At 28.0% G+C, this 53,606-nt stretch overlaps 3 protein-coding genes across 3 annotated transcripts in view; 1 reads left to right on the top strand and 2 right to left on the bottom strand.

Moving 5' to 3' along the window:
* Positions 1-2,070: 2,070 nt before the first annotated feature.
* On the bottom strand, positions 2,071-4,665 carry LOC111633312 (Krueppel-like factor 4). The gene is made up of 2 exons (XM_023377855.1): positions 4,523-4,665; positions 2,071-3,824 (listed from the first exon to the last, which is right to left on the bottom strand). The coding sequence occupies exons 1-2, from the start codon at positions 4,550-4,552 to the stop codon at positions 2,886-2,888; spliced, it is 969 nt and encodes a 322-aa protein (XP_023233623.1). The 5' UTR covers positions 4,553-4,665; the 3' UTR covers positions 2,071-2,885.
* A 2-nt stretch (positions 4,666-4,667) lies between these two features.
* LOC111633316 (early growth response protein 1-B-like) lies at positions 4,668-23,310 on the top strand. Its single transcript, XM_023377860.1, has 3 exons — positions 4,668-4,805; positions 21,152-21,364; positions 21,780-23,310. The coding sequence occupies exons 2-3, from the start codon at positions 21,347-21,349 to the stop codon at positions 22,512-22,514; spliced, it is 753 nt and encodes a 250-aa protein (XP_023233628.1). The 5' UTR covers positions 4,668-4,805; positions 21,152-21,346; the 3' UTR covers positions 22,515-23,310.
* A 26,809-nt stretch (positions 23,311-50,119) lies between these two features.
* Positions 50,120-53,606, bottom strand: part of LOC111633315 (Krueppel-like factor 4) — a 13,376-nt gene continuing 9,889 nt past the window's right edge. The window contains exon 2 of the mRNA XM_023377859.1: positions 50,120-51,385. Within this exon, the coding sequence (XP_023233627.1) occupies positions 50,570-51,385 (816 nt within the window). The 3' untranslated portion in view covers positions 50,120-50,569. The remainder of the gene's footprint in view (positions 51,386-53,606) is intronic.

The following is a 53,606-nucleotide window of genomic DNA, read 5'->3' as shown; positions in this document are numbered from 1 at the left end:
CGAAGAGGACCGCCTATAATTAAACTTTTTTTTTTTTTACGTAATTTAGTTTCTTTGTCATATCCTAAGGTTATTATATTTACTTAAATTTATCTTAAAATATAGTTTAAAATATTACAATTGCGATTACTACAAAAACTATTTTCTTTTGTACTAAAAATTTTGTTTTTGGAAACGTCATCTATATACGAAATTCTTTTATGTAAGATTATTAAGAATATTTCTGTAAAAATGCGATATATACTTCACAAAAAATCTTTGAATATTTTAATTTTTTATTCTTAAATATGAAGTTTTTTCTTTAATAATCCTAAAAGAATCAGAATTTTTATTGTAAAACAGAATGTCCCTCTTTTTTGCTATAGTTTTATGTATCCAGAAAAGGGTTCTAATGTATAAAACGAGTCCTACAGCAAAAAAAAAAAAAAAATTAATTTTGATGGGTTCTGATATATCTCATATGTATAAATAATACAATATTTTGTTATATACAGTAACTGTAACATAGGATAGAGAAGAGCAAGCAATATATATGTATGTATAGCCTATATATTACTCCAAAACATATGATTCCAATTGAAATAACTTTATAACGACGATGAGAAGACGTAGAAACTTTTCACGTAGAGACAATGTGCAAAGAAACAGCAGTAAAACTGGTATTAAGGTAGGCTCGAAATCTATATTCACGTAGCCATTAGCGCTGTGAACGAGGAGTACACTCAGATATTGTATATACATGTATGTTTGTCCATTCAATTGTCTCTGTACTTATTTGATTTTTTCTTCATTTATTTATTTACAGAGCTAAATCCCCTACTTAAACTACTACAGTAAAATTGTTTTGCTAAATCTCTTCCATCATTTTAAGAATTGTTTGCTATAATATAGCAAACAATTCTTAAAATGATGGAAGAGATAACACACTTTTATATTATAAAAGTATTCCATAGTTGTATAAAAAATTTTCCGGAAGTAGAAAATGAATTTTAATATGACGACATTAAAAATTATGTATAAAATGAATTATGAAAATTATCCTTTCTGACATCTAGCAAACATAGCTTATGTTAATCCAAATTGTAGGAGAAAATGAAGCATTTAATATTATAAAACTTAAAAGAAGATTGGTTGGAGCAGCAATCTTCTGAAAGACGATTGGTCGAAGTTAATAATAGATATAAACGAGAATAAAAATCTGATAAAATTTATGCGTTTTTTTCTCTAAAATTTCTCAAAGGACCGCTTATATTCATAAGAAGTTTTTGCTTACTATGGCGTTTATCATTTTTAATGCAGCTTCGAATTATTTTTATTATGTTCATTTAAAAAGTATGTGTATATATTTATATATTTGTATGCATGTCACAGTATATGCATTTAATATTTTATANTATATAATTTATAATAAAATTTGTCAAAATATTTATTTTATTATTATAGTAGCTTCAAATTGTTACTTACGTCATGAAAATCCGACATTTCTGCAGTCATTCTCTACCTATAAACCGGGCCTAACCTTAACTCTGGCTGGACGGAAGAGTACAGAGAAGCGGTAGGCACCGCTACCGATTCCGGACTTGCGTGTTCTGGTCAGGTGAGAAGTTTAGCGTGGCGCGTGCCTTCTCTCACCTGCTAAATAAATTTTTCTTGAAATTTATCATTTTTTCTATTGATCTCTTGAAATTCATTCGTGTAAGAGTGACTATATCTATATTATTTTATACGAATGAGATTTTTTTGAATCTCAATTACTTATTTTGATTCCCAAGTGAAGAAATTTATTATCATTTCTTTTTTAAAACTTGGATTTACTTCAAGCAAAACTAATCAATTGTAGTATTTGATGATTATAGCAAACGTTTAAGCCCTATTTGTTACGCTTCTCTTCAAACTGTTGAGAATCATAAAACCTCATCTTGGTTTTCATGATACCAGGAAATTATCACCTGACGAAATAGAGGGCGCTACGCAAGGAAACCCCAATTACCGGAAATGAAGTTCCGGATGTGATTTCAGACAAAGAATGACAAAAGTCTCTATCGTCAATAAGTCGTCTATGGATTGTCAGTCAAGAATGTAAAAAGAAAACAGAACTCCACCCTTAGTATTTTAAGGAATTTCTAAACAAAATTTTTATACATATAAAAATGAAAGAAATAAATTATTTAAATCCAAAAAAAAATCTTAATTTAAGATATTTATGAACTTTATATATATATTTTTTTATGAAGGAAATTTACCAAAATGAATCATAGTTTAGATCCTTCTGTAGTATTAAATAATAAGACTTTAAAAAAAAATTAGCTCTTTTTAACAGGATATCCTGCTTTTAAATTTAGAAATAATAAAAATTTATACATCTAAACTTTTAGTGGTTTCTGTTGTTTAGGTATTTAGGCCAGTACCTTGATGTATGTACACTCTAGAGGTCAATATACATTTCATTTCCATAAGTACTATCGGATTATATCTTCAAAACAGGATTTTAAATCTTTAAATTTATTCTAGATTCTAGATTATTGTTTTGAAAATTAATAAAGATCATATTTTAACTCTATAAATTTTTGTTTTATTTATTATTTTTTCCTAACTTGTCTTTTGGAAATGATTATGTAGAGTTTCTTATAAATTATCATTTATCTTATGTATTGTATACATATTGTGCACTGTTAAAGCCAGGAAGTCGTAAATTATTCTTACTTTACCACATCCTCGCTTTAATTATAAAAAATAAAAAAATAAAAAAACGTACGTATGTATACTTACCGAGAAAATTGACGTGGCTTGTGCATACCACAACTATTAACAATAGCAGCTTATATAATGTCTCTTGACTAGAATGGAAAAATATGAAATATTTTTGAGCAAAGTTTAAAAGTGGACTAAACTGTAGTATGTCGTTTCATGTGTAGAGATAGGTGATCGGATCTAGAGAAGGCTCTCTCGCATAGTCTACATTGAAACGGTCTATCTCCCGTGTGCTTCCGAAAATGTCGAGTAAGTTCATCAGATCTTGCAAACTTCCATCCACAACCTTTCCACGTGCATTGATACGGTTTCTCACCCGTATGGGTCCTCAGGTGAGCTTTCAGATGAGAACTTTTGGTATAAGTTTTGTTGCATCCCGGGTGGGTGCATGTGTGTATAGTTACTTTCTTACGTCCCGTACTTCTACGTCCTCTTCGAGCTCTAACCGAGGGTGGAGGTGGTAAAACTGGGGTGTTTGGAATCCCTAATCCACCCGATTGCTGACAATAAGTTGCAGTGCCATTCACTGCTAGATGGGGCGAAGAGGGTGGTGTTACTAACCGGAAATGCGTAGGCACTTGAGGATGCCGTAGTGGATACTGATGGCATCCGTGCTCCAACGATTGGTAATTTGCAGCTTGATTATATACCGTATTTTCGGGTGATGCCGGGGGTGACATTTGAGAAACTGCTTGAAAATTTGCTTGATAGCTATTCCATTGGGTACAGTATCCCTTAGTTTGATTTATATCAGTTACAACTTCGTATCCCGACTTGTTACATGTATACTGATTTCCATTATACACGCTGCAATAAGTCATATCATTTGAATAATAACCGTTGGAAATCGATCTACGGATGGAATCTGTATATAAATTATTGTTATTGTTATCACGATTCGAACAATCTGCGATAATGTTAGCTTGTTGAGGGACTTGATACATTTGAGAATGAGCTATGTCAGTAGTTACTAAAGAATTTCTCTCATCTTCATACGATGCCATCAATTGCTGATTTCTGTTTTCTATTTGTCCGCTGTCTCCTAGAAGTACGCTTTCAATATCCTGCCACATCTGGATAAATAATACAAAAATTTTATAATTAATCTTTAAAAAATAATTTCATTTTAATATGAATTAATAAAACATTTATAATATTTTATATAACGCAAGAAAATTATTTCTAATAATAAAATATGACAAGTTATATAGATTTTTCATAGTGCTTCAAGCCACCATCATCCATAATTTTAAGAAAATTAATATTTTTAAGTGTTATATAAGTAAAGAATATTATATTTTAAGAAAATGTCATGCTTATAAAATATATTTTAATAACATTTTTTTCAGTAGTTTTATTTCTAATTTGCATATTTTTATATAGGGCCTAAATTTTATAAGACTACATCGAAAAAATTCCCTAAATTATTCCGATCAGACGAAAGTAACACTCAAAAATTTCTCCACGTAATTAACGTAACATTAATAAATGCTTAGCTTTAACTTATTTTTCGATTTAAATATTACAAAATATAGAAAAAACTAATTTAATTAAGTTATCAGATCTGTTTGGCATCTTATACAACACTTCAACTCTAAAAATTAAGACTTTTTTTTCATATGTTTACGCGTAATTCTTTCAAATATGTTACGTTAAATCTTCTTTAAGAAACTTTAAAATTCGAAATAATATATATTTAAGTATATAATTTATAATAAAATTTGTCAAAATATTTATTTTATTATTATAGTAGCTTCAAATTGTTACTTACGTCATGAAAATCCGACATTTCTGCAGTCATTCTCTACCTATAAACCGGGCCTAACCTTAACTCTGGCTGGACGGAAGAGTACAGAGAAGCGGTAGGCACCGCTACCGATTCCGGACTTGCGTGTTCTGGTCAGGTGAGAAGTTTAGCGTGGCGCGTGCCTTCTCTCACCTGCTCGACTGCACTCAGGTACTGATCCTGCACCTGTTATCATTGGTTAGATGTTAGTCTGGTTGAGAATCTCAATGGAAACTCACCAATTACGAAGAGGGGGAGTGGTTAACAGGTGCGTATTGGATGAACAGGTGTGCGGATGTACGAGATGCACTTTTTTTTATATTTATTGCTAATATTTATCGTTAGCGTAAACGTAAATGCTAAATTCTTGATTACATCTATAAATTACAGAATAATGTTTAATTAATTATAATTAAATGATCGTCGATTTTTTTTTTAAATATTACAATTTTCAACTTTATATAATATGCAATAATAGAGGTTCCAGGTAATTTTTAACGTATAAATTGTAAAGCAGAACATATTTAAAGAAAAATATGTTAAATTTTTCAGTCATCAGTTTATTTAAATATTTTAAATTTACTTAAAATTATCTTATAAATATCCTTGTATAGTTAGATCTGTAAGTCTGCAAGCATGGAAAGTCGAAACGTAGAAGATAGCCTATCAATATCTTTAGATATTAGAAGGTATCCTAAGATATAAGCCTATCAATTTAGCCCTATGAATTTTTTAAGATCGAGCTACCGGATAATTTATCACCGTTCGAAAATAATTGAGGATGTTATGTATTAAGTTGTAAGCTTGAGGGCTATAAGGCGTCTTTGGCAATAAAAGAAAGTAATACTGGGTGATTAAGACAGTTGTTTTACATGCCAAAGCTATAAAAATACCATATTAAGGGCAAACTCTGTCATCGCTGTTATTTGTAAGGTGATAGGAATGATAGGTTTAAATGGGATAAATTAAAATAGAAACGGCTTTGTAGACACAGGGAATTTTGCCTTAAGATATAAGATACCCGAGACATACTTTATTATAAATTCCTAATCTTCTTACCTGATTTTGCTTTTATTATTTTTTATTTTAAGAAAAATTTGAAAGATTTTAAGTTTAGTTTGAAAATTAATTACATTCTAATTAATATTTAATACCTTTTAATGTAATGGACATTAAACGAAGGAAATGTTTAATGCTACTAAATCTAGGTATTAATGGATATTTGTTACAAATTAAGTGGTGTACTTTATCTAGAATTAGTCTTCAAATCTTTATAATTAATGGTTAATTTTAGAAAATTAATTTCGAGTAGAGAAATATGAGAAGAATTTTCCGTAAATTTTCTTTTCTTCCTTTTCATCTGTATCACAGTTTGGAAACTTTAAATTATTATTAAATATATAAACGTGTATAAATTTAAAAATTATTAAGCTATGTGTTGAAGTATTAACTGGAAATTTTATTATTTGGATCAAATAACTGTAAATGTAGTTTAAAAATTGATGTTATTTCCACGAAACGAGGAGAGCCTTTGGCGATCATTAAACCAGCTACCCCTTAACCATAGCTGATACAAATAATGGGACACGATTCTAAAATTACTTTAGCAGTTAAATTGAATCTTTATTCGCTTATATTAGAATTACATTTATTCCATGAGATACTGGATCCTCTCCCTTTTTTTTAACTGGGGTTAAAGTTCATTAAACTCGTAGTTTCTATAAAACAGTAAGTATTGTAAAGGTAATTTGAAAAGTTAATATTATAAGTTTTATTGTTTGACAAATTTCAAGAAATATTAGTTCAGTCGAGTTTAATATGCTTTTTCTTAATTTATCTATAAGCATTTTAATTGATCTGTTAACATTTAAAACGTTATATATAACCCGACAGAAGCGTAGCCTACAGACTTTTGTAGTCAAATATTTATTTGAAACTGTAGACATTTATTGTTACTGCGATAAGAGATTGCTTGTCGATAATATATTAGAAGCAGCAACTTTTCAGTAATAATTCAAAAGTTGTTGCTACTAATACATCACACATAGTTTCCAGATTTATCATGGAGATATGCGTACGAGTATGGCATATATATATATTAAATGTATGTCCTCTTTTGATATATATTACAGTATATTTAAAATTTTAACTATTGGACTTGATTTTAAGAGCATTTCGAATTAATTTTCCTTCAGAAATCTATTGTATGTTTGTACGTTTTGTTAAGGAAAGGTGTCCATAGGCCCTTAGTACAAATCGACAAAAACTGGAACTTAGCTTTGTTGAGCGGACAATTTACGTTTTATTTTAGAATAAATCACAGAAAAAGATTCATATTTAAATCTACTTTTAAAATATTTTATTGCTAAGTGGAATATTAAGATGGGTTTTCTTAGTAGCTTTCCTCCTGGACTCACTTTATAAATTGTACAATTGTTTAGGCCTATATCAAATAGATTAACTTGTAGTTTACAAGAAATAGTTCTCCGTAATCTCTCTGGGATGCAATATAACTCATTTATCACTAGAAAAATCTTAAAATGAATGATAATTAACCTAGATGATACTAACTCCTAGATTTCAGAAATGCCCTTAATCAGTAGATCAACAAACAGATGGCAAGCAGCGTTTCTTTGCAACACAGATGACAGCGCTTGAATCGTCATTTCGGCATCTGATGTTCCACAATCCTACCTTTCTGTGACCATTTCATTAGCTAGATGTTCCTGACAACTTATTTCCAGTAGGGACACGAGGCCGCCACGCGCACTACCGTATCTCCTGTAGGTTCATCTAGGGACTATCTATTGTTTTTCTTGTAGAGAACGAAGTAGTAATTCATACACGCTTACAAGCTTAAAATATGTAATTTAATATGTTTTTCAATTAGATACGTGACAATGAAAAGAGTTAAATTAATTAAAATATCACCCCGATAAAAGCTAATCTTAGCGATTTCATACATTCAATACTATTATCATTCCATTGGAAGAAACAATAAAAGAGTGTAACATTAACTTATATTACCCGTCTTCCTGTCTATTAAGCTATTCATTGAAACTGTTACAGAACAGTCACAGTTGAGTTTCTCTACAAAGGTGAAGTGGCCTGTGAATATGTACGGTTCATTGCACATTCATTCATTTCGACCCTTTCTTCAATGAGGTGTTACGTATTGATATAGTAAGAATATTTGAGAAAAATGCTTGTGATTATGATAAGGATTTAATTTAAACCTAAATATTTTTATGCAAATTGCACGGTTTTTTGTCCATTGCGATGAAACCGACCGTTAATATTTCTTGCCGTACTAATTTGAATTTCAAATTAAAAATTCGAGGTTTAATTGGTAAGAATTTTGTATATTTCATGATGCAAACGATTTTCAGTTCGTTTTCATATAAAATAAACTATAAATATCCATAATTTCTTTTAATTAATTGTTTAAAGCAATGCTATTTAATTAAGTTATAGGCGTAAAGTGACCAAAGCTAAATCACTTAATCACTACTACTTAAGAAACGATTTTTTTTTTTTGCAATAGCAAAGTTGCCTACATCCGTGGTAAATATTTCCTTCAGGAGTTTACTAATCCATGGAGACTTCGTCACGTGACTAACAATCCGTGACGTCACGTGTGTGGCACGCTTTGTGGCACGTGCCTTTTGCCATTGTTGGCTTTTATGGTTGGCCAAGCGCGAATAGAGACTTCCGCAGAAATCACCTCTTATCTATTTGCTAAAAAGTTTCCTTTTAATTGTATCTAAAACCCAAATTTTCGATTATAATTTTTGATGATATCTTTACTGATTATGGTTTTTAATTGTCGTTTTATACGCAGTTATTTCTTCATTAGCGGTGAAAATTACAATTAACTTACACAATTATGATATTACACAATGACGGCATTATTTATGGAAAATCCACTTTTTTATCTGCAGTATAATGGCGCAAAGATATATATAAGTTTATATTAATTGTTACACAATTAATAAAATACTTTTAAACCGCTCTTGTATCATTTAATTGTTCTAAGGTAACGAAATAAATCAATACACTTGTCTTAAGTTAATTTCATGAAAATACAATTAAAATTATGGCTTTTTCAATGCTGAAAACGTCGATGTAATAATCTAACATTATAAAGGCTTGATATTACTTGATACCTGTGAATTCGAGTTTCTATGGTTAATCCTGAAACTTGTAGTTTATAAAAATTGATTTGTGGTAGCTACTTAGAAACTTTTACATTATAATTTATGTAAAAGATTGTTTTAACAACGATACAATCCATTTGATAGGCGAAGATCATCATTTTTGTGCCACATGACTCAGAAAATCTCAACTCCTTCGGTTTGAAATCAATTGAATCTTAGCGCAATGTCTCAAATTTCTCAAAATTTTCGATTTTGAGTCGAGATTCAATTGGGCAGAATAAAATTTGATTTATAGCTTAAGTTAATTTGATGAGCCAAGATTATATTGATCCCGTTTGAAAGCTAATTGATCTAAATTAAATTAATTATATTAAGTAAACTTAATCGGATTGATTACGTTAATTATGTTTGATCTGAATGAAATATATCAAAAGCTGATAAGACCGAACGAGTTCTTTCAAAATGTTCTTCGTGAATAAAAGAAAACTTTCGTTTTTTTAAAAATTATTTTAATCTTAATTAATGTGTTTAATTAAGATTAATAATCTTAAATCGTTTAATAAATTTGATTTTTTTGAAATGCATACAAAGAAAGATAGAACATTAACTTAATAAATTTAAATTCGGTTTATTCATTTTATTACAGAATTAACTAAGAAATGGTGCTTAATTCCATCACTAGATCACTATCGAGTACTATTAATTCTACTCACACGAGGAAAACTCACTCACGAACAACTAAAGCGTTCGTGACAGACAATCACTATAAAGAAACGTGAGTCTTATTAACGCCATCTAGTGGATAGTTCCGGAATTAGTCGGAAATTTCCAACCCGTGACGCTATTTAGCCTAAATAGCTTTCAAAGCGGAAGTGTTAGTTGAATAGCAGGCGTTAACTAAACGTTAATTTTTTAATAATTAGACGATTTTCCTAACACATAACACGCTGAATGTAATATTTAATTGCTTTTATCTCTATTCAACAAAGGAAGCAATCTGTTAAAGCAGTTTTGTTTTCAAAAAATAAAAAAAAATTTAGTTATTGAGTAGCGTAGAGTCCACTCACCTCCCTCACAAATTCCCTAGAACAACTAATAGATTTTCTTTTCTTTTTTTTATACTTTGATGACACCTTATTAGATCGCCGGCAGTAGCAATGTTAAGAGTTATACGTGACAGTGCAATAAATGAATGTTTCTATCTATCTCTTTAATGCTTCTCTGGTGGTCTTAAGAAGTCCGTAGGTCTGGATGGAAGAAGAGGCGTGCGATATTACCCATAATTACAAGTTTGGCAAGACAAGGTAATTGTTAGGCATATATCACCATTTCCATGTGTGGTAGTGACTTTCTATAGGCCTGACACTAATTTAAGATCCGCAGAGGGTACCATCGTGATATCCTTAATACGATACAAAGTATCGATTATGGAGCCGATTTTTGTTACGTTTACCGTAGATATGACTCGATTAGGGAAAAAATTATGCGTAAAAATGTATTGGACTACTATTTCTTGTTAATTTAGGGAAATTTATGGTCGTATTTTTGTCACGAAGTGGGTATTTTGAGTTGCGATAACCGTGCCAAATTCTTTTGTTTTTTATGTATTAGAATGTGTAAATTTATTCGGAATTTTGACTTATTTTTAAGGAATGTTAATTAAATTAAATGGTAATGTAATTTATGTAAATAATTTGTATATAAGTGGCCAATTATTTTTAATATCAAACAATTTAAACTATGATTGAGAACTGAATGATTGAGATTTAGATGTACTGTACTGTATGTAAGGAAGTAGAAACAAGTTAAGTTATTGTAAAACTGTATCTAAAAGCTCTTTAAATGTATCTTTTTTTTTATGATAGCTAAATATAGCAATAAAATTAATAATAATTGGAAAAGTAAATAAAGGCGCCGGTGTATAGTGTGTAGCAATTTAACTACATAAAAGCATTAATAAATGATGAGTCTTGGCACTTGTAAATTGCAGAAAAAAGTTACTAAAATGAAAGTATTTGGCGCTTATCGAAATGCCAATCGTCCACTTTTTATGTCAGTATCTATAATTTTATACTGACATGAAATAACCAGTAATGATATCTAAGACTATGCTTACAACAGACTCGCATTCGATAAGGCAACTGACTGTGTTGCAGGTGCATAAAAAATTACATAATGTTATACGTGACATCAATGTTTATTCGAAGAATGACTAATAATAGTATTAATTATAGCTATATAAGGGCAATAAATGGTTTTAACTTTTATGAAACATGCTTAACTGCGCCAAGAACTTATAGAAAATGAATGCAATCTCTCGCTTTTTTCGCAAGTTTATATAGGAAAAAACTTATATTTTATAAATTTATTATGTTGTAATGCTTCTCTATATTGTTTTTATGACGATATATTTAAAATAATTATGATTTTGAGAAAAAAAAAAGAAAATTTTTGTATGGATTAGCATTTTTATATTCCCATTAAGTACTATAAATACGAATATTATAATTTATAACATATTTAATCTTATAATAAATTTTTAACGGTGATCAAAGTAGAAAAATGGAGATATGTAAGAAAAATAAACATTAAAAATGCAACCGGCATCAATCTTACGTAGCAGAATAAAACACGTGATACACATACAGAACATTAACCATTAATTTATTCACCTTTTGGCAATTTATTAGTTTAACATCTCAAAAGACTACTGATAAGAAACGAGCTATATCATCAAATTGACTTTTCGCATCAAAACTGGTATTAATATCTTCTATAGTTTATTACTTTACATCTGACAGCCAATTACAAATGCTATTATTAAAGTTATATTCCGTAACAATAGACTGTTATAGCAGGGTGCAGCGATTGCGTGTGATTGAAGCTAAGTAATTATTAGACACCGGTATCAAAATGTTGAATTAGGAGGCGTGTAACAGGCACAATAAACCACCATTTTTTTTCTTCTCCAACTTCTATATGACCCTCATGACGTCAGTATAAACATATTTCCATCTGTAGACCCGACTATGGAGGATGTTAATTGATGCGCTTTAGTAGTATAAATTCGCCTTTTTTTCTTTTTTTTTTTTTATTGTATTCTAGAAGGTCTTTGGATATCTTTTTTTTTTTGGTTTCTAAAGATAATAAATAATATTAATATAATAAATTAAGAATGAAATTTAAGTTTTTTATGCTAATAACTACTTTTCAAACTCAATTTGTTTCTAATACCCCGGGCAATGACTCAAGGCTCAGATCGATCACTTAAATTTAATGCTATTCTTTTCATAAGATCTTATTAGATAGTAATAGCATCATTAGCACTTTTATGATTAGCCGACATCTTATTAACTCTATTCTTTTTTTCCTCCCTTCTTCTTCTTCTTCTTCTTCTTCTTGTGCACCGTTATACTAAGACGTTTGAAGTAGCCTACATTATTAAAAATTTTAACTAAAATATACTTGCTATAACTTATTTTTCTTAAAAATTTTATAATTTATTACTTTTATCGCTAGAAAATAAGCTACATTATTAATAATTGTATTAATTATTTATATTTTAAACACGCTATTCCAGTTTTAATTACTTTTTAAAGCAGGTTTTATATAGTCATTTTTAATGATGAAGAATCATTATATATTTAAATTTATAAATTAATCTATAATTAGACTACATATTTTAAGAAATTTAATATAAATTAGTTTAAAAATTATTTTAATTTATAAGTAATAAAAGTATTTTAAGTTTATATTATTTTACTGAGAAATAAATATAATGCGATTAAAATAAAACAATAAAAATTACTTAACTCTATTATTACACAATTTCTATCACTTAAAAAAAAGCATTTTAATGTAGGTTTTTGGTATTAAAACTTCCCATTTTTATGACAATTAATACCTTTTTTAAATGTTAAAAATATTATAAATATATTTTTCAATTAGATACGCATGAATACTATTATTATTATTAGATCAATTTTAAGTATTATTTATTTTATTTTATTAAACTTATCGCTTTAAAAATCTATAATAAAAACGTCAATAATTATATTATTGATTTTAATTGCATTTCAGTTTATTAATTATGATCCTGAATGATTTTTTTATGGTTTGAGGCTATTTTTCATTAAAATAAAATCTATCCACATCACTTTTCACCTACTATTAAACGATTGACAGTCTTTCTTCTTATCATAAATCAAAAATTTATTATGCATCATCCCCTCCATTCAATAAAACTATATATTTCATACCTCCCTACAGCATAAGATTGATTGCACAAACAGTAAGAAAAAAAAATGATTTTATATACATAAATATTTTATTTTATCGTGTCAAATTTTGACAATTTATAGATGTAAACAAGTTTCCCATGTAGTACAATACGCTTCATTTTTCATTCATATATTCTCACTTATAAAAAAATTACAAACAAGAAACACCTCAATAGAAATTGTCCTTGATGTCTGCTTGCTCCAAGGAACGTCTTGACCTAAATCATCCTACATCTTTTGGCTCGAATGTCCAAATGTATGCCTAAACGCACGTCGTATTTAACCTTCATAACTAAAAATTTACAGTGGTAACACTTAATAAAACATCTCGTTGACTAGTTAATTGTGTTACAAATTATCACTTTTGATAATATAAATTAACTGAGATCAAGTAGTACCAGGTAACTTGTCAAATCTCCGTTTCTTCACGTTAGTATGTAAAATTAGCTCAGATTATATAATATTTTACACTTGTTTTCTGTAATTTTAATGGATTTTATAATGTTTATTATTATTTTAAACCAGTCAATGAATAACTGTGAGAAATATTTTCAATTTAAGCTTGTAGGGTGCATAGTTTCTAAGCACTTAGTCACACTTTCACACGTTCTGAGTTGAAGGGTGCGACGTGTTTGGATGTATTTTTAATTAAGGTTATGATTTTTGTAGTTAGTTCGGTAAACAAAGTGGGCCTACGTAGATATATTTTGCATAAAGTATCGTTTTACAAACGTGTAAGGACAATTCGTGAATGACAGAACTGATTTTGTTTACGTTTTCGGCAATAAATCAAAGCGAAACTTCAAAAATTAACTTGAAAATAATTCACTTTTTTTTTACAACAGGTTTATTAATTTCAAGTTCTTCTAAGTTTTAATTATCTCGTGTGAAAGTGTTATCAAAGAAATGACTCGTAAGTGACACGCTAAATGATAAGAATGACGCAAAAATATGTAACTATGTCACTCGTGACTATGCAAATTAGCGAAATTAATGATAAACTTTACTGTTTTTATCGTGGATGATATCAAAAAATGGAATTTTGACATATACCATAATAGGGTAAATAATAATAAAATGTTATCTGGCCCGAAGGGATACAGAAGTGGGTGTTTTGTGCACGTGACTTCCGAAGATGACAACTTAGCTCTAGGACCGAAACAGGTGTAATATAAAGGTGAGCGTAGGCAGATTATGTGGGTGTAGGGATTCTCTCAACTGCACCCATCGTGAATCATCGGAAGGGTTTTATGCTCTGATTATTATGAGGTCCCCGAAAGATTTACGAGGTCGAACGTGACCTTTCAAGCATACCATTAACAAAGTTAATAAGTGATTAAGAAAAAGAAACGATGATTGGATAATTCGAATATTTCTACGTAAAATATTTCTAGTATTCGAGAGAAATGAGTTATTGCTCTGTTACTAAACCTTCATTGACCTCGAACCCCTTTGAGCCCCTTTCAATACTAAAAGTATGGCTAAAATAGCTTCGGTTGATCCCTCGAGGTATAGCTTTAAAAAATCACTTAGAAAGGTTTTTTAAAAGTTAATTTTTGTTAGAACACCATTGAAAAGCTTATAAAAATCGATTTAGTTTGTTGTATACATGGCATCATTTTAAAATAAGGTCGATTTATCAGTTCTTTCATTGCAATTCAGCGAATGTAGCAGGGAAAATTTATTGGCATACCGAAGAATTACAAGATATCTCGAGGCATCTTTACAGATTCTTGACGACAAACAAATTGAGATTCTGATTTAGTTCGCAGGGGTCAAGAGATTAACAAAATCTACCATTTTGCACAAAGTAATTCCCTTCAGTACGTTATACGGGGGCGTTGTAACGGTCGTTTAATTGTAGAGATAGCTGATGGATAGTCGAAGATCAATGACGAAAAGTGGAACGACTAGATTGCCTTGAACACATATTTCCGGTTTAATTGCACTCAAGTAACTAATCAGATAAATTGTATCATCGAGGAAAACATTTTGTAATGTTTATACATGAAATTTATCATATGGGAGCCTGTGATGTGTCACAGAACCACGCGAAACTCGACGTAGAAGCTGAAAGGATCGAATTATATAAGTTTTAAAATATTTAAATAGAATATTTCTTTAAAAAATTAAATAAATCTTTGTGTTTTTTACGTATTTTTCGATTTGGAAGATGATTGCCGAACTCTCCAGATAGGCAGATATGAATCCTAACAACCCTAGAATCGTAATGTGGCTTCGAAATTTAATTTATTAATGTTTTGATTCAGTTCTGGTATTGGAATTAATGACAAAAATGCATAAAAATTGTATGTTTATATATTTTAACAGAGCATAAAATATAGAGAGCAGGTGAAATTCAAAATTATACTGATGTTAGACGAGAATTTGTATGTGTATGTGTGTATGTATATATATATATATATAAGAGAATGAATATAAGAACCGAAATAAAATTTATTGGCACGACTTCCAGAAGGTGCTGTTTATACTCTGCACCCCGCTGTGTTAATCTCGAAACAGGCATCTCTCAGCAGGAAGTCAACTAAGTGGCTAAGTCGCCCGAACAAGGCATAAGCAGCATTATTTTGAGAGCAACAACGATTTGTTATCTGTCAAAACATAGCGATGTAACCGTGATTCAAGCGACCTTATCTACTGTTTCTATCTCTTTCCTTTCCTAACAACTCCAGTCGAATCTATAGCGAATAGTGCGATATCTTCCCACCAGGTGAGCCGCAATCGCCCTACCATCTTTGACAGTTAACAACCAAAATTATGAACTTTGGATTGTTTCGAGTTCATCGTTGAAATCTGCGATAAGACTTTAAAAAAAGGAAAGTCAGACGAGAAAAAATGTTCAAAAAATTCCGCATTTTCCTCTAGAAAATAAAACTGAAACTTTGATTTAAAATTTCGAAAATTATTATTATTAAATCCATTTTTTGTGGGGCTCTTTCTAAATATTGAATGCTATTTCGTTGTTCCCGTAAATGTATACGTTAAGTTTTATTATTATTATTACTATTTTTTTTTACTAATTTTAAGATATTTCTAATCAAATATTGAGAACTTGATACTGCTAATCATTAACAGGACATCAGTTGAGCCTGTAATCAATAACAGGCCTTATCTAAGCTTCTGATAATGAACAATATGAGCTTATATTACTAATCTTAAATGATAATGTCCTGTTATTGTCAGAGCTCAGATAATGCGCTTTTATTGACTAGCAGCATAACTTATAAGTTCTTATTGAGGTAATAAGAACTTATAAGTTATGCTGCTAGCTAACTTATACAATATCACTAACTTTTTGCATCTTAGCCACATTCATTTACTATTATTGAATTGTTAAACCATGATTGCCTCATTTATTTACAGCGATTTTCACGAATGTCCTTACTTAGAGAAACAACAAACCGCAAGAAATTACAAGTTAAAAACAGTATTTTTTTTTCGGTTTTAATATTCTCCAACGATATCAAGAACAATAAATATGTATAAAATCTCAACTTCTCATATATATATTGTAAGTATAGGGTAGAAATTCTATATAAATGCTAATGAAAAGGGTTGATATCTAGGAAGAGTTAAGAAACTCATACTTTTCTTTTGATTTATATATATCTTTTTTATATCCGGATTTAAATGTAACCGGATTTTCGAAACAAGCTTCTATAATTACAAATTGTAAATTCTACATTCAATTTTATTTCTAGTGTATATAAACATAATAATCTATGTTTGTTCCTATATGAATTGTAAAGCATTTCCTACATAATTATGCGGAAAAAATATATATTTCATACGTTTTTTTTCCATTGGAAGACTTGATATAAATTGTAACATATTTACATGTTTTTACTTAGTGATTTTTTTCATCTCACTTTTACAATATTCAAAAGTATGATATGACTTCTTTTTTCAATTGTGTAACGCTTTCTTTGATCTTAGTCTGTTTTTACTTTCTTTTAATAAACAAAACAGTGTTTCTAATCCAAGTAGGTCAACACTTTCTTCTGAAAAGACAAACCTCTTCCCTTAAAAATCGCCCACTTCTACTTCCATGGTCAGAGATTTGTCTTCAAAATGTCTAAACTTGGAAGAATTGCTCGAGAATTCTATTTTCGCCCAATTATCTCCATAGACTAAGCCCTATTCTTTACGGACACTATACTGTGATGAATTTTAAGTTAGTATTATTTAAAAGAAAGGAGCCCACTTAGGGCGTTTTGCCCTTTCTCCACGAGTTCATAGGTCATTAGATTTTATATCCTATTTCGACTTTTATAAGTCGAAGGTACAGATTTACCGTTTCGTCGACGCCCCTGGGTTCTAGTGTGTGTTTATGTGAGGATCTGTGGGATGGAATCACGAAAATGGATCCTGCCCAGGGCGGTATCTTCTGGAATTGGTCCAGAAGATGGGTCAGTTGTACCCAAAATGATGACAGTGACTCATCTCACACAAAGGAAGGGCGTATGATTTTTAACGAGTGGGTTCGAGTGCGCTCTTTCAGCACGGGGATGAAAGGGCCATCAATTTAAGATAATCTATAAGTTTCTAAAAATTGGGATTTGGCACACTTTAAGTAAATTACACGAAATTGTACGTTGTTAACATATGATATATCTCTCGAATCATACGCCAAGTACTGTATTAGAGATTAAATTTAACGAAATTTACGGACAACTTTTCTACAAAGTTTATTTTATATTAATCATTAAATATTGTAAATTATTATTAATAATATTTGCTAAGCAAGAAAGAGTATTACTTAATATTCTTGTAATAAAAATCGCAAGATCTCGAAGAACTGTATAAAATATTAAATTAGTGCCACTAGGAAACGAGTGATTAATGTTCGAGTATGTTAACTTTTATCAGGATTAATTTAACCGAGATCAAATTTATAAGTAAGGAAAAGATAACTTAAATAATTCGAATGTAATCAGTTGTGTTAATCACGAAGGATCACATAGATTTATGTGTTATTTTAGAGATGGCACTACCACAAAAAAAAAATAAGAAATTTAAAGAGCGATGATCCCGTTGATAGCATTTAATGATAATACTTAAAAAATGATTGTCATTAAAATTCTTACCTTTCATATAGAAGTTTAAAAGCATTACCATTAAGAAAAAAATTATTATACAGTAGGTTAATCATGTATAAGCTTTGAAAATCCTTATATTTATAAGAAACTGTAACTAATATACGAATGTCTGCGAACTTCGCTACAAAACTTATGAAACTAATACCTGGCGTTTGTAAATGGCCCGCCCTTTCTCATCTTTCTTCTAAGATCATATTTTTAAAACGTGTTATAGACAAATCTTAGCTTCATCTTTAGTTCTGTTTCTATAATATTTGGTTTTAATTATAATACTCTCTCAATACCTTTAGAAAAACTTTATAAAAGCTTAGTCGTGTTGTCAGGGAAATTAAGAAATAACAGTAATGGACTTCATGTTATAGAATAAAAATAATAATTACGTTTTAAAATAATAGAAAATATTCATGACAATAAACGAAACAAGTACTACGTTTCATCAGACTACTTATTATGTCCCATTTTGTCTTAATAACGAAACGAGATGATAAAAAGTCCTTATGACGAAACGCAATTCAGCATAATAAATATCCGTGCCATAAAGAAAACAAACAAAAGAAATTTTTCTTGCAGATAGCATCTTTCAATTTAGTTTAGTTTAACACGGGCCCTATTTTTCTTCAAGGTTAAAGAATATTGAAAACGATTCCGAATACACCAAGATAAAATTATACGACTAATTAACATGTCATTTATAACTTTCATTAATTACTTTCGCCGATACGAAAATGAAAAATAACTGAAACTCGACCGAGCTCCACCTGATGTGTGTGAACAATGAATTTTACATCTTAAGATGGAATTACCCTTAAGGTGTGGGGTTCAGGATAAATACCCTCCCGTCATACACAGCTGGATTCATTTATCAGGAACAATCCTTCGGTTCCAACATCACAAGACAGTAACAATAAGTTTCGCTCTCCTGCTGGGAAAACCCAACTTAATGAATCTTGATGATATTTGTCCTCAGGCCACACCTGTTCATTTTGCCGCCGTTTAATTCGAGAATTTGTTACAAATTTTTGCACAAATGTCCTTCTAGAAATTCACGTTTTTAGTTATCAATCAAACGATGGAAATACCTGTCAACACCAATTCAATTTCTGAGTTTAGACTTCAGAACACAATAAGACACACGAACAATACTCGGGGCATTTTCCTTAAACTTAAGCAACAGCAATGAGTTAAGTTATTCATGATTTATTCTCATACTGACTTGCTTTATAAACTGTATTTAAAATCAAATTTTTTCCCCTTTTCTAATTTTTTGTATATCGTCGGATCTGTTCAAAATATTTCTTATTTTCCACGGACTATCCACAAGATTTACTTTTTATTATTTGCTTATCAAATCTTATTTTTTCTACCTTAATTATGTACAAATCGATTTTCTCTGATATGAACTTATTACAATTGAACTTTTCTATCATACATTTCTACGTAACGATCCTCAAAATTAATTTTTATACGTGTAGACTTAATCCAAAATTCAGATTTTTTTGGAATTTCCATCGTGCATTATCATATAAAAATTGTTTTACAGTTCTGTACAGCTTTAGATATCACATCAATATTATTTTTTATCATTAAAACTCTTAAAAAAACATATCAAAATATTGATTTTTGTTCTTACAATGATCTGCAAATTTGTCCGAAATTGATTTTACCGCTTTAATATTATTTATTCTCGCATAAAATTAATATTTTGACATTCTAGTCTATCAGAAATTGCCATAAGTATAATATAAAGATTCCAACTGAAAGATATTATCTTGCGTAATTCTTTGTAATCACGTCCAAATATTATATCGTTAATAACGTATTTCTATAATTGACGTTTTAATTATCCAACATCCTTACCGCCGTTAAATTCTCATCCTTAAATTCAAGATCCTTACGCGTTAAATTCTTATAATTTCTACAATAATATACCCAATTGGTGACATCGAGCGAAGAGTAAACAATATCAGCAAATGCAACTTGTTTCTTCCTCACTTTATATGATATAGATATAGACGTACAGTACATCAGATAAGAGCGAGTGTGAAAGTATATTCACTGGGGTCAAAGTTGAAAGGGTTGACGGAATCGTGTGGGTTGTGATGTTGCATGAGAAAGTTGACATATCCCAACCCAAAGAGTAAAGTCGCGATCGGAATAATGATGCGTTTTAAACTACACTTTTTCACTTATAAATCTGTTTCTCCAAAGTTTGCATTGTTCGGAACTCTTTCCCGCCCCAAAATTTGCACGAAAATCCAGCGTTAAACGAATTTTTCTTTCTGTATCCATTCGAATGCGTTAATTAAAATGTCCAAATTCGTTCCTCCTCCGCTCGCGTGTTGTTTTTCTCAAAAACTAAAACAACAAATGAGATTCGTAACAAAGACGAAAAAAAAAGAACTTTTTCTTCGAGTGGGCGAAATGTTTCAGGGAAAAAAGTTTGTTCAACCCATGTTGAAACGCAACCCTATAATTAAAATATGACGTTGCAATATATATTTATTTATTTTCTTGCAGAGTTTTACAATTAAATTTCGACTGTTGGCATTAAGCGAGAGAATTTCTATGCCTAATATTTAAACCAATTTCAAAAAAGAGAAAATTATTTATAAATTTTTCAAATAAAAAAAAATTCTAATTTAAAATAATAACTTGAACCTGCCACTAGAAGAGCTCATTAGTTAGATTTTAACGTATTTTTCGAGTTATAAATTAAATTTATAGTCCAAAATTCGCAAAAAAAAATATATATATATTTTTTTTTAATTGATATTTGAAAGCAAGAAATTAATGCGTCTTGTTTATTAAAAATGCAACTTTTAAATAATAAAAATTAGTTATTTATTAATAAATATTTGGTACTAATTTAAGTCTTACTCACTTTAAAATTATCAATTATTGGTCATGTCTAAATTATTTTAAAAATATATAAATCTATTTAAATACGGTTTAATATATTGTTTAAATCTATGTAGAAGCACTTATAGTATTATTTAAGTTAAAGAAAAACTAAAAGTGCGAACACTAAATGCTTATAACTGGTTGATTCTCTGACAGAAGCATCGCAGGATAATTAGCCCGAGGCTTGATGGCCAGGTGAGTGGGTAGGCCAGGCTGAAAGTATCCTCCCATCTGTTTGAGTTTGTATATAAGAAGAGACAATGATCATGAACACAGATTAAATGTTGACTTATACCGAATTGGTTAATATTTAGCAATCTAAAAAGCACGCTCCAAGAAAGAAGATACATCATGGCTGATGTTTATGATGTAAGTTTATAGTATTTATAATAAATTACTTACCGAATAACCTCTATAACTATAAAATTTTCATTATTCACTAACTTAGTTATTGTATAGAATAGAACTATGTAGTTTTTCACTTAACTAATAACTGTAATGAACTAAAAATAATTCATTGATCATTAATTCAACTCAATAATTTAATTTTTTTTTCAAAATATAAATTGTTTGCAATGTAGAAATAGTTTACTTCAATAAGAGAGATATTTTTAAAATTAAAAATATAGCTTGAGAGAAAGAATTACGCTTGACTGCATGATGGACGAGCGTAGAAATGTTGAGTGAAAGTGTTTATAATGTGCTGATAGTTCTTCATGTGAATAGTGAATGATTAATGCCGGATCAAATAACTGATGAGAGACTTTTTTTATCATTTGGTTAGGTGTGGCAAGATATCGAACATGTATTGCTTCGAGAAATGAATGCTAGTTGCGAATCGAAACCTTCAGCAGATCTGCCATCCATCGAAGAGCTTATATATCCTAAAAGCTCCAACCAGATATCATATATACATTCTCAACCGGTATATCAACCACAGATAACAGAAGATTTCTATCCTTTTATTAATATGGAAACAGAACAAAAATGTATGGAATGGCTTCAGAATACGCAATGTGTTGAAAACACATTTGTTGATTGGAATACTACTCAACAAATGATGGATTTAACAAATATTGAAAATTCATATTGCCAAACTCAAATTTATCCGCAATTTAATCGGATTATGCCAACTATGCAAACAGGTTTGAGCCTTAATGCACCCCAAGCTCAAATCTGTTATCCTCAAGCTCTAGGAATACCATTAAAGGGTAGAAGAGGTAGAAGACCACGAGGACCTAGAAAAGTAACTATACACACGTGCACTCATCCTGGCTGCTCGAAAACTTATACTAAGAGCTCTCATCTAAAGGCACACTTGAGGACCCACACGGGTGAGAAGCCTTATCAATGTACGTGGAAAGGTTGTGGATGGAAATTTGCAAGATCGGATGAGTTAACTCGACATTTCAGAAAACACACGGGTGATAGACCGTTTCAATGTCGTATGTGTGAGAGAGCCTTCTCTAGATCGGATCATCTATCTTTGCACATGAAAAGACACATTGATCTTATGTAAAATATCTCGAAAAATATTTTAAATTGTTTTTATGTTGATCACTAGGAGCCATTTTAAATGTGAAAATATTGGCATTGGACGTGCGTTCCTAATTACTTAATTAGATTTCATATTATTGCAGTTAGATACCATACAAGATCGTGTGTGCATTTTAAATTTCTATGCAAAATGAACGGACAATATTACAGCATTTATAGCTATTATTTATATATCTTAATTATGTTTAATTCAAAAATATTCTAATTTAATACTTTAAGCAAAAAAAAATGTTAAACGTTTTCAGTCAAAAACAAAACATATTTTAAGAAACGTGAACAATTTTAAAAGCAGGTGTTTTTCAAAATTTTAAAAATTTAAATTCTGACCAATTAACTTAAACGTATTAATATCACGTGACGCATCGATTTTAAAGTATTGGTTAAATTTGAATTGACGTCATAATAACAAAAAAGAACGTGATGGAATGTCTTATTCGTATCGACCAATAAGAGATTGAGGTTAAGGTTATTTGTGGACCGTTTTTAAAAGTTGAAAAATCATTAATTATTTTTCGAGGGCCGTTCGCAGTCCTTTCAAGGGATGATCTAGATTAGTTTTTTTTTGTGTGAAAAATTATTAATGACGCTAAGAGTATTGAAATAAAAGTCTTGTAAAGTTAAGCAACAAAAAAGATAATTTAAATATAAACCGTCTGTTTATTGGTGAACTAAGTTATACGTCATCAGTTTAAAATGTTTAAAAAGTAAGACGAAAACTTATAATAAATTTGCTGTAAATTTTATTTTTTTGTATTAAGAAGCACGCAAATTTTTATTAAAATAATTTATGCTATTTTTTTTATTGCCAATTTAATTATATAATGTTTTTGAATAGGATTTAATGTTTGTAAATGTATTTTAAATTAGTTTTTTCAATGTATATAAAGCAACCAAGGGAATTTTTAAGGCCAGTTTTTATGTGTAAAATATATATAAATTGTATTTTTTAATAAAATTTTTTTATAGAAAATTTGCTTTAATTTTTGTATTAAATATTTTAAAGTATGGATTATTTTTAGTAAATTTAAAATATAAGAGAATAATTCAAATTTATAATTAAAACAATTCAGAATATGAATTTATAATTTCCTTTTATATAAAAATATATTTCAATATATAATCCTTTTTTTTACATTAAAAACTTAAAAGTTTTAATGTAAAAATGAAAGGAAAAGATGCCTTGTTCTTGCATTTATTTTAAATTACGTACTGTTTTATATTTAACATCAAAACTTAAGAATTTTATTACGAAAACGCCTCTCACACTGTGAAAAAGTTTCATAATTAGAATCCTTAATGACTATTTTTACATATAATAAATTAAAACTTTTTGTTGCTTAATATATATTAAATTTTATTTCTTTCTCTTTGTAAGCAAAAGTTATAATTCAGTTTCTGCTTAAAAATTGGCAATTGTTCAATATAAATGAAGGTTGTAATTAAATTATATCCTTACAAAAAAAAATTTTAACAGAATATTATATGAATTATTAAATACGTATCATATATTCGAGTGTAAAAATATCATTTTTATGTATTTGTAATAGGCGAATTTCTTTTTATTTTTGTCAAGGAAAAATATAGAGAGGCATTTATATCGCTTATTGAAATGATTAGGCTAAATTTGAATATTATAATTTGGTATTCGTAGAAACTTTTTCACATAAAATATTCTTATATTTTAATAAGCAATTATACAATATTTATTAAGAAATAAACAGAAAATTCATGCAATTCGTCATACCCAACAATATATAATTTTTACATTAAAAACATTTTAAAATTTTCTCTAAAATTATGATATATTTTGTGTTAGATCGGGAGTTTTTTCAGTTGCAATTACGATTTTATTAAATATTAACGAATATTTTCATAAATTATCCACGAAAAGAACATTACGTTATTATTTTATTGATCTGAAATTTCGCATTGAAAAAATCTTTAAATTCTTGGATGAGGATGAGAGGGAAAATATTTAAGAACCGCCAACGAAAAACTAGACTGTCTTAAGATAGGACCGCAGTTTTACTCCAGCTGAATAATTTTACACCAGTTAAGTTTGCTTTTAGTATTCTGGCAACGTAAGCCATCTTGTTAAATGTCCCCATTCACTAACAACTCTTTCATTAGAACCTGTTCGTTGATAATATCAGAGATAGTCAATGAGGCACAGGAGTAATTGTGGTGACGGCGAGGACAGCAAAAAGGCTGAAAAAAAAATGTTTTATGTACGAGACTCTAGTTGTTTGCAAACCAAATGATTATGGTGTATAAACAATATTTGCAACGTTAAATGAAAATTAATGGTTAAGTCGAGTTTTAGACTTGCCATGGCTACTAAATTTATGCAGCATTATCCTGTTTATTGGCATTTTTATAAGTAAATTTCTTTAATGTAAATTATTTTTAAAAAAAACTTAATTAATTTAAAGTCTTAGCAAAACATTAAATTAATTAATTCGTAATATAAAAATCTATTTTTAAAATTAAGAATAACTTGAAAGATGGTACTGAAAATTTGTCCATAGAAACGGTAAGCTAATTGCAGTGGCCTAAATCTTGTTATGTTGTCAACAGTGATCAAAATTTAAAAAAAAAAGAGGGTTAAGAATGTTGATTTCGACAATTTTTCGTGATGCCACCCGCTGCTCTGTTTTTGGCATTTACAAAATAGTAGGGATTCCCACTGAGTAAAACACTTAATAGAAATAAAGTTAGGAGTTTCTATTTAGTGATTATTCAAAAACAAAAATAAATTTTTAAAAATTGGCATCGATTTAGAAACAGGTGTAAATTGTAGAAGGAATTTCCTCATTAAATTATTACAGCGATCATCACTAGGCCTCATAATTACACAGTAATTATCTCAAGGCCCTATCGTAAAGTGTGTGATATGATACGTATATCAACTGTTAAAAAAAAAAAAAATTATATAGGCCTATATGTATGCACAGACTGAATGACCAAAAAAAAAAAAATTAATAATATTTAAGATGTCCTTGAATTCTGTTATATTAATATTCTCCATGAAACAAAGCATGATTTAATTAAGAAAAAGAGGAGTAAAAAATTTATTTTGATTAATTTAATTTAATGTAATAGTAGGAAAGTGAGATAAAATTTATTAAGACTTTTCAATCTATATTTAGCACTTTTAAAAATTATATTTTAGTTGAAAAGTAGAACACAATTAAAAGCAAATCCTATAATTCCAAAAGAAAATCAGGAAGTATTATCCACCCAGGAAGCAAAATTTGTTATTTACATAAGACACAATTGGGTGTCTCGCCTTCAGTGTGAAATTCGACTGTTTTCCTATCAACGATTCTCTAAACTTTAACCAAATCACCATTTTTCATCTCTTTTCATATGTTATCTGACTCTACAGGATATTATAAATGACAGAAATCACAGCATAGGGTCGATATTTACAATTGTTATATTGTTCCACCTTATTGGTTATACCGACTTTGTACCATTGACGTCATTGGATGGTTATCCATTATGCCCCATGGGGTGATGATGAATATATATAACTAAAAGAAAAAAGAAAAAAAAAACTAGTTTAGAAAATGAATGTTTGAAGATTCGATTCTAGTTTTATCTTTTGTAATAAATGGATATAAGAGATATAAATAACCTTTTTACATAATTTAAAAAAATTATATTAATCGATTTTATCGATGTAAAGAGGATTATAACAATTCTTCAAAAACTAGAGAGTGGGATGTTTTTAATGTTTTTGTTATAAAACTTTTGCATGTTGGTTGAGGTATAAGAATATGCATATTAAAATCTTGAAGCAAAACTTAATTTCAACAATAATGTATGGACACTTTTGTAGATGATGGATGATTCTTATAGGGGGAGGATCACGCATGTTTCTTAATATTTTTACTCTGAAAGAAGGCCTTTCCCTAACTGAGCGTGTATTAAAATTTTAATGATGATAGATCACCATTTCAAATGGTCGGAAGTATAACCGTAACGACCTTTACTGTTCTGTTTTTTTATTAAAAAAAAAGAAGTGGAAGCGTGGGTGCCACCTTTTTAAAGCTCACCCCTTGTACAAAAAAGTATAGAAATTACTAGAGTTATAAAAAAAAAGTAAAATTATTCGGAAGGGGTGAGAATATTTGATGCTAATTCGAAACTCGTTAGGCTGAAGCTACTGGACATTTTTTTTTTTTTTTTGAAAGACTAGATACTTTCCTGTTTTACTAAAGCAGCACAAACCCTTTGAAAGTATAGGGTTTATTATTATTATTTTTTAGCGTTAGATAATAATTGTCTAGGCGGGAAATAGCACAATTACTAAATTTCCACCCAACTCATTAAAACAACTTTGGTTTCACGCCGTTCTATAATGACAGGAGGGTTATAGCACTGATGACACTACAGCCAAACTCTCAATAGTAATTAAGCTTAATGCAGCTGTGAGGTTCTTTTAGGGGGTTATAGATGTCTAGATTCGAGCGTATCCTTCTGTTTATTTATATTCAAATATCGATTATATTAATTGTAATATTAAAATGATTAATTCTATAAATGTTGCATTCTTTTTAAAAAATAGAAAAATGAATTGTTTTTAAAATTTTAAATTATTTCTACAATTTATTACATATATTTTAAATTATAAATATGTTAAATTATAATATTTTCTGTAATGATGTGAATTTTGAGAATTTAAATCGAAATTAAATGCGATTGGAATAAAATTAGTCACGTGTTTCAATATTACACGACGATTGGTTTATTCAAATTTAAAAAATACAGTTAAATTTATACGAATAAACTTTGATTGGAGAAACTATTACGTAATGAGATATTAAATAGGTGATTGGATCATTCAAATTTTTAAAAATAATCGTATTCAATATTTTAATACATTTTTTTTTAATATATAAATTTTATTTTAAATTTACTTAAAATTTGAGTTAATTAATATCATAATTGGATAAATAAGGATGAAATTAAATTAATATTAATTTTCAAAACTAATTATCCATTTAATTACTAATTTAGTAATAATTATTAAAATTAATCAGTGGCTCCATCTAGTGTTATAAAACTGAAATATTTTATAAATTATAAACAGTTGTCATTGAAAGTCAGAAAGAATTTCATTTTAACTTTTGATTATTTTTTGACAAATGAGGTTAACTGGAGATCCAGTCACCACTTGACCTCTATCTTCCTGTTTGACAATGTCAGAGAATGTAGTTTGCAGATGACAAGTTAACGGAACATCCTATTATCAGTAACGTGTTAAACTTGCATTCAGAGATATACAACGCACCACTTCTTTGACCAGCATGAGGTCCATCTTACATACTTCATACGTGTTGACAGAGTCAAATCTAGTTTGACTACAGTTGTATATAGAATGGGATTATCACAAAAAAAAAATTCAATTTTTGATTATTTCGTTTTATTTTTATTTTTATTTTTTTATTTTTTTGCATTTAACTTTAAATATAATATATATAAAATGTTATTATTCCATGGTTTATGTTATACTACAAACGAATTACATAAAAAATATGAATTGAAACGTCTATATTTAAAGTTTAGGGCATATGAATGGTATATAGTCGCCATTTTAAAAATTTGAAATTTAAAATTCCGAACTGACAAATCATCGCTATTTAAACGATTTACGTCATTAACTTTAACCAATTATATCGAATCATATCAAAATTGTCGATTCTGTAGAAGAACAATGCATTTTTCTTTTCGGAACTCTTACTTATGGTAGAAATAATATAAAGTATACGTTTACTAATAGAATTAAACGAGGCCCACCCTAAATTTTCGATGACCTCTTTGGACTTTTGCCTGTGCTCCCCGTAATTAGGGGATCACCAAGGGATTTCAGTAACGTGACGCCCCCACACGTGTGGTCTACCTTATATATATATATACACACACACACGCACCAACGATCCTGTACTATATATATTACAAGTTAAAGGAATAAAAACAGATTTATAACCTGGTGAAATGGGTTAAAAATTAGATTTTTAAAATTAAACTATTGAATGGGGGATAGAAAAAGAATGGTATAAGAATGCAGACAGCAAAATTCAGCTTATTAATCCTAATACTAGGCTTAATATCTGAAAAGAGCTAACCATTCATTACTCTTCACCATCGCATTAATAGAGGTTGGTTGGTGTGATCTTTCACCTCCAATCTGTCACTTTCTTCGAGGATGTGTTAGGCAGAAACGCTAGAGGTCATCAATGCATCACTCACGTCACTTGTGTTCCTTTTAAAGGAATCCAAGTAGCGTGAAATGAGATGTTTTCTTCTTCTTAAGGTGAGGCCCGAAACTACAATAACTATACCGTTCCTACATCCGAGCACCCTACATAAGAATAGTAAGGCAAAATCCTGAATGATAACCCTTCTCTCTCTTTTTAAATTTGTAAATTTTTATACAAGATATTAATAGAGGGAACGAAAAGACCATATCTTCTATTAATTAAACACTATAAGAATTGTTTAAGAGTTAACCGGGGTGATGATGAATATATATAACTAAAAGAAAAAAGAAAAAAAAAACTAGTTTAGAAAATGAATGTTTGAAGATTCGATTCTAGTTTTATCTTTTGTAATAAATGGATATAAGAGATATAAATAACCTTTTTACATAATTTAAAAAAATTATATTAATCGATTTTATCGATGTAAAGAGGATTATAACAATTCTTCAAAAACTAGAGAGTGGGATGTTTTTAATGTTTTTGTTATAAAACTTTTGCATGTTGGTTGAGGTATAAGAATATGCATATTAAAATCTTGAAGCAAAACTTAATTTCAACAATAATGTATGGACACTTTTGTAGATGATGGATGATTCTTATAGGGGGAGGATCACGCATGTTTCTTAATATTTTTACTCTGAAAGAAGGCCTTTCCCTAACTGAGCGTGTATTAAAATTTTAATGATGATAGATCACCATTTCAAATGGTCGGAAGTATAACCGTAACGACCTTTACTGTTCTGTTTTTTTATTAAAAAAAAAGAAGTGGAAGCGTGGGTGCCACCTTTTTAAAGCTCACCCCTTGTACAAAAAAGTATAGAAATTACTAGAGTTATAAAAAAAAAGTAAAATTATTCGGAAGGGGTGAGAATATTTGATGCTAATTCGAAACTCGTTAGGCTGAAGCTACTGGACATTTTTTTTTTTTTTTTTTTTTTTTTTTTTTTTTTTTTTTTTTTTTTTTTTTTTTTTTTTTTTTTTTTTTTTTTTTTTTTTTTTTTTTTTTTTTTTTTTTTTTTTTTTTTTTTTTTTTTTTTTTTTTTTTTTTTTTTTTTTTTTTTTTTTTTTTTTTTTTTTTTTTTTTTTTTTTTTTTTTTTTTTTTTTTTTTTTTTTTTTTTTTTTTTTTTTTTTTTTTTTTTTTTTTTTTTTTTTTTTTTTTTTTTTTTTTTTTTTTTTTTTTTTTTTTTTTTTTTTTTTTTTTTTTTTTTTTTTTTTTTTTTTTTTTTTTTTTTTTTTTTTTTTTTTTTTTTTTTTTTTTTTTTTTTTTTTTTTTTTTTTTTTTTTTTTTTTTTTTTTTTTTTTTTTTTTTTTTTTTTTTTTTTTTTNTAATGATGTCCACTAGCTATATAACAACTGGTAGTCGTGTGACACACTTGATGCTCCACTGCTTTGCACACACTTTTGAAATTTTTCTATCGAATATATCAGAAAATTCAATTAAGATAATTAAATTTTCAATATTTATTCTGAGTTTAGTTATTTTTATCGTTAGTTTAAACTGTAAAGAACATAAGTGCTTTCAAAAATATTTACTTTACTTTCAGCGGTGAAAGTTTTATAATCTTTTATTTAATTTTTATGCCATTATTTATTTAATTTTTTTTTAAATATAAAATCAAATCTTTATATTAAATTTTAATTTGATTTTTGTGTAAAATCTGATAATCATTCAAACAGTCGTAGTGAAATTTAGTAAAAACTAGTTTTCTATGCAAACTTGTTCTCTTTCCAAGGACATTGACATGTTCATAACTTTAATTTCAATAAGAAAAATGTGAAATAAATCACTTTTTATGAATTAAATTATAATTCCGGACATTAAATTATAAATTTAAATCATTTTATTTACTATAAAATAAAGTATTTTCGTTTTTTTAACGCTCTTTTAGTCTCACATTACCATTACTTACAGGCTTGTCTGATGTATAGTATATTATTTAAGAATTATTTAAACTGTATAAAATAATAAATATTTACTTTATAATTGTGTTATTAATTTATGATTTTTATTACAAAAGACTATTTTAATGACTACATTATAAAAGAGTTTTCTTGCTGTAATTAGAAGAATGAAGTAACTGCTGCACTTAAACAAAATTTAATGTTTAATAAAAAAATAAGATAAAGACCCAATCGATCGATCTTGTATTTTAATCTTTTTACGATGTATCTTTATAAAATTTTTATAGTCATGGAAAAGGAAATGTATAGAGGTAGAGCGTAGAGCTAGAGAGCGATTAAAAAAAGAAAAATACATAATTTATAGCGTTCTCATTCACAATTAAGAAAGCGATAAAGTTTATCTATAAGGTATCATAAACAAACACGCAACTTATACAAACAGATTTCTGAGAATGAAGTTAAATATTCGACCATTATACATGTACTTTCGCTTACTTTTACCGAGAAAAACGCTTTTGTAAAAAGAAAAATAATCTAATAAAGTGACCTGTTCTGTTTTAGCTTCCCCTCTTAAAATTTTTAATAACCAATTTTTCATTATACAGTTATATACGACATATATATATATATCTATATACACGATGTACACACATACACATAAACATACATATGTATGTATATTAGCCATTTATACAAATACAGTAATGTATATTTATTTAGTATACAAATACAATATATTCAGCTTAAAAAATTAAGGTTAATGGAATTTACCGAATAATCTTTACGTGTATTTTCTTGGCTTGTATCAATTTAATTAAAAATTAGCCTAAATATCATAAAAATTGAATTTAGTTTTTATTAATTATGACATAACCCCACCCGAATAAGGAGTTATTGAAAATGCCGGTATTACTATATTGTTTAAATTGAGTCCGAGCCCTTAATTTCTATCGAACAATGAATTCATTAAGGTTAAGGAGCCGTTTTAAGTGAACTCACGTTCAACACGAACCATCAAAATATTCGCAAACATCGTGACTATAACTCAACGGTACAGAAAAATACACATTTAGAAGTTTGATTGTCAGAAGGTGGTATTAGCAGCGGTTAGACGGCGCTCTTGCGATTAGAATGCGTAAAGCGCCACCAATAACTGCAGCTGCGCCCTCTTACGACGGGTTTTAGTGACTGCTGTGGAGTACTACAAAGCGGGGACGTAAAGATTATCTGGAATATTTCCCCTTTAAAATCATCAATGATATCGAAATGAATACAGGAATTAGTCACGTGGATTTAGGAAATGATTATTTGACAACATAATTGAATGCCGGAAATGAATATGGCTATCCATCTAAAACAACCCGGAAATGAACAGAAATGACGTAATTTACGAAAACCGGAAATTATCTCTGGCGTCATCAATAAATATTGGAAATATAACGCTATCGATACTGGTTTAGATTCTTTATAGCGCTCGGAGTGGTGCCATAATTCTTCGAGCTAAAAAAAAATATGCACAATTATAAATTCGCTAATCATAAATTACGCAGCCAACTCGATGCTGCCATCTTGTGGAAAACATAAAAAAATTATTAATGTTTTATTATATCATTTCTGTCATGATTACAATTGAGTATTTGAAGAACTTACATAATTTAATCTGATGGATAAAGCGCATGGCCTATTTTGTATGTACGTGATTGGAATTATATCCAGACTACTGACGTCATAATCAGCTTAGTACGTGATATAACAATGGGAAAATAATCACGGTCAGTATGAAGCCTAAAGCATTGGATAAATAGATGCGAGTTCAATATCCCCCGATGACATGGATGGGAAATTCAATCCTATAAGTTTTTGACAATTCAATACTAGTTTTAAATTTGTGTAATCTATATATATATATATATACAGTATAAAAAATGTCGCACGTAGCCAATCAGATCGAAGTTTCATCTGTGGCACGTGTTCTATACTCTGCCAATCATACAACTCTAACTTTGCACTCCAGCAAACCGGAAGTGCCGCCATTATTTCTCTCTCGCATCCAAGATTTAATCTACGATTTCAAGTACTTACAGCACTATTTTAAGTTTTATAAGTTTTCCTTAATCTGAATATATTTTGATATTAGTTATATATTTATTAAATAATTTCTCAATTAGTTTCATGTTTTATAGTTGTTTTAGACGAAAAGGATTCCTATTCCGGACGATAAAAATGGCGACGCATCCCGTTTTGTTACGATGCGGGTCCATTTTACCCTTTAAAATTTATTTCCTTTAAAATTTATTTAGTATTTTAAAGTAACTTTTTAATTAGAATTTTTACTTTTTAAAAGTTTTTCCTAAGTATTCGTCTGTGAATAGCCAATCAATGTCATTAATTTAAAATAATTCTCTGTTCATTAGCACATATCGATTCATAAATCTATTCTACATAATTATATAAAATACTTAGCTTAAACTCGTCATGAAAAAAAATTATAGAAAAATGGAAACGGCGGCATTGGAAATCGGTGAATTGTCACTAAATTTTTGAATATACAGGGAGCGAAGTTCCCTATTATCCTTAAAAGATATATAACTGTAAGGAAAATAAATACAATTAATATTGCACTTTAAAGTAATTTAATACAGACGAGTTATTCATAAACAGTGATGTATGTTACATTTCACTGAAATGTAACAATTTTACATTTCAGTGAAATGAAATATGTTACATCTGAGTGAAATGTAACATATTTCCACCCTTGACTTGTGTCAGTTGCGTGTAATCCTTTGGACAAAAAGGGGAATTGGTTAAGGCTCCTGACGAGGGCCCAATTAATCTTTTATAAAAAAATATTTCCTCCGAAAAAATATCTGTAGTAAACACTGTATACGAGGCGCAAATTCAAATTCGCCTGTGCCCCATGAAGTCATAACACGCCTCTGACTTAAGTAATGAAGTCTTCAACTGAAATACTAGTTATGTATTAAGTGACACCACGAAATATCGAGTTTAATTCAGAGGCATTATTCAAGAAAAATTTGTACCAATTCGAATGAGCATGTAATTAATTATTGTTGCAAGAAGCGTTGCAAGAAGCGTTGCAAGCATTTCCAACACGCAAATGCATATCGAAAGTATCTTGTTAATTTAAACATCCAGAATATTTTTCAGTAGTAATTATCTTGAAATCTTATATAAAAATCGATTATCTTTAATTCGGATCTAAATATTAAACTTTATAACAAGAAAATGAATTTATTATCTAATTTATGATAGAAACTTTAACTTAAATATGTAATTTCGTGACGAGTAATTAATTTTAATGATTATATTGCAATTTAATTAAAAATTAATGAAAATCGTATCAGTTAGACATGATGGAAGACCCTCGAAAACATTGTGGGCGACAGTAGAGGAGGATATGGAGGTGTGTAAAGTGACAGCAGAGATAGCCCAAAACAGAAATCTATAGAAGATCACAACTAGAAGGGAAAAGACAAGAATATTAGTCTGATATGGATTTTAATATTAGTAAATGTGGGTGAGATGACTAATACATCCCAAATAGAAGTTAACCACCTTTCAGGAGAGTGAAATATGACATTTATTATATTTTAAGTTCATTAAACAACTTAGAAAATATTAAAAACTTAAACATTGGGCATTTTTCTCAAATGGGCATCTCCCAGAATTATCTTAATTTCTATAAGGTGCTGAATAAAGTTGTATCTTATGTAAATTAAGATAATTCTGGGAGGGATGCCCACTGAGTAACGGGTGAGGTCTTATATTAGTATATATATATATTAATTTCCTACATAAGATTTTAAGGACTGAAAAACAGCAGAAAAACTAAAAACAAGAAAGATAATTATAACATTAATTTTAACCGAGAAAAATTTATAATACGGTACTTTATCTTTACAACAAAAATAAGAAAAAGCGCATCATTCTTAGGAAGGAAACTCCATTCTGTTGGACATCTGTCCCAATTCCATCCTTAAGGAGCCAGTTATAAACAACCAACGTAGGATTTAAAGTGCAAAATAATATGGCACCTCTATAACTTATAAAAGATTTACTCCCACACGTTTGCGAAAATCTGTAGGCGTCCAGATACTAGGAAAAAATTTCCTCTTGTCCTATATTACTGTATATTTTTCATACTCTAATGCTTCATCCTGATTGACAAATTCCTGTTTACCTTTACTCGAAGAAATGCAAAAATAATATTGTTGTATATAAGTAATTTTTTAAGGTGTTTAAAAACTTATAAAATCACCTTACACCTGAGAATTGGAGTAACAAAAAAAACTTCGTTTAGTCGATTATTATCTACATAATTGCATTTTTCCTTCAAAATTTCGTATAAAAAAACTCGATCGAGAGGCCGTTTAAGATGCCGAAAAAGATAAAAGTAGGAGGAGTTTTTTTGATATCTTCACTTTATGCGGTTATGAAAGGGGGCATATGAATGATTTTTTGAATAGGCTCATTTAAAAGATACAAAAAAATGATAATTATTATAGTTATATTGTTGAATGTATTATCAAAATCACAGTTTTTTTGGTAACATAAATTCTATTAATTACATTTATAACCTTCCTACTTATCCCTTCTTACATCTCAGATAGTGAATATTAAATGGACAAATCTGACGTTTTATATAAGAATAATTGTATATATTTAATAAAGTCAAGGACTCAAATTATCTTAAAATATTACTTGTTGAGATCGTAAGAGACATAAAGTTCCCACAGATCTTGTTTGAAGATAATTAGAAAAAGTTGGTTCGTCAAATGAAAAAAAAAGGTGTGTTTATTATTAGAAACTGTTTTGGAGAAGAAGAAAACAGAATTTTAAACAGGTATTTTTAACCTTGAAGCTTTACCTTTCGGCTATTTTAATAAAAATTTAGTTGCATGCTATAATTTCCGACTAAAACTTTGATAAAAATGCGATCGTAAATTTTGATCCCATCGATTTTTGTTAATGATGCGTGAAAAAAGTAATATGTGAATTGTCATGTTTTAAATACTAAAACTGTTGTAAATTTATGTAATAAATAATGTTTTCTTTTTAATATTTTATGGCTATAATAGGATTAATTTTGTAATAAATATTTATAATAATAATAAATAATAATACTTGTCACTTATGATACGTCGCGAATGTTAATACGATGTACGAGATTAATTTTTCGAGTTTGAACCGTTTTAAGTAGACATTTTTGTCGAAACTTGAAGTTATAATTGATATATTTATGTTGAAATGGCATTATGTGCTATTCACTTATCATAAATGGATGCATAAAAACATAAACATATAAACATGTTATGGGTGGTGGTAACACCCATAACATGTGTTCATCAAATTCTTCACGAAAACAATAGAATTTTCTAAAAATATTTCAACGAGTGGGTTAAGTTTATGACAAAATAAACACAATTCAACAGATTTCGTGTAATCTTCACCACACAACCTTCACAGAAGGGGGATTTAATGAGTAAACGAGTCAGAGTTGATTGAATTTTCGTCACTACAAACGACGTTATCCATCCCTCCGAATTAATTTACCCATCGATAAACTAATCTGTAACATCCTTATACTCGCTCCTCACACAAACCCCAAATTTCACAAAGCAAATATCAATATCACTCAACGGAGTTTCATCCAATAAATCGAAATGTATCATCATTAACCTGAAATCGATTGAGAGTACCATCGATAATCCGATGAGTCAGAAATTTTCATTAAATTCTATATTTTATCATTGGAGAATCCATAGTTTTGTATGAAAATATAAAAGAAAATCGTCTAAAGTAGAAAGCGTACTCCGTAACAGTATCATATCAATTAGTTTACATAATATATAAACGGCACTTTGTTTAGAAGGGAAAGAATTAAGAAGATAAATGATCACCTTTCTTGTAATTTCTATCTAAAAACACAAATAGTAATTTAAAAACGTGGGCCGAAATGGTTTCGACCCCATTCCATTGTCGAAATGGGGCATTACCGCAAAACTAAACTAGTCTAAAACCTTTTTGGCAATTTATGGTACTCTATTATTATAGCGCGCGTCTTGCACGTGGCCACCCTCAAATCCGGTCGACGTATCTCGTTTTATATCGCGAGAGTCGCCATTGTTTCGCGCCCACGTAAATATACTTTTGGTATAATATTTTACCGAGAACTGTTACGAAGGAAAAAATTTTCCACCCATAAATGTCCCATTTAAACTACTCGCCCATTTATCATTATTGAATTAAATAATTTTACTAAAACTATTATTTTCTATCGTGGCATCTGGTATATACTCCCTTTCGATAGAATCTGCATAATGAAGGCATTTTCTTTAGTAGAATCTGTGTTATAAATGTGGATTATTTTTTCTTTTGGTGTTACATAAAGAAGATGAAAGCTATGTTATTTTTTGTTGAAAATTCTTTTTAATTAGGCTATGCAATATGTTGATTATTCTTAATTCAGTTTTTAAGAGCTGATACAAATTAGATACAGCGATTAGAAATTCAGGATTTAGATCTCTTTCTAGAGTTATAAATTGCAACTTGGATCCTGAATCCTTACTTTCTACAACTCAAAATCCTAACTTGGATCTTAGAATCTTGAATTCTAATTCTGAATGCTTATACCTTACAATTTAGAATCTCGTCTTTAGAGTCGTTCCAAATTAAATAAACTCATAATTTGCCTTTTTTCAAAGTTTAGAAGCTAAAATTCTAGTCTATAGTCCAGTCCGGAATTTGAATTACAAAAATTTTATGAAGTTTTCTGCAATTATTCTGGATTTTTATTACAGAAAATAGAAATTTAAATGAAAACAGAGGACATGTACACATCTAAAAATAAATATATATTATATAATAAGTTTATATTAATATAGTTGAACAACACAGATTGAATAATAGGACATATAAATAGACAGACTTCGATTAATAATTATAATATGTTAATAAGACGTATAATATTTACTTAACGAAGAATTGTTATACGTTACTTCGTTAACTATCGTAACGAATAATAAACTATTTTTTTTTATTAATATTATTACCATTTTCTAGAGTAGTAAGTAGGATCTACTGCTGAGTTTTGCATTATATTTCTCAGAATAAGTTTACTAATCCCACGACGGACAATGAGGACTCCTACTAGAGTTCTTAGGGGGTTATTTTATAAACTGCATGCTGTGACGAAACGTTTGTTTGGATTTTACCTTTCCCGTTTCGTGTTTAAGCTAATGAATAATCTCAAGGACCCTCGACTTGTTTAGACTACTGTCAGCGAAATTTCAATGCAGTGTATACTCGAGGATTAGATCTGATTGAGAGAATACAATCTGTAGATTTTCTTTATAAAGTATATATTTTTAGNTGTATGATGTTAATTATTTTTAGTCATTTGTCATTATATAACATAAATTAATTCACTTTTAATAAATGCTTTTTTACATTAAATACAGGATACTAGATTTTTATATAATAAAGACTAATGGAAATAAATTTTTCTTTACTTTTACATGAAATTACAACTACAGTTAATACAGTTAACTACACATCAATGGACATTGCGGCAATGCCTCTCAAGATGACTAAAATTAGATCTTTTGTTCTAGGAAAAGCTATGTAAAGTTGGTTATATATGAAAGGAAACTCGAGAATTTATATACAAAAGAGGAGTGATTATAACAAAAATCTATTTTCATCTTTTGTTAATATCTTGTGCTAAACAATAACATTCTATTGTATGCTTATCTGCTGGACAGACAAAAACTGAATATTACCATAATAGATGTGAAAATATTTTTTTCCCTAACAGTTCAAAATAAATATCTATTGTTCTATAGTTAAGGAGGAAGCATAAGTATATATATTTTTTGACAATAATAGGTATTAGATTTTAATCTAAATGGACTGTGCATTTAAGGCTTTTTTTGAGTTGCTTAAAATGTTCATAAGTAGTCCTCAGTAAATGTAATGTATAATGTAAAAATAATTTCATTTTACATTCATTATTTCATTGAACTTTTTACATTTTTGTTGAAGAAATATACTTTTCATTATAAAAATTGTTTTAATGAATATTTAACCATTTTTACATAATTAGAATGCTGATTAAAAAGTTATATCTTTTGTCATGTTAAACATGTTCTGAATGAATTTTTCTATGATATTGTTTCTATGATATTTCAAGTTGTTTCTATGATATTGATCCTTACATATTATTTTTTAATATTTTTTACAGTAAATTTAGTTTCGAGCACTTTCAAACATGGCTTCTCTCTCTCTACTTTGCTGGATCTACTCAGAAAGGATGGCAAAATTATGTTAAGGAGAGAAATATAGTTTAGACAGAGCTCTAATTCGGCATCGTTTATTTCCAAATATCTACAAATCTAACATAAATATGCTTAAATAAGCAGTTCGATTAATTGTAGAAGGCATTTTCTCATCCTGAAAGGCATCTTACCCTTACATCACTACTTACAAGAAAAATTTTTACTAGAAGAAATTCAGTAAGTTTAGTCTAAAGTGCCATTTTTATTAGCTTAATTACATATTTAATTTCGAGCCTTAATACTTATTTTTTCCGAGATAAAATATTTGAAACTTTAGTTATGATAATCTAGTAAATTTTTTTCTATAGCCACTCACTATATAATTCTCTAGCAACTGACCGTCCTACATAAAACTAGACCCTGACCAACCTGTGTTATTTGCACCGAAAACTATCCATCAAAATACATACAATCCTTGTAAGCCCACTTAACCTTTTGATCTATCATCCGGAAAAATTATAGTTACAATTGTGGTTCTACTCAGATAATATCACATACGATTTTTAAGACGTGACTTAAGACACATATAAAGAAATTCCATTATAAACCTATATTTATTATGTTACTGTAACTTGTCGGTTATCGTTTTTTCTAACCGCAATTAAATAGAAACAAGTACAAACTCTTATCGTATCTATGCAAATGGTTTATGTAAGCAAGAGCTGAGCCCCAGTTTGAATTGCAATGGATATACATTTTGTAGTTGAAGCATAATTTTTTTTTTCTTCATCTATAGAAGAAAGTTACAATGATAAATCCTCCAATGTATGACAATGATGGATTGTTATTTTGTAACAGCGGTCATAGGGATCATTTACTATTTGTATTTCCGAACTAACATGTCATTCCGAATTTAGATTGATAAAGTAATGTGTATGCTCTTCAAGGTTACAAACGTTGAAATTTTTGCTGTGTTATATAGGTATGGAGGTTATAAATATATAAATCTTCTCCTTAACTAATAAATAAAACTTTTTTATGAACAGGAAAGGTTTCATTCGGAGTAAAAGAATGAATTAATTTAAGTTACTGGATCTTTCAGGTTATAATTTTATATATCTTAGCTTAAATCCTTATATTTTAGTTATTCTAGAGCTATAAAATATAATTTTCGGATAAATTTGTATTTTTCTTGACTACACCTCGTATGTTTTTGAAAGATAAACTTAAAAATATAGAGAGGAATATACAGTACTTTATGATTAATCTAGAATGTCTCCTTCAAATTAAACATTTTTTAAAAATCTAACACATTTTTAAAGTGAAGCAGACGTAGACTATGGCAGATATTTAAGTCTTTCACATTATTTCAATTTCTTATGTAATAATATAAGCATATTCAGAGAAGTAGGGCATATGCTCCTTTAACCAAAAATTAAAGTGAATGAATAAAATATGACAAAAACCTTTACTTCCTGAATATATTTTTATATGTATGTACACTATTTTGATGAAACGAATGTCTGTAGTAATACTTATACATTAATTGTAATAGCAACATAAAAATTATTTTAAAAAATACGTAGAAAAGACTAAAATGTCTCGATTTTCTCCATGTCGAATCACCAGGAACAACAGTCTTCCATTGCAGAGACGATCTTTTATTAGAGGCTACCCTCTGCAAAAACATTCAAAACGGTCTAAAAAGTTCACAGGTGATAGGCCAATTAAAAAATACACACTTTTTTTAATGGCTGACAAATTTACACATTAAAAAAAATATATAAAAAAGACTAAAATGTTGTCTCTGCAATGGAAAACTATTGTTCCTGGTGATTCGACATGGCGAAAATATTTAGTGTTACTATAGTTGGTTTTTAAATGATAACTAATGAATGCTTTATAAATAAATTCTGTAAAAATATACACAAATAAAACAGAATAGCAAAAATAATCGTGAAGTTAAAACGTATAAAAACAATTACATAAATAAGCAAGAATTTCTTCGACCATTTAAAAATGAAGTGGCAGAATGCCAGATCCTGTTGAACAATTCAAGGTTTATCAAGAAAATAATTTAGAGCAGTTCGTAAGAATTTCGTTGGTACATTGTCTTTCAAGTTTGAAATTCACGATTCAATTTACAAAATTGAATTTCTTAATATTCGAACAATACAATTTACATTCCGTATGACAATTAACTATTGCAGCTAATGTATAAATAATACTTAAAATATAAATTCCAGTGTAGATTTATGTAAATATAACGCTAATGTAAACACAGACTGAAAAATATCTTTGATGCCATCTAGGGACCGAATCCACGACCTTCGGATACGTGCCAAATGCTGTATACAAACCATAATGCAGTTGATTATTAAGATATGTTCTGGATGAATCCCAAAAATGATAGCTCAGTTCTCGTACAGTTATGTCTTTTATACAAATAAAATTGCCCAAAAGTCAGTTAGCGACGGTAAAAATTAAATTTTTTGTCTCATTCGAATATTTTGAGACAATTGCTCTTGTTCAATATACAAATTATTGACTTTCTTAAGAAACTCGTTGAATTACTTGTAAAAAATTCAGTGGCGAGTTATCCTATGGGCAAAAAAGAACAATTGTCTTGGTCCCCACCAATAGATGCCCCAAACCAATCTTTTATAAGAAAATATTTCCCCAAAATATTCTCCCGAAGAAAAATGTGTGAAGTCAACACTGTACATTAGGGTTCCTAATTCAAATTTGCCTGGATCCTATGAAGCTATGGGTTACTTAAATTTTGGTCACATTGTACAATGCCAATAACAGGGTGGTGAGACGGGGACCGATATCGCCCGCTGCCCCATTATGGTTCTGGCCGAATGAGGCAACCTGCATATTTTTAACAAGTCCATTCTATTTTGTTAATATAATGAGCTTGTTAAAAACACCTTCTTAGTGCCCACGAGGAGGAGAGAGTTTAAAAAAAACCCATTTATATTGGTTCTTTATAATACAAACTTTTATATCTAATGGCGTATTGTTGAACACAAATTAGATTTTAATTTAAATGGTTTTAAACGTTAATGAAGTATTTTAAATGATTTTTTTATATTAAAAATATTCAATTTTCTATTTACTGTACTGTAATTAAATAGAATAAATGAAATGAAAGTAAATTCTCAAAGGTTTGTTTTTCTATTGAACCTATTCAATTTTTGTTATAAATCATGATTTTAATTAATATTTTATATTTTAATTCAGCAAAATTAAATTTATCTTTAATTAAACCATAATAAAAACGCCGAATAATTTATTACATCTAGTTTCGGTTTCGTTTTCGCTAATTAGGATTGTTTCGTAAGAGATGGCGAAATTTATGAATAGAAATTACAAAATACGGAAGTATCTACAAATATATAACTGTTTAATTTATTATAATTAGGGAAAATTTAAACATTTTAACTTTATAACTCAACTAGAAAAACAATTTACTGCAGTTCAAAATGTTCGTTTCAATTAAATCTTTGCACGATAAAATTTCTGTTTGGATATATGTTTTTAAAGCTTGTATACCGATTTTAACATAAATTTGACATTGTAAATAACGGATGAATTATAGCGAGTTGTAAATTTTTTATAATGTTGTTGATAAATAAGAAAATATTTACAGTAAATTTTTTAAACGTGACTTGAACGACTTCCTGTTGAAGACTTGCTCATAGAATAATAATAATTACCCGAAGAAATGTTTTTATATTCATTTTAAGAACGTAAATTATTTACATTTTTGTTTAGGACATTATTTACATTTTGTTTTATTTTTTTATATAAATATTATTTGTTAATTCAACATACAAAAGACAAGTCTTTCAAATGCATTTTTAAAGCTTGTTGCTGTTATTTTTCCACAGTTTTTAATTACTGTTTTTTTTTTTTTTTAATAATATGCATTATAGCGAACATAAATTTATATTTTCATTTAAAAATAAAAAATAAATGAGAATTTTATCTAAACCTTATGTTTGTTTTTGTCTTTTGTAACGATTAATTGCTGATCTTTCAATTGAGTTTCTTGCATCAGTTTCCATTCTAAGCAATAAAAGAGTGAAAGATGGTTCATGTGGGAATTGTTGCTGTCACAGTTGATGCTTTCCATTCATTTGCTGTACTTGCAACATTGAAGATCGATTGTTTCGGCTCAGTAGGCGAGGAGTACCATTCTCGAGAGCTCTCCAAAACATGAAAGCAAATCTAATGCCTTCTTTTCTAGCTCATTAAGAATATTTCATACTTTTAGAACTTACGGATGAAAAAATTATTTACAGAAATAAATAAGTTTTTTGTTTATTTGTTTTTAGATATAAAATTAAAGTAGAAGAAAACGTAAACAATTTTAAAATTCACGAAAATGATGCCACGTTCTTGAAAAAAGTAGCAAAATTTTGTGGTTTATGATAAAAATAAATAAATAAAATTAGCGTTAAGAAATTTGTATAAATTTATATCTAAGATGCGTTATTTTTAAATAAATAATAAGTCGTTTATTAATGTTTATTTTCATTTATGTATATATATTTCTGGAATATTTTTCTGTGAAAATATATAAATTTTATTTTATAAACGCTGTAATTAACGTATATAATATAAAACTTTCATTATATTATATTAATTATAAAGCTTTATATTATCACAGTGGCAAATTATCTTTTCTTGAAATATTCACAAAAATCATAGCATAATTCATATTTCTCGCGCAAATATCCAATTATTTATGTTTATAAAAATTGTCTACAAGATGAAAATTCACTTATGAAAAATTAATTACATTTCAAAAATAAATTTACTATGTAAACTCATTTTTAAGTATAAAAAATATATATATAAAAATGTAATGCACTGAAAATTAAAGCTATTTATTATCACAGAAAATTAAATTGTCTTATCACGTAATGATAAATGGCTATTCTATCAATACAGTTTCTACAATAAGATAAACGAGGAAAATAATTTTACAAGATTATTTAAATATTAATATTATAAAATCTATATTTTTTATAATTTCCTTAAGGTTTAAAACATTTCCACTCTTAGTATAGATATTTTTTTAATTAGATAAAGTTTCTCATTGCAACTCTTATCAGAAGATTCTCATCTTAGTTTAACTTCTTGTACATTAAAAATAAGTAAAAAACATAAAACATTCTACAAGAATATTAAATAAAATCATTTTAATTTATCCAAACTTTATTTTTTTTAATTAAAAAACATTTTTAGATTCTTTAGGATAAGATCTAGTCATAAAAGTCTTCATTATCACAAATAAGATGAAATATTTTATCAAGAAAAAAAAATTATGTCACAATTTTTCTGTGGGAATTAGATTAAAATGGATCAATATTTTAACATATCACGAATTTTATCATAAATTAATTACATAAATAAGCTAAAGGCATTATATTATATGATTAATGATAAAGAAGCATACATAGAATGAACAACTTTTAAAAAAACGAGAGTGAAAAATTAGGATCCATTTTTTATCCTATAAAAGTTCATGCATGATTCGATTTAATTATTATTATAGAAATACATATGGTCAATCATATATTCCATACACAACTTCCCTTTAACCTAATTAAAATAACGGCAAATATGTTTCCTGTCTTATAATAAAATTAATTAATATTCAGTTCAGAAGAGTTGTTTTTCAAATCTCTTGACGTTCCCCCAAAGCAAATGTCATCAAAAATATTTTTTTTATTATTATTATCATTATTATTATATTTTAAATTCAATATTTCCTTAAAGGAAAAGCATGCAACTATCCATAAGTTCAATGAGATGTGCGTTTTATCATAAATTTCTAGGATAACCAATTTTCTTTCAGGATAAAAATGAAACGGAAATTAATCTGGAGGATAAATAAATGCGTGTTCCTTACAAATTTAATTTTCTTTCTTTTTTTTTTTATTTTATAAATATAATTTTAATTTACATATCCAGTTTATAAGCTGAAAAGCATTAAAGTTTCATTAAATATCTAGTTTTTCTTTTGTTTTTCTTTTAAAAATGATTTTAATTATTTAGGAATAGTCGTTCGGCTTCTCAGAAATTCAAATTTTCAAATTTGCATAATAAATTATGATTTATATCCGTTTCTGCAACGGAATCTGAAACTTATATTATGCATATTTTCAATGGAGGGGAGGAAGAAAAAAATACATACATTCACACAAAGATGAGAAATATTCACGTGCGGAGTTGTAAAATATTTTTCAGAGGGCGCTACGTGTAAAGAATTTTAAAAGCGCCCTCCCTCGTCTTGAATATGTCGTAAAGCGCCACCTGAAACTTTTTAATTATAAATTTAAATGTTAGAACATTCAGAATCGTTTATGATCTATGCAAATACGTCAAAATCGAAAAAAAATATAACATTTTATTTAAAAATATTTTTAAATAAAAATATTTCCTCGTAAGATAGGACTGTCAATAGAATAATACTGTAAAAAATTTTTCCTTATTTTTAATATTTACCGAAGATATTATTGTATATTCATTTAAGAGCGTTTATCAAATAAGCAAACGAGTTTTGCAAGTAAATTTTTGGCTCCGTGACTAAATGTAGTGAAAAATTGACAGTAAGGTTATACACTTGAACTCACAAATTGTACAATGAACAGAGTTCAATGTCATCAAATCCTGTTTACTCGTTCGTATAAAGAGCAATATATTATATAGCCCCTTTTGTAATAGCTTTTAGAACATATTAACTCATCTCTCAACTTAATAGCTTTTAAATAATATGACACTTTAAAAATAAAATAGATATTTTACAGCAAACAAGCTAAGAACACATCAACATTTCGGCTCCCCCTTTCTAGCAATTTTGAAAATTTAAATTTGGCGCGTTACCAAATTAGCGTGAAGATAGAAGGAAAAGTGAAAAAAAAGCGATCATCCGATTGGATAAGACTCGTTTCTCTCATAATAAACGGCTATTTGATTGGTCTTTTAGCCTGTTATTTTATCTAAATGATCATCCTTGAATTTAGCGACTTAACAATCGAGAAATAAATCTTTAAAGTCATTAAATTACCAAAATGACGTCATTTTTGTATGAATACAATTCTTCATCGTTACTAAATATGCAATTTAAATTTTCATTTGCAAAAGTGACATTAGAGAAATTTATTAGATCACCNTTACTTTAATTAATTAATATAAAGAATATTATTTTAAATCTGATAATTTTGTTTTGAAAATGCTATATTATTGCTATCAATAGTAAATAAATTTTTTAAATTTTTCTTTTTCTTTTTTTTTTTTATAATTTTGCATTGAAAAATTTGAAAAGGCATCCAAAATTTTAAAGTTATTTTAAATAAATTGTTATTGTTTTTAGTACTAAATCCTTATTTTGATTAATTATATCCCAAATCTTGAGTACAAAATAAAGAAAATATACGGTAGTTTTAAAATACAGCGGGCTCTTGCTAATCCGACTATTCCTCGCGCACAGGAATTCCGGATTAGTGAGAGTGACAGATAACTGAGTGTATAAGACTAAAGGTAATAAATGAAATGGCTCGTCGCCCTTCCGTTTCTGATTCTTTTTGGAGCTGTATTTTGTTATTGTTAAATTACGCACAGGGATTATTTATTTATTAATGTTACAAGTATAGTAAAGCGTTTAAAAAAATAATAAACGTGAATAAGAGAAAGATATTTTGATGGGGATATACCGGACAATTGAGAGGCCGGATTAGCAAGTCTGGTGTAAAAATATTATAATAAAATTTCAAAATAATATATTTATCTCTATTTTCTTTATCGCATTATTATAAGTAAAGAAAAATTTCAATGCAATGATAAATTATAGTAAAATATTTATTTTGGAAGATAAAATAAAACATTTTTAGAATTAATTTTAGAATAAAATTTGTTAAAAGAAAAAAAATCATTATTTTAAGTAAATAGTTAAAATAAAATCATAAAAAAGCAAAGCATTTATAATAGATTCGAATATTTACATATAGACGATTAAAGCTCTTTTAGGTCGTTATAATATTCAAATTTCTCGAAGCATTATGTCCTAAATGTAGTTTTAAGTAAGCCTTCTTTTGTATGCAAATACTACAGGTTATTACTGGTACAAGGGCTAGTTTATCCAGATTTTTTTAAAAATATATTTTTAAATTAAAACTTCGGAAATTATTTATATATTCATGTTTAATTTTCTTGAAAGCATTTTCCGTTTATAAATTACGAAGTGTAATTTATTCTACAGTTTTATCATCGTCAGGAAAAGAGCTGATAATGTATTCATTTTCGAAGTATCACTTTGATGTATATTTTTTAAAATTAAATTTTAAAAATAAATAAATTGTTTATTATTTTATATATAATCGAATGATGAGATTTTTAAAAAGAAGTTTACACTTATTTAATTTATTAATAATTAAGAAGTTTATATAAGTTAAGATGTCAAGAGCATCTTTAACCATTTTTTAATAAGCAAATTTGTATTTTGATAGAATACATTTTAAAATATAAAATTAATCACATAACTCATTGATTTATTTAAAAAAATAATAAATAAAGTATATTGTTTAAGCTTAATTTAATACGAGCAAGTTGATGATTCAATAAAATTTTCTAAAATATTTTTTTCATATAAGAATTCAGATTTAAATTATAAATTTTAATTTTTTAAATGAAATATAGATTATTAAAAAGAAGAGATATAGAATGCAATTCAAGTAATTTATATTTCTTGAAAGGATTTTTAAGTATTGAATTAGTTCACACACTTTTCTCTGTATGCTTTAATTTATATACAAGTTATATCTATTAATCTTTATTTCCTTTTATGGTAAAAACCATTGTAAATTGCTAAGTAATTCAGGTGGGTGGTTGAACTGGTTTTTAAGTCGAGGAAAGATCATCCTACATTCGACTATTAATTGACATCATTAAAACAGGAATATTATTCATGAAAGTTAATTTTTTCATGAATGAAAAATAAATTTAAAAAAGTTTTTTTAAGTATAATAAACTTTTAAACAGTTTTTTAAATTGAGTAATGATCAATATAAAGTAAAACTTGTAATTTTGTTAATGAACAATATCAAGTATTGCTTTGTACTCATTAACTCATTGCTTAAGATGTCATTTTTCTTTAAACATTAATCCTAACGTACAATAGAATTATAGGTTTGTATACATTATCTTTACTTTTCAAGTATTGGATCGGTTATCCTCTTTGGATCGATGGCCTCATATGTGTGTGTGGTGTATATATATTTATATATGTTTATATATCCTAAAAGACGGCCTCATTGATTAAAGGAAGTTACAAGAGTAGAAAAATCATTATTAAAAAGATATTAAGATAAATACGAGCTTTGAATACGTTTCGAGTATCATCCCTCTTGGCATTGATGTTGTACAAGAAAGAAGGGGGATGTTAGTGCTGTAGTAGTGATGTTTATTTCTAAATCCGGTTACTATGTTTACGCAACTTGTCCTGATTTCGTCCCTGTTAGCCCCAGGTGAATCTAAAGAATCCCGCTCATTACGTATCTGTGGTTATCTATAGTCAAGACATGCATCTCAATTAAGTTTAGTACATCCCCGGTCATTGTATCCATGTTAATTCAAACAGTATCTCTGGATAAAAACTAATTACTGTTTATGACTCATCTGTATACTTTTCGAAGCCATCACATTTCATTTTTTTTTATTTTAAATGTTAAATAAAATTAGAGGACGAAACCTAGTGAACTTTTGAATAAAGCTATAATTCTATAAAGCTTTAATGCATAAATCAGGGTGATACTTTTGATATTACTTTAATTAATTAATATAAAGAATATTATTTTAAATCTGATAATTTTGTTTTGAAAATGCTATATTATTGCTATCAATAGTAAATAAATTTTTTAAATTTTTCTTTTTTTTTTTTTATAATTTTGCATTAACAAATTTGAAAAGGCATCCAAATATAAATTAAATTAAATTTTAAAGTTATTTTAAATAAATTGTTATTGTTTTTAGTACTAAATCCTTATTTTGATTAATTATGAAATTTTGAGTACAAAATGAAGAAAATATACGATAGTTTTAAAATACAACGGGCTCTTGCTAATCCGACCATTCCTCGCGCACAGGAATTCCGGATTAGTGAGAGTGACAGATAACTGAGTGTGTAAGACTAATAAATGAAATGGCTCGTCGCCCTTCCGTTTCTGGTTCTTTTTTGGAGCTGTATTTTGTTATTGTTAAATTACACACAGGGATTATTTATTTATTAATGTTACAAGTACAGTATACTAAAGCGTTTTAAAAAATAATAAACGTGAATAAGAGAAAGATATTTTGATGGGGGTATACCGGACAATTGAGAGGCCGGATTAGCAAGTCTGGTGTACAAATATTATAATAAAATTTCAAAATAATATATTTATCTCTATTTTCTTTATCGCATTATTATAAGTAAAGAAAAATTTCAATGCAATGATAAATTATAGTAAAATATTTATTTTGGAAGATAAAATAAAACATTTTTAGAATTAATTTTAGAATAAAATTTGTTAAAAGAAAAAAAATCATTATTTTAAGTAAATAGTTAAAATAAAATCATAAAAAAGCAAAGCATTTATAATAGATTCGAATATTTACATATAGACGATTAAAGCTCTTTTAGGTCGTTATAATATTCAAATTTCTCGAAGCATTATGTCCTAAATGTAGTTTTAAGTAAGCCTTCTTTTGTATGCAAATACTACAGGTTATTACTGGTACAAGGGCTAGTTTATCCAGATTTTTTTAAAAATATATTTTTAAATTAAAACTTCGGAAATTATTTATATATTCATGTTTAATTTTCTTGAAAGCATTTTCCGTTTATAAATTACGAAGTGTAATTTATTCTACAGTTTTATCATCGTCAGGAAAAGAGCTGATAATGTATTCATTTTCGAAGTANTAATTATTTGGTGTTGTTGTATTTATTTTATTTATTTTGTATGATTAAATAAATAAATATATTTATATATATTTATTTATTAAATAACTCACAACAATTAATATAAAATGCTTATCCATAAACTTTATGCAAATTATGATGCATTGTACAAAAAAAAAATTACATAAAATATATTTTACAGAAATAAGTATGCAATGTATAATTTAGCGACAAAAATAAAAATAATATTATAATTTGACTATACAATAAAATATATGACGTGATAAAAAAATAAAATTTCTATTTTTTTTTCTTTCCTTTTTAATAATTCGCTAAGAAAAAATAATAAAAATTAAAAAAAATGTCAGTCCGAAGTGCAGTTCGAGTGTCCAACTCGAATTTAATCTTCAGATTAAAATGTTCTATGACATCAATTAACCGAAGTATTGCCATTTTAATATCCGAATAACTTTTTTTTATATCATCATTAATATTATTATTACTGTTAATTATTATTATTTTTTGCAATTTACAAGATGCAGAAGTTAGAATTTATGAAAAATTGGTCCCTTTTTTGAATAGAGATGATGGAAATCACAAAGAAGAATGGCGTTTCATGTGCAACGATAGGTGGTCCGATCTAGAAAAGGCTCTTTCGCATAATCTGCACTGAAATGGCCTATCACCCGTATGTTTTCGATAATGTCGTGTTAGTTCGTCAGATCTAGCAAATTTCCAGCCGCATCCTTTCCACGTACATTGATATGGTTTCTCTCCGGTGTGGGTTCTCAGATGAGCCTTCAGATGAGAACTCTTTGTATACGTCTTGCTGCAACCTGGATGAGTGCAGGTGTGCACAGTCACTTTCCTTCTGGTCAAATTCCTCCTTGGTCTTTTCGGTTTTTCGGCAGGTGAGGTGGTGGCTGCGTAAGAAACTCGTGTGCTTCTCGTCGATAGGGCTTCTGCAAGGTGGGGTGATGAAGGAGGAGTGACTACTCTCAAAACTGTTGATACACCAGTTGTGGGTTGGGACGGAGAATTCTGCTGTACCAGAGTTTCTGGAGAAGCTGGTGGTGACATCTGATTGCATACCGAGGATGTATATGTATTCCATGTTATGCTCCCTGTTTGGGCACAGGACGGCAGACGTTGAGACGATGTTTTGTTGATTGCCTGGCCTGATCCTTCGTCGCTATATAAACTGGTGGTGTCGGAATTGAGAAATAGATCAAGATCTTCGTATCTGAACGGTGATGGTTGTTGGACTACTGTCTGACCCACGACCAGAGCAGAAGTGACAGGAACCAATGGACGTCTGTTAGAAATTTCTTGAGAACCGGGCTGAGATTTTTGGGCATTTTCAGTTGGGTGCACTTCCGCCAATAAAACACTCTCTATATCTTGCCACATCTAAATAAAAGTAATATTTAAAAATTAAAAAACGGTACTCTACAACATATTTTTAAATAAAAACTATTGATATTTTAAACAACTGTAATTAAAAAGGGGGATGGGAGAAGAAGAATATGTAAAGCGTTGGATCTATGCCAATCATTACAATATAAATTTATACATATAATTATATCTGAATTGCAGAATAACTATAGTTATTACTATATTTAAGTGGAGTTACATAGATATAAATACAATAAAGGAATTTGCATAATAAAAGAAAATTATGTCGAGTTATTTGTTATACGAATCCTGTCAAATTAGTAAAAATAGTTTTACACTTAAAACAAATTTTATACTAGATATAGATGTACTGTACTATTCATCATATCTTGTACAAGTAGTAACGCATAATAAATATTTATATTCCCTTTTTTTAAACGACACGTTCTTATAAAAATAGTACAGATTTTCACACTAGAATAAACTTTTAATTTGACAGGAAATATTTTAGTTTTATTTCTAGAAGTTGCGAAAAAACATATTATTATTCAGAATCTCCATTAAAAAATATTTAATGTGTTGAACTAGGATCACACCACAGGAAATGGCGTCATCTTGACAACCTGTTATCAAGGTCAGACTGTTTTGTAGATAGACAAACAGACAAAACCATCTGTTTGAGTGAGGACATATCAGAAATGCTGGTAGAAAGTTAATTAGTCCTTGGCAAATCTATATGAAGAGAAATGTCTATGAATTATAATGATACTTTATTTGTTTTTTTATTCCAAGGTTTTCAATTGTAGTTTACTTTACTTAAGAGTTACATTTAAAATATAAAATCATATATTTACTGAATATTTCAAGTACATCTGTATGTATATATTTACTTTAGTACCCATACAACTGTATACAACTACAGAATGATTTCCTGCTTTTAATGCGTATATTTATATTTTTAGGGAAATTTTTTAAAATCTATATTTGTATAATAGAAAGACATTCAGGATATATATTTTATCCTTAATAGATCAAAATGTAAGATAATTAAGATAGAGAAAAATTAGGTTAACTTTGAAGAGAATTTTATAGAAATAATTTATCCTAAAGCAAGTGTAGAGGAAAATAATTCATAGATTCATATAGAAATCTGTTAGAAAAACAAGTAAAATTTATATCTATTAAGATGAATTCACATAAATTATTTATTTAAAAAAATATATTTTCATTGTTTAAAGTGAATTATAATGCTTAACTCATAAAAATAGTAGGAAAATTTTATTTTATTTTCTTAAGAGTAAAGAAGGTAAAAATCTAAAAATTGGATTAACATATTTATATATAAAAAATAAATTAAAATAATTATAAAGTTATATAAAAGAATAAATATAAAATTATTTTACAGTTTTTAAAAATGAATTGTAATTTAAAACATAAAGTCAAATTTATAAAAGAATTATTTATTTATATATTGCTTTTTTGAAATTTATCATTACAGATCATTTTTAAAATTTAAATAAAATATTTCCATGAATCATGAAAAATTTTTAAATTAAATTATTCTTACAATTTATAAATTAAAATTAACATAGTAGTCTGTAAATTTAAGAAACATATTTTAATACCATTTAGTAGAAAGTAATTAAGAAATAAAAAAAATAATAATTGAAAATTAGGAGAATAGGTCATCAATGAGAATGAGTTCAATCATAGAAGGATTCAGTTTTTTCTCTTCACTTTAGAGATTCGTATCTATATTTTTCGATAACATTAACAATAAAAATCATAAATTGATATAGTTTTTTCTCTATTTTTTCTTTAGAATGAATTGTTCCACTTTTCCATTCAACAGTTTTTTCTCTACTATTAAAAAAAATACATCTGTTGCTTTCTCACAAATCAGTAGTCGATGAAAAGTTTATCTAAAAGACTTATCCTATTGATAAAAGTTTATTCTATTTTATAAAATAATCTCGTGAGAACCTTTTAAAGAATTAACAAATCTCATTTTGCACATTTTATCTTATTTATTACTAAAAAAAATTAATAATGATAATTTTTAGAGCATAACTAAGCTTGTCATAAATGATTCAGAGCAACAAAACAAATGTTTCTCTCCTCTAAAAATACAATTTAATATTCAAACTAATAACTTAAATATATTTAAAATATTAATTTAAATATTTAAAAAATGTATTTATATATATATAGAAATTTCCAGCCGCATCCTTTCCAC

Source organism: Centruroides sculpturatus, unplaced genomic scaffold, assembly GCF_000671375.1.
Source record: "Centruroides sculpturatus isolate CEXI.00-Female unplaced genomic scaffold, Cexi_2.0 scaffold735, whole genome shotgun sequence".
NCBI classification, from domain to species: Eukaryota; Metazoa; Arthropoda; class Arachnida; order Scorpiones; family Buthidae; genus Centruroides; species Centruroides sculpturatus.
The sequence above is the reverse complement of the archived record's forward strand: the minus strand, read 5'-3'. Positions and strand labels throughout refer to the sequence as shown.

What these genes read in the sequence shown, in the direction of transcription:
- LOC111633312 (XM_023377855.1), bottom strand. Translation starts at nt 4,552, where the DNA reads ATGACTGCAGAAATGTCGGATTTTCATGAC. An exon ending in AAATGTCGGATTTTCATGAC is followed by an intron (nt 3,825 to 4,522) that starts GTAAGTAACAAT and finishes TTATTTATCCAG; the next exon opens with ATGTGGCAGGATATTGAAAG.